Source organism: Juglans microcarpa x Juglans regia, chromosome 8D (genome assembly GCF_004785595.1).
Source record: "Juglans microcarpa x Juglans regia isolate MS1-56 chromosome 8D, Jm3101_v1.0, whole genome shotgun sequence".
In the NCBI taxonomy this organism is placed as follows: Eukaryota; Viridiplantae; Streptophyta; class Magnoliopsida; order Fagales; family Juglandaceae; genus Juglans; species Juglans microcarpa x Juglans regia.
The window spans coordinates 8,167,065-8,239,153 of record NC_054608.1 but is presented as its reverse complement, the minus strand read 5'-3'; the positions used below and the strand labels follow the sequence as shown (position 1 = coordinate 8,239,153).

Sequence of the window (72,089 nt, the reverse complement as noted above, 5' to 3'; positions counted from 1 at the left end):
CCTTAACTTTGAGAGCAGTTGACTTCCACTCATGAATAAAAGGATCTGTGGCAGAACTTACCCAAGGAGACAGAGGGCATCGCGGAAGAAAGAAGGGACAATGTAGGTGGTCGAACGAAGGTCAACGGCGGCAGCTTCAATGCATGGTGGCGAAGCTCCTAGCGTAAAAGATGATTCCGGTGCAGTTAGAGGGAGAGAGAAACGGAAAAGATAAAGCGGATGAGAGATTGGCTTGGGCTTATTGGAAAGAGAGGGATGCCATGTATGGTGTATCTAGGTGGCTAAATTACTGTGGGGTTAATGAGAGGTAACGATCAGAGATTTTTGTGGCAACCTAATAACTCCAACGTCCTCTGGTGGTCTACGATGGTGTTCGAGCCTCTCGGTTTGAGCAAGTTCCAACGTACCACGTGCAGGTAGGGATGGAGAGGCCTATGGAGGAGATGGGCAGCACCTTCTAGCGATTCTTGGTTGTGGAGTCTCAGCAATTGGTGTTTGGTGGCAGTACATGTGGTGTAACACGGCATTGCATGGTGTACGTAATGTTTGTCGGAAGGGCTTCACGGTGCAGAGCTATTGGCTAATTCTTTCGTGCAGTGGTAGTGGTAGTGAACTGCAGTGGTTGCATGGTGCTTGGCGTCTCACTGAGTGGTGTCAGTGCAACTTTTCGTGACAGGGGTGTGCTCTGTTCTGTGAGTGTAAAACAGAGTCATGTAACGAGGTCGACGATGCTACTGGTAGGTGCGATGTTGATCGACTTCAACGTGGGGGCTTGGTTTGATTCGAGGTGGTTTGTTGTGAAGAAATATAAAGAGAGCTTCAATGCACGTTCAATGCCGTCAGTTACAAACTGATAACATGCATATCCATGAAGATGAAGAACGTGACGCAGATTTATTCCACTATGTTCATTCTATTAATGGATAAAAAATAATAATAGCACTAATAATAATAATAATAATAATAATAACAACAACCTCAATTAAAATTACACATGTTACTAATAGAATTTGATAAAAATCATAATAGTAATATATATTAAAATAAAATATTTTTGATAATATTTTAAAATTTAAATAAATAAATAATATATCGTCTAATTTAGGCTCAACATGACACAAACCTAAATAAATAATAGCCCATCAATATTCGACAACATTGGCCCCATTAAACCTAATTTAGGCCCAATAAAATTATCTATATTCCAACCTTAGAAATATTGGGCCGGCTCATTGCATATATTTGGGATATGATCTCTGAAGTCATTGACTCATTGGGAATACATTTTCACATAATAAAGTAGGATTATAAAACCTAGATGGGGGAAGGGGAGGAAAGCACATATCCAAGACCAACCAACACTACTGCAATGCTTGCCAACATTGCTACATGCACTCAGGTATTCTTCATCCTATCCAACAACCATGTTATTGGTTTCTTTTATAATTTTGTTATAAATAACTTGTCAATTTTATTTCAGGAAATATCAAGACCATTATATCCAGATTGGTCAGCATATAGCTATATGCATGGTTACCATGGGACTATGCCACCTACGTATTTTCCACCATTGGGTTTATGTCCAAATGCCAACCCTTATTTATGTTGAAACGAGGTGATAAATTTATTTACATAATTTTTTATGCTCGAAGGAATGTGTCTAGGTTACATTTATCATTTAATATTGTAAATTGCAACAACCAATGGGAGTCCCATTTGAACCACAAATTCCATATTCTTTTGGGCCGCCAATTCCCTATTCGAGATGTTCAAGTAATCAAATGAACGAGGTGGCTGAAGCCACCTTATCTACTAGGCGATCATTGTTTTCTTTTGATAGCAGTACTTATCTAGATACCCCAAATGTGAGAGAGAAACATGCAGAGTACCAGTATGCCAGGAATACTGATGAGGAAGTATCAGTATTAGAGTCAATGTCGGGGAATGATGATGAGAAGGTATTAGAGCCAACACCGGAAAATGCTGATGAGGAGGTTTTAAAGCCAACGTTGGGCTCTAATGCTTATGAGGAGGTGTTAGAGCCAATGCTGGGGAATGATGGGGAGGAGGTTTAAGAGCCAACGACTGAGATATTTTTTAAAACTGAGTAGAAACTCATTGACTACTATGAGAAATATGGGAAACAAGGTGGGTTTGGCGTAATGACCCAATGAAGTAAAATGGAACATAATGGGAGTGTTAGATATGTAATACTTGGTTGTGCTCATTGTGGTAAGGTAAGGAATTGTACTACCAACCTCGCTAAACCACGTCCGACAATGAAGACTAATTGTAAGGTAAAGATTAATGCAATATTGGTTGGTGGGTTCTTGCACATAAATTATGTTAAGAATGCACACAACTATAGCCTAAGTCCAAAAAAGGCAAGATTCTTTATATGTAATCGAGCTATTAATGATTTCGTAAAGAGGTAGCTAGACATTAACGACAAGGCAGGCATATGTATGGCTAAAAGTTTCAACTTATTGGTTGTCAAGGCTAGTGAATTCGAGAATCTTCCATCTATTGAGAAAGATGCATGAATTTATATTGACAAGGTCCGACACCTTAGACTTGGAAAATGAGGTGTTGATGCACTTCGTGAGTATTTTGAGAGAATGCAGTATAAGAATGATGGATTTTTTTACTCATTGATGGATCTGGATGACGATGAAATATTACAAAAATTCTTTGGGCCGTTCCACATAGCAAAACAATATATGGGTTTTTTTTTTTGGAGATGTTCTAACATTTGATACAACATACCTAAAAAATCGATATGGTATGTCATTCACCCATTTTGTCGGTGTTAACCATCATGGACAGTCAACAATGTTGGGAACATGTTTGGTATCAAGTAAAAATACTGAAACCTTTATCTGATTATTTGATACTTAGTTGGAATGCATGGATGAAAGAGGTCTAAAAGCTATCATCACTGATCAAGACAGGGCCATAGAAAATGCTATCGAAATAGTTTTTCCAAACACCCAGCACAAATACTATTTGTAGCACATAATGTGAAAACTACCAGAGAAATTGAGTTCACATTCTGAATATAACTATGGTTTAAAGATTACATTGCATAAATGTGTTTATGATGGACAAGTTTGAGAAGTCTTGAGAGGTTTTTCTTGATACTTTCAATTTACATGAGCATGTATGGCTTCAACGTCTGTATAGTGAGCGAATGTATTATATTCTTGTATATCTAAAAGATATATTTTGGACTGGGATGAACACAACTTAGAGAAGTGAGAGCATGAATGCTTTTTTCTTTTTTATGGTTTTGTGCATTCAGGGACCACGTTAAAAGAATTCATTGATCAGTTTGACAATGCACTGAGGAAGAAATTAGAGAATGAGATGGCAACAGACTTTCACTCATTCAACTGCACAATTCCATGTATAACCCATTTACCCATGGGGAAATAATTTCAAAATTGTATACTAACTCTAAGTTTAAGGAAGTATAGTCCTTAGTCCCAGAGATTATCTATTCTCATCAATACAAAAGGGGTGGTTTCAATATTAAGTTAATGACCAGTTGCAAGTCGAGGAGTGCATCAAGTGGGTTACATATCAGGTATACTTCAATGAAGATGAGTGTGAGATTAAGTGTATGCGTGGGCTATTTTAAATGAGAGGCATTTTATGTAGGCACATTCTTTCTATTTTCTCAATGCAGGATGTCCGATCATTACCTTCAAAGTACATTATGGACAGGTGGAGGAAGGTCATTAAATGTACATATGCTCTCGTTCGAAGCTATTATGATAATTTAAGTGGCAAACCAGCTGCTGGAAGGTACTCTATGTTAATTAAGTTATGCTATGAAGTCGCTACAAATGTAGCAGAAAGTGATGATAATGCAACAACTATGGCACAAAAGTTACGGACAATGAATTTGATTTACACAAAAACGAAGCCCTAACCCACACTTGTGAATACTAGTATAGAGGGTAATAATGTTGAAATTGGAAGTTCAAAAAATGTTTTAAGTCATCGCATTGTTAAAGGAAAAGGTTATAAGGAAATGACAAACTAAAAATAACCAGTCCAAGACCAGTGGCAATAGAAAGAGGAGAAATGTATTCCATTTATGCGAAGTTGTTTTCTGAATTTGATTTTTAATTTATGTATGTATTCAAATGTTGGGTACGGAAACAAACGGAAGATGACAACTATACAAGTGGCACTGTAATAACAACAGATGAGGTGTTATCGCTTGGCACATAATAAAGTGTTACTACATAGGTATGCAGTAGTTGGGTTAACAAAGTGTTTGTTGTGATTTTTAGATATTTGTAGTTGTGATTTTTAGTTGGGTTAACAAAGTGTGTGTTGTGACTTTTACATATTTGTAGTTGTAATTTTTAGTTGGGTTAACAAAACTCTAGTTGTGATTTTTACATATTTTTTTACTCCGATACAGATGGATACTCAACATTATGCCTCACTCAACAATTGATGAATCAGTTTTGTTGCCGCTATACCCAAAAAAAAAAGTTGTTGCATAATGTCTAGTACATATTGTCTTACTGCTACTATTGGTTAAAAAAGCTTTAAAATGTTGTTGCACAAACAGTTGGGGATGGTTTTGTTGCTACTGCTGTTGGAGAAAAAAAAGAAAAAAAAAAGAAAAGAGCTTAAAAATGTTGTTGCACAAACAGTTGGGAATGGTCTTGTTGTTGGTGTTATACAAGAGCTAAGCTTGCTCAGTCTTTGAGGTGTTGGGGTCGTTGATGGTTTGGAGTCTGGTTGTTTATGGTTGCTGAGTTTTGGAGTTTGGTTACTAATGGTCATTGATGTATTTGCTACGATGATTTATTTTATGATATATTTTCAAATCAATGGATGAATTGTATGACTATAATGTACAATTATGCTTTTTAATAAAGAATGTGAAGTTATTTTTGCGTAATGGCTGTTTTACGCATTGCATAATCTTACTATTGGTAGTTTTTTATTTTAATGGAGATGGTTCACTACAATTTTTTATTTTATAGATGTAATGCTATGTAAATAAGAAAAGTAGAGAATTTGTTGTAAAGTACGTTATATTGAATGATCATAAGTCTGGTACAGTTGGGCACATAAACTGCATATTACATGTTGACAATACTACATTTTTTTTTTTTTTTTTGTTGAGAAACCTTGAATAGTTAATAAAATTGTAAGAAATGATTGTTAAAAGACATGACCTACTGTAATATCCTTTTAACCCTCTACATCTAGATAAATTTAGACATGCTAAATGTCAAAGCACCAAACTTGAAAAGAAAACATCAACCATTTCTATCCTAATGAAACACTCAAAAGCAGCAGTAGGAACGAACAATTGTCTTAACTAAGTCGTTGCCACATTTCTCCAACAAACAAAAAGTGCTCCCACCAGACCTCAAGCGTCAATTAATCAAGGGGCAACCACAATCAGCCCCGCAACTTGGTCGGGATCCTGCTGACCAGTTGAGGTGATTCTCCTCCCACCTTTTGGGTCAACATCAATAATGTTCATTTTCTACAACTGTTGTAGAATATGGCGAGCAACAACACCACTACTCTTGCAGAAATAGGGAGGGTGACTTCCATTCCTCTGACTCCCACCATAAATCCTTTGGAAAGAACCAACACCAAGACCTCCCCGCAAGTATATCTTCCTTGCCATGGAGGCAGCTCTCACAAAATGCCAGTCGGGGTCATAGGGAGCCAGCTCCTTGAACCTAACAGTCTTGACCATATTCGACCACTCAGGCAGCTCCATCTTGCCGGATCGCTTAAGATGAGCCGAGTAGGCCTTCACAAACTCGTGAGGTGAGACGTCCTTGACAGTCATTGCGGTCGCCATAGTCGAAGCAAGGTGAGAGGCTTGGTTCACACAGGTGAGGGAGACTTGATCGCTGGGGGGTGCTAAAGCAGATGACTCCTCTCTCTCTCTCTCTCTCTCGCTCACGACAACACTACATATTATAACATAAACTTTACAAGTGACCAATCTGACTACACTAAAACGCTAACAAACTTAACCAAGTTGTGGCCCTTATTAACAACATACAAAGAAGTCCCTAACAAAAAATTAATCTTCATTTGATCTTGATCCTAACAACCAACATTAGATTAAAATTAAAAGCCTCCAACACACGCAAAGTAGCATGCGTGCATGACTAATTTCTTTAACTTGACTTTCAAGTTTTTCCTAATCATTGAGAAGAACCAACACTCTCTTTTGGATGTCCTCCTCTATTTTTCTAGATCTCTTCTTTTGCATGCTAGAGTTCTTCTTCTCTCTTTTGGAGTTCTCCCTCTCTCCGCTAGAGTTTTCTTTCCTTAGCAACTGGACTTTCATTGTATTCTTCAAAATTTTCACTATAAAAATTAGATACAGTATGGCTTTCTCTACAGCAAACAATTTTAAAAATAAATTGAGAGATTACTTCAACAATATAGGAAATTAAAAGTACACCCAGAAGAGTTGTTAATAATAACCTCCTTATTGTAATTTGGATGAGCAAAGAAAAGGTCATCCTGGATTTCATGAGGTTTTTGCAAATGTGAGACATGCTATCAACTTGCATAAATATTTTGGAGTATTTCGAATAATGATTAAGCAAAGAAGATGATGAATATGATTGGGATGAAGACATTTCAAGTCAGCAACACAAACAACCTTCAAACAAGTAATGGTAAGCATTAAGCCCTTCCCTCATAAGTGTCTTATCTACTACATAGTAACTCTCCAACAAAAAGAAACCCAAAAAGATCCAAGTTCCATTATGAACACTATCCTAGTTGGTCTAAAGAGACCATCTGACAACCAACAGATTGGGTGAGTAAACATATAGTACAAGTAATCTACTCAAGAATATATGTATTAATTTATAGGCTAGAGGGTAATATAATGGTGGTAATATAATGATGAAAGAATAAAAAGTGAAAAATCATATGCTTCTCCAAACTCTTTCAAAAAATAAAGGTAGACACTTTGACAAGTTCAAAATAAAGGCTGACAAAAAAGTTTCATCTCATAAAGCACCCAACACCCAAGATGCTGCCAGATAAAGCCAAACAAACAAGCTTCATCTCATCAAGCACCCAACATCCAAGTCGTTGTTAGGAAATTAACGTCCTACACACTGTAGTTTCAAATGAGGGCTAGGAAATGGATACAATATCTTCTTTAAGGATGTCTCACTAGTATGCACGAGAGTAACCTCCAAATGCGTTGAGACTATCAATAACAAATACATTTGAGAATGCAAGGGGGCAAAATAACAACTTTGTAAATTAACAATCTTATTGCTATGTACCTATGTATGATCTAATCATGTGTATTGTCAAACATCTAACTTGGAAAAATGCTTCACGAGAAGCTATAAATTAGCAATCCCTGAATTAAATTACCAACATACAGCTCTTACATAAATTAGTAACATATAACTCTGAAATAAATTAACAACATCTAGTTCTAAAATATTTACAGGAAGCTATAAATTATCAACATATAGTCTTAGCTATGACTATCAACATCCAAAAACATAAACTAAAGATTATTATGAAGAAATTGTATCAAAATCAACAAAAAAAAGTTTAAAATCCAAGAGAAAAGCTCTCAGCTATGGCTATCAATCAAGAACATAGAAATATTTAGTAATTACTAGAAGTAAAACCAACCTCACACACGGCAGTATAAAAACAAAATAAAGTATAAAAACAATCTAAAAACCTTCAGCACAAGAGGGCAGGTTTGGGGCTTCAGATGAGATACAAAATTATCATCTGATCTCATTTCATCTCATCCCATCTTATTCCCACATATAATTCAAATAGAAATTTTTAAACTAATCATTGTAACTTTTTCAAACTAATCATTACAACTTTTTCAAACTTTCAAATAAAAAATAAAAAACAATTCCAACATTTTCAAATCCTCAAATAAAAATAATATTACAAAGCTATATTCTTACAATATTTTAACTTTATAATATTTTTGATTCAACTTTTTCTCTCTCCTTTCCCAAAATTCAAAAAATACTCTATTCAAACTATCCCACTACTATTCACAAACTATCTTACTATTATTCACAAAATTTTCATCTCATCTCACTCCCCAAACCAGCCTAGGACTCGCTTAGGGCTCAGACGAAAGGGGGCTATTGCATCAAGGGGATGAAGTTAGGTCTCAGAAGAAAGGGGACGAACAAACTCGGGAGGAAGGGGTTTCAAATTTGGGAGATTTTAGAATCAGTGTCTCAGTCGCTCGCAGGAAGGGGATGAAGTTAGGGCTCGGGAAGAAGGGACGAACGAAGCTCAGTAGCATATGATGGCCGAAGCTCAATCAGTAGGGAGGGGCAAAGGGCTTCGGTGGAAGGGGTCGGAGTTTCGATTGATAAGGGAGAAAGGGGAATGGGTTTCAAAATTATTATTCAAATTCCCTATAAGCAATTAAACGAATTGTTTCATTTAGGATGAAATGATTCATTTTTTGGCATGCGCATGCAGTCCCTAAATTGGGACGACATATAGAATTCTTCACCAAACAATGTTTCGATTATAGGTGTAAATTTAAACCGGCAAATCGGAAAACCGGTCCGAACCTTATCGAACCAGACCGGCGGTTCAATCCAGAACCAATTCCTATATTATGAAAACCGGCCGGATCCGGTCCGATTTCGATTCCGTAGTTTTTGGGACCGGACCGGTTGAAAATATATATATATATAAATTAATTTTATATATTATAAAAAATATTTATATATATAAGTTTTATATATTAAATTTTTATATATAATATATATAATTATATATCATATATGAAATAATTTCATATTATAATTTATAAAATAAAAATTTAATCTTAAAAATGAAAATTTAATTGATCATATGCTTTAAACATAATATATATATATTAAATTATTAATAAAATTTTATCATAAGAAGTAACACTTTATGATATATTTTTTACATTTTAAAAAAACCAGAAAACCGGACCGGAAATCGGTTAAACTGGAGGTACCGATTTAGGAGGGTAACCGGGGCGTAATCGGTTTTGAAAAATACAAAACCGGTACATACCGGTTCGGTCCTAGATATTGTCCAAAACCGGACCGAACCGGACCGGTTACACCCCTAGTTTCGATAGATGGCAAACCACTTTGCCGTCTTCCAAATGAGTTGACCGAATGGTTGAGATCAAATACTCAATGTAACACTCCGTATTTTAGTGTATTTTTACTGAAAGATTATTTTTATTTATTCGAAAATTTATTCTCTTATTTTATAATTATTAAATTTTATTTGGGTTATTCTTATGATTTTTAATTTTGTGAAAATTATTTTGAAGTACTTTCTTATTACTAATTCTTGTTATGCGTTTAAAATCTCTTTATTCTAAATTAATTACTGTTGGATTTAATTTTTTAGTTTCCCTTTACCATTGCGTTTGAATTATTTTATTTAACTTAAGGTTTTGAAATTATTTCCGTTGGATCATTTTTGTGACCCAAGTTATGAGAATTGGACCTCATTTCTTTTCCCTCTATTTTTCTTTCCTCCTTTTCTTTTCTTTTTCTTTTCTTTTCTTCCTTATTTCTCCTTCGGCCCTCTCTCCAGCGCGAACTGCTCCCCCTCCCTCTCTCCCGTGCATTTTTTCGTCCGCCCAGCCCACCGCCGTCGCGCCACCGTGACCGTCACCGCCCACCCCATTTGGTTCCCCAGCCGCCGGCGACCTTGCCCCAACAACCTCACCTCCATTCGCGCCGTCGTTAGCCACCACGAGCCCATTGAAGCCGCGGCACTCTTTCCGCCGCTGCACCGCCGTCGCACTACCATTGGCCACCATCTTCTCACTCATCATCGACCTCTTGGCAACCCATTGGACCCAACCCCAGCTCCAATCCGCCACCGGTGAAGCTCCACCATCTACATTTCCGATTTGGGTATTTTGGTCTTCTACCGCCCATTGCGCCGCCACCCACGGCCAACCTTCACTACCACTAGTTTCACCGACCTCCTTAGGCCCTACCCTATCATTTTTGGGTCTTTGTTTGTCCCCGTTTGAAAGTGGGTATTTGTGACCCACGGCCATAGTGTATTTTGCACTGTTACGTTGCTCAGACGTCATTTCTTGCAGCTTCGTGATCCATCGGAAATTGCTATATAGCGCTGTAAGTATTTCTTCAAAGAATTCTTCTGAATTTAATGTATTTTTGCACTAACACATTTCACTGTATTTGAACTGTTGATTGGTTTTGCCGGACTGAGTCCGAGGAGTACGGGGGTCGGATGGATTGGTGATTAGAGTTGTTTGGTTGGATTTGATTGGATTGGTAATTGTTGGTTTGGATATTGTGTTGGTTCATGTACATTGCATTTGGCACGCATGATCATGTTTGTAAAGGAAAACTGAATTTTCGTGTATTGCATTCATGTCCATGTGTTCATGAAAACTGAGTTTTCATGTGAGTATGGAATTTGGGTGCGTGTGTATCACGACCCCAAGTCGAGATGAGGCATTATCTCGGTGGAGCTCCTCTGGTTACTTGGGAGCGGAATATACTGAGTAACGTCCCCTGGATTGTCGCCGGGCGACAATGGGATCGGACGAGAGATTCGTGCCGACTCCGTGGTCCTTCTGCTGGAGGGAACTAGAGGATGTCTGGCCAAGTACGCGTTGGGCGCTGAACTGGGCATCGCTCGTGGCGTAGTGTGGGTGCTTGGCCATGTACGCACCGAGCGCGGAACTGAGCACCGCTACGAAGCCAGGACGTGCGGATGGTCCATAGGGGAGGCCATGGTGCATAGGGTAATAACGGATTAATTGGCTATTTTCTGAGAAAATAGTGTGCGTTAGATTTTATGTAAATCATTTTCTAAAAAAATGTTTTACGGATTATTTTTCGGCCAAATGGGATTTTGGCATGTGTTGGAAAATTATCATTTTCGGAAAAAATGATGTTTTGAGGAAAAATGCATATTTCATCATATGCATGCATGTTGGTTGCATTAAATGCATTTTATTCTTGAGGATTGTTTGGGTTATACTTACCTGCGATACCATTTTATGATAACGCAGATTTTGATGCAGATGAGGAAGAGGAGGGCGAGCCTGAGGAGACGGCTCCACCTGAGGAGTGATCTGGGATCACTCGTTTGTTTATTTGAAAACTATTGTATTATATTTTTATGGATGACTATATAACTGCTATTTAAATTTTTACTGATGTTTGATTGTAAATAAATTCTGGTACTTAGTTGATTATCCGCTGCATTTTTATTGTACACTATTGCATATACACACACTTGGCACTTTCGTTGGGATGCGTGACTGTATTGTTATTATCCCGGCGTCTCGATCCCCGTGTATTTTATATAAGGGGGATTGGGGGCGCCACAGGTGGTATCAGAGCAGTTCGGCTCTGGGTAAAACCACATGTCCCTTGGGATAGTACTAGAAAATTATTTTTATTATTAATTTAAAATAATAAAATTTTTGTTTAAGTGGTGTAAGTTAAGTTATTTATTTTATATTATGAGTTTATTGCTATTTTATTTTATGTTAATTGATGTTATTTGATTTATTTGATTTTATTGTTTTAATTAGTGTTTACCTTTGGTTGGGTATGGTTTTACTGGCTTTATTTATTTTATTGTATAATAATTTTGTTGTTTATTTATTTTATTGTATAATAATTTTGTTGTTTATTTATTTTATTGTATAATAATTTTGTTGTTTATTTATTTTATTGTATGTCATTTTAATTTAATTGTTTTATTTTATGGCGGATTATTTTATTGTTTTATTTATTTTATTGTGAACCACTTCATTGGTTTTATGCATTTTGTCGAATGTTATTTTATTTATGGAATTTTATTTTATTTTTTGTTTTGTTCGAAATTGAAAGGCGGATTAAGGGTTATGTTATGACAGGAAGATGGTACGACTAAGAAGGCCATTGTTAGGCTTAAATATTGGTGTAGTAGGTCTGAACTCTTGGTGATTGGTTGTTTTAATATCAAGGCTTGAACATCAGGATCTGGGTGAACTCTTTGGATTAGGTACTGAAGTTGTTGCTAAGGAGGGGAATAGTTTTTAATTGTTTAGAATAATTGAAGTTTTAGGTTCCGTAGAATTTATGTGATGAGTCTATGGGTAGGTAGTTGTAAGATCAACGAATTTCAAGGTTAGATTTATGAGGAGTTCATCTAAGGTTTGAGGCCCCATAGTTTTTAGAACATAAGTTATGAGATTTAAGGTAGGTTCAACAAGCAATTGAGGAATTACTTAGATTAGAAGTTTTCGATCTCGCCAAACTTGATAAACCATTTGATAACATTTGGAGTTTTAGAATTTACAAGTTTTATAAGGCGAATGTTTTAGATTTAATATCATCGATCTTGAAGATTTCAGGAAATGATTTATATCTAGGTTAAGGTTTTAGAATTGCAGAGTTGAATGGCTGAATTAAAATAGGATTGATGAGAGTTGAGTTACTGATATGAGAATATTTTTTTTCAGGCGAGAATTTTCTTAGAGATGGAAAGTAATGATCTAGTTTGTTTATTTTCTGAGGATTGAAGATGTTGATCTAATTTGGTTAAATAATTATTATTAGCTTGGTGTTACAGTGACAAGTTAATGATTTAATCCATATTAAATTTTAAGGAAAATAGATGGTGCAAATTTAGGAAATAATTTTTGCTAATTTCGAGGATATAGGTCTAGTAATGGAAATGGTAAGGATGATCACTTGCACGTTTGGAGGATTATTGGTTTTGGCTGAGGTGCATGAGATTGATGCGTAGAAATGGTGTGTGTACGCATTTCGGAGGGTATAGGTTCTAGTCTTATTTTGGTTTGGAGAAAGTAACTTTGGTAAGTGTTGAAGATGAGTCGACACAATAGTATTAAATTCAAGAGATTTTAGTTTGGAGTTTTTGGTGAGTCAATCGGAGTGTGTAGTCGAAACGGATTACTCAATAGAATGACGGTTGACAATAATTATTGTGATTATCTATAGGAATTAATTGTGACATGAGGTTACCTAGGAATTTAAATTTTTGAGGCTATACTTTCTTTTGGAGTTTGAGCATCTAGTTGGTTGAATGAAGGACATTGTTATTTAACTTGAAGAGAGATTGATGGGATGTTATGTATGGTGTATGATAAGATCTTCGAAGTTGAAGCTTAGGCATCAACAGTGGATAATATGATCAAGTATGTAGGTTAATAAAGCATTAAGATCCTTGGGTGTTGTGCAATGGCTTTTGGTGGATTGAATATTTGAGCAGTATGGCTTGCTTTGAGGTTTAATAGTGATGTGCTATTGAAGGAACTAGTTGTGTTAATACTAGCTTATTGGAGTATAAATAGGTGGGCGAGTTACCAAGTTGGTTTCGATAATGTTTTGGTGTACTCAATGGTGGTTCGTAGTGAGTTTAGTCACCGCTAGATCAGATGTTCAAAATATAGATGATGAGCTTTCGGGTTTAGGTTGCTAGGTAGAAGTCTCTAGGCACTCTTTTTGGTTCGCTAGGTTGGAATTGAGTCTTTTAAAGTATGCTTCTTATTGTAGATGAGATGAATGTATTTTGGATTGAAGTTGCTTATTTTCAATTTGAGATGTTGAGGTTGTTTGATATTGATTTTTTGTCAATGATCATGGGTGTATGTTATGGAATTTGATTTTGATCAAGGCAGTTGGAGTTAATTGAGGAATTTGAGTTATAACTCGTGGTTTTGGGAGAAAGTATTTATCTACCAAATTGTGATAAGAGTTTTGGTTAATAGGAATGGAGGCACCTTGTACTCGATGGTGTTAGTTTCATGAGGACGTAAGTTTTATGCATGTGGCGAATATCAGAGTGCATAGCAGAAGCGTGGTATTTTTGTTGTAGTCAGGAGTTCAAATTGTACTGATTTGAAAAATTAATGGTGACTTGAATTTTGAGAAGATACTTGTAATTGGAGATTAATCATCTGGTTGTGCAAAATCTATTACTGATGGTTAACATTGGAAGTGGCTATTAGGTTTCCAATAGCAGAATTCAATGAAGGTTTAGAAGTTGGAGCATAGGAGTTGATTGCAGTTGGCACATATTATTGTAAGGGCTTTTGATCATTGGAATTTATTGGATGTTGTATTAAGGTTCTCGAGGAAATGAGATTTTTGGATAGCAGTCACTTTAGGATTTCTGGTCGTGATGTGTCATTGGGGGACTAAAATGAGTATGTTGGATAATGCCATGTTCATTGAGGAATGTGCCACGTGCCGTCAAGTTAAGGCTGAGCATCAAGGTAGACCTCGACCTCTCCCTATTCCTGAGTGGAAGTGGGATAATATTTCTATGGATTTTGTTGTAGGTTTGCTGAGGACTCCTAGTGGGAAGAACTCAATTTGGGTGATTGTTGATCGGTTGACCAAGAGTGCTCATTTCTTGCCTGTTAATAATACTGACTCTTTGGGTAAGTTGACTCGGTTATATGTCAAGGAGATAGTGCGTTTGCATGCAGTACCCAAGAGTATCGTGTCGGATCGGGATCCGCGGTTCACATCCCGTTTTTGGAAGAGCTTGCAGGCAGTTTTAGGCACTAAGTTGAAGTTTAGTACTACGTATCACTCACAAACAGACGATTAATCATAGCATACTATTCAAGCTCTTGAGGTTATGTTGCGGTCTTGTGTCATAGGAATTCTAAGGAAGTTGGGAGAATCACTTACCGCTTATTGAGTTCTCTTATAATAACAGTTTTCATTCCTCTATTCAGATGGTCCCGTATGAAGCTTTATATGGACGGAAGTGCAGATTGCCTTTATGTTGGGATTAAGTTGGCGAGAACAAATTGTTTGGGCTTGAGATAATTCAAGAAATGAAGGATCAAGTTCAGTTTATCAGGAAGAAGATGGCTGAAGCGCAAAGTTGCCAGAAAAGTTACGCAGATACAAGAAGAAGAGACTTATCCTTTGAAGAAGGTGACAGGGTTTATTTCAAAGTCTCTCCTATGAAAGGCGTTAAGCGCTTTGATAAGAAAGGAAAACTTAGCCCAAGATATGTTGGCCTTTTTTTCAGATCGTAGGGAAGGTTGGCTGGTTGCTTATAGAGTGGTCTTACCGGACTATTTTGGCGATATGTTCTTAAGTCTGCTCTTAGTTGAATTTTATTCCTGCCTTAGTCTTAATGTGACCTTGTCAATTTCGAGGACGAAATTTTATTTAAGGGGAGGAGAATGTAACACCCCGTATTTTAGTGTATTTTTACTGAAGGATTATTTTTATTTATTCGAAAATTTATTGTCTTATTTTATAATTATTAAATTTTATTTGGGTTATTCTTATGATTTTTAATTTTGTGAAAATTATTTTGAAGTGATTTCTTATTATTAATTATTATTATGCGTTTAAAATCTCTTTATTCTAAATTAATTACTGTTGGATTTAATTTTTTAGTTTCCCTTTACCATTGCGTTTGAATTATTTTATTTAACTTAAGGTTTTGAAATCATTTCCGTTGGATCATTTTTGTGACCCAAGTTATGAGGATTGGACCTCATTTCTTTTCCATCTATTTTTCTTTCCTCCTTTTCTTTTCTCTTTCTTTTCTTTTCTTCCTTATTTCTCCTTCGACCCTCTCTCCCGCGGGAACTGCTCCCCCTCCCTCTCCCCCGTGCATTTTTTCGTCCGCCCAGCCCACCTTCGTCGCACCGCCGTGACCGTCACCGCCCACCCCATTCGGTTCCCCAGCCATCGGCGACCTTACCCCACCAACCTCACCTCCATTCGCGCCGCCGTTAGCCACAACGAACCCGTTGAAGCCGCAGCACTCTTTCCGCCGCTGCACCGTCGACGCATCACCATTGGCCACCATCTTCTCACCACATCATCCTCGACCTCTTGGCAACCCATTGGACCCAACCCCAGCTTCGATCTGCCACCGGTGAAGCTCCACCATCTACATTTCCGATTTGGGTATTTTGGTCTTCTACCGCCCATTGCGCCGCCACCCACGGCCAACCTTCACTATCACTAGCTTCACCGAACTCCTTAGGCCCTACCCTATCATTTTTTAGTCTTCGTTTGTCCCCGTTTGAAAGTGGGTATTTGTGACCTACGGCCACAGTGTATTTTGCACTGTTACGTTGCTCAGACGTCATTTCTTGCAACTTCGTGATCTATCGGAAATTGCTATATAGCACTGTAAGTATTTCTTCAAAGAATTCTTGTGAATTTAATGTATTTTTGCACTAACACATTTCACTGTATTTGAACTGTTGATTGGTTTTGCCGGACTGAGTCCGAGGAGTACGGGGGTCGGATGGATTGGTGATTAGAGTTGTTTGGTTGGATTTGATTGGATTGGTAATTGTTGGTTTGGATATTGTGTTGGTTCATGTACATTGCATTTGGCACGCATGATCATGTTTGTAAAGGAGAACTGAATTTTCGTATATTGCATTCATGTCCATGTGTTCATGAAAACTGGGTTTTCATGTGAGTATGGAATTTGGGTGCGTGTGTATCACGACCCCAAGCCGAGATGGGGCATTATCTCGGTGGAGCTCCTCTGGTTACTCGGGAGCGGAATATACTGAGTAACGTCCCCTAGATTGTCGCCGGGCGACAATGGGATCGGACGAGAGATTCGTGCCGACTCCGTGGTCCTTCTGCTGGAGGGAACTAGAGGATGTCTGGCCACGTACGCGCTGGGCGCGGAACTGGGCATTGCTCGTTGCGTAGTGTGGGTGCTTGGCCATGTACGTACCGGGAGCGGAATTGAGCACCGCTACGAAGCCAGGATGTGCGGATGGTCCATAAGGGAGGCCATAGTGCATAGGGTAATAACGGATTAATTGGCTATTTTCTGGAAAAATAGTGTGCGTTGGATTTTGTGTAAATCATTTTCTGGAAAAATGTTTTACGGATTATTTTTGGGCCAAATGGGATTTTGGCATGTGTTGGAAAATTATCATTTTCGGGAAAAATGATGTTTTGAGGAAAAATGTATATTTCATCATATGCATGCATGTTGGTTGCATTAAATGCATTTTATTCTTGAGGATTGTTTGGGTTATACTTACCTGCGATACCATTTTGTGGTAACGCAGATTTTGATGCAGATGAGGAGGAGGAGGGCGAGCCTGAGGAGACGGCTCCGCCTGAGGAGTGATTTGGGATCACTCGTTTGTTTATTTGAAAACTATTGTATTATATTTTTATGGATGACTGTATAACTGCTATTTAAATTTTTACTAATGTTTGATTGTAAATAAATTCTGGTACTTAGTTGATTATCCGCTGCGTTTTTATTGTACACTATTGTATGTACACACACTTGGCACTTTCGTTGGGATGCGTGACTGTGTTGTCATCATCCTGGCGTCTCGATCCCCGTATATTTTATATAAGGGGGATTGTGGACACCACACTCAAATCAGAGCACCACAAGCAATTGTTTTGATGTTTTGTAGACTATTTCCACGTCTACTTAGGCTCCATTTGGTTTTATTTTAAAGATGGTCTCAACTCATCTCATTTTATCTCAATATCCAAACACCATTTAATTACAAATACTTTTCAATTTTTAACTTTTTCATCTAATCACTGCCTAATCATTATAACTTTTTCAAACTTTTAAACAAAATACAAAAATAATTCAATTTTTCTATATCCCAAAACAAAAATTATATTTAAACAATATTTTAACTGTATAATATTTTTATTCAATTTTTTCTCTCCTTTCCCAAAACCCCATAAAACATATTAACTCAAACAATTTTACTACTAATCACAAACTATCTCATTACTATTCACAAATCTCTCATCTCATCTTATCTCATCCGTGTAACCAAACGAGGCTTTAATCTATGTTATTGTTTAAGAAAAGCATGAACACAATAAGATAGCTAGGATCGAAATGCCCTAAATATGTGGCAAGCACCAAATGGTCGCAAGCCCACACACAAGAGGGATGGAGGTGGTAAGTGATCTATCTAGAAGATCAAAGACCTAGGAACCCATCGGTAGTATATGTGTACTTATTGGAGGTGAGTGTTTCATGCGTTGGTCCGATGGCCATGATCCTAATGACTTCTTGAGTTCGGTGGATGGGGAGGTGTGTGTGTGTTGTCGTTTGATGGTCAAAGGGCGGTAGATCTAAACATTTCCGACCTAGAGGAAAGAAAAAAACTAAAGAAAAAACAAAGATCTAAGCTCCTCCCCTCCCGGTGATGGAAGATGGTGGTTTTGTTTAGGAAAAAGGAAAAAACCTTTTAGAGAGAGTGAGAAAAGAGCACTTTTTATTTGAATTTTGAAACGGCACAAAATAAACACAATATGTGTTGTATAGTATTAATCATATATTTACTACTTTCTAAAAAATGTTATAAGTTCACATTTAGAAACTCTAAATTATCTAAATTATTTAAATGCTGCATGGATGAAATATTTATAGAGAGTAATCTCAAGTCTTATTGTTTAAAAAGACTTTGAATATAATTAAGACTATTCAAATTTAATTATGTTGTCTTTATACATTATAATTCAAGAATCGGTAGTAATCATTTTATATGCATGTAATCAGTCACCGAATAATATTGTATTTTAAGGTGATTAATTCTCAATTGTTAATGCGTAAATTCGCACCACAAGCCGGAACGGGAGAAACAGTCATCTCCAGCCCACGTAGGTGATTCGGCCACAATGATTCAGTCAAAAGCCCATGATGGTGGTTTGTGCGTCGATACGATACTTGGACATTAGTCCACGAGAATAAACAATAAATATATATATATATATATATAAATTGAGGAAGAGATGCATAGATTTACGTGATTCGACATAAAAGCCTATATCCATGGGCCATTTTAGGATGGAATCCATTATGATGGGTAATTTTATAGTATCTCATGACCTTGCATATTTCTCAGTACAATGGAGACAATTAGAAGATCTGGAGATCGAAGGAGATGCCATCATTTTGAGGACAGGAGATTTGAGGTGTCTTGTGTGTAATGGAGTCATCCAATCCCATTAGTTTGGGTACTGAGAATACTTCAGATATTCTCATAATACCTCACTACTATTCATTATTTTATTATTATTTTTTACCTACTTTTCATTACTATTCACTATTATTCAATATTCTATCATTACTTTTTCACTACTATTCACATAACACCTGAGAATACCTCACTACCCAAATGCAATTGAGTTTGCTTGCCTTATGGAGCCCTTTCCTTTTACGAGTCTGAGTCAGCTTGCCTTATCTCTTCTTGTCTTATCTCTTTACTTTATCTCTTCCCTTATTATTAGTGATAGATTTTCAATGGGCTAGACCTAGTCAACTTTATCCCTAACAAATGCTCGAATTCTTAAAGTCGATTTGCTCAATAAGGAGACTTTGAGAATCTTTAAGTCAATAATCTGCAGAAAAAATAAATCCCAAGAAGCTTATCTACGTGAACGTCTTCTTGATAATTAAGTATTCAGATGGTTGCACGTGACTATTTATCACGAGCAATGAGTGTATATTCCTGTTGATAGTAATGTTTTTGTTTTTTATGGTATTAGAAAATGTTTTGATCCGTGAGGTGATTTTCTGTTGGTATTGATGTTAGAGTTCATTTGTAGTAACCAATGCTAAATGGTCAAGGAGCTCGTTGACCCACTAGGTCCTTTTTCGGTAATTTTTGAGCTCGTCGACTCATTCTCTTAGGTAACCTGTGCAAGGCAGTTATGGAGCTTGGGGGCACATTCTCAAAGATAACTCGTTGGTGGTGGTTATGGCACGAGTGCAAGGGCACTCTACTTTGTAGGGGTCGAAGCAATCAAGAGACTGTTATCGCCCATGTTCGTCATGCGAGTCCAAGGACTCGATTTGGTGGGAGAGGGTCAAAGTAGTCAAGGGATTGTCATTGCCCGTTGTTCATCGTGCGAGTCAAGGGACTTGGCTTCGTGGGCAAGGGTCGAAGCAAACAAGTCATCGCCCATTGTTTGTTGCGAGTCAAGGGACTCAGCTTTACTGAAGAAGATGCTCGACCATGCTGCAGTGGCAGGAGGCTGAGTTCGACCGCGTTGCTGTGGCATGAGGCTGAGTTAGATCGTGTTGTTGTTGCGAGAGACAAGGCTCAATCATGTTGTTGTTGCTGGATGCAGGGCTCGACCGTGCTGCTGTCCTGGGAGGCTAGGTTCTACTACACTACTGTGGCTGGAGGTAGGGCTCGACCGCGCTGCTGTGGCGGGAGGTAGGGCTTGACTGCACTGCTATTGCAGGAGACAGGTTTCGACTGTGCTACTGTTGCAGGAGACAGGTTCGCTCGTGGTGTTGTTTTCGGGAGACAAGTTTCAACCGCTCTGTTGTTGCCATAGATAGTGCTCAGCTGTGATGTTGTCAAGAGAGGTAGGTCTTGACCACGCTACTGTGGCAAAAAGTCGAGCTCAGTCACACTACTATGGCGGGAGGCAAGGCTCGAACGCATTGTTGTCACGGGAGGTCGGGCTCGACTGTGCTGCTCTTGCTGGAGATGGAGCTTGACTGCGCTGTTGTCATCTCGATCACTCTGAGAGGTTTCTACCAAAAACCAAACAAGTGTAGATAATCCAAATCACAAGTTTGAGATTTGCAAATCTAAGCAATTTCGGTAAAGTGTGGTGAAGGCTTGAGGCGCACATGCGAGACCTGCGGGTAGCCATGATTTGGCAATGATAAAGATCAGGGTGCCTGCGGTACCGAACGGTTTATTCTAATAGAAATAGACTAAGATGTTTGAACAGTGCCGAAGAGGGACTTTATAGCCGGTGTTTTGCCCCACGCGCGTGATTTCTAGCAAAATATGTTTTTGGGGCGTGTAGCTACTGGGATTCTCGTAGAACCTTGAGGAGTTTTGTGGAGAGAGCCTTTAATAACCAAATTGGTTAGTAAAAATGAAATTCAAATTGAAAGTTTGAGAGAGACAAACCAAAGCAATTTAGTTGCTCTTTTAATTTTTTTCAGCTGAAATTGTTCGTTACTAAATGATTTTCATATAGTGGAAGTTGTTAGCCCTTGGGTATTTTTTTATTTTTTTCTGATGGAGATTGTCCGTCTCCCTTTTTTTTATGTTTTTTGTTCACTCTCTTGGAAGCTCCTAAGTCCAAGTAGGGCAATATTTTTTTTACATCCGACTGTCGAACTGTGTCGTCGTGCAAAATCCACTTTTTATATGCCCTTTCGGATTAATTTCCTTAGCAATTTGCGTGATGCAATTGACGAGCCTTATGGTTGCCTTTGAGGTGGGAACAGTGAGCCCTTAGGCCATGACTGCCGGTCAAGTGCGGTGGCACTTGCAATGGGCGTTGTGCTCGTCCGTGTGTCGGTGCAATATTAATGCCCGTCAACTTGGTAATCCGGTTGTACGTTGCATGGGTTACTGTGGCAATCAACGTAATGTGGGTGAGCATTTACTCTGGGCGAGCAACTAAGTGTGGTGAGCAACATATATGGATGAGCACTCTCTGTCGGTGACCTCCTCTGTGGCAAGCACAGCTTATGTTGGTGAGCAAAGTTGATGGCAGCGACCTCCGTGGTGAGCAAAGTTTTTGTGGGCGAGCACATCTAGTGGGACTGGCGTTCTATGGTATGGCAGGCAAAACCTTTGTGGCATTTGAGTAAGCTCAGCGTGCTTGTTGCCCGCCACAAGGGTGGCGAGATGCTGCATGTTGGCCTCCATTCCTTGGCGAGGCACCGCACGGGGTGAGGTTGGTGAGTTGTTTGCCCACCTGACCTCAAAGGTGGCGAGATACTGCATGTTGGTCGCCCAATGTTCAACCCACGTGCGTATGGTGGCACTTGTGGCTAGCACATGCAAGGTCTCGGGGGAGGAGAAACGGTGGTGGCAGCTGTGGTGTCGTAGTGGAGGTGCATGGCGATTGAGAGTGCTCTGTTTTGGTGTCATGAAACAGGGGTTACCGTGGCTCACTTTGGCACTGTGTCGAGGGTTGTGGCCTTGTGGTGGCAGCTTCTCGGCGGCGGAATCAGGGCTGTTTGTCCCTGACCGTGGTTGAGGGTGGTGGTGTCTTGGAGACGCCTAGATTGAACCTCGTTAATTGTTGCAACTTGCATGGCTCAGGAGCAACGATGGTGGCAAGGACCGGTGGTAAGCAAAGCCTCTGTGGTCGGGGACCACCTTGCTGGTGACAGAAAGTGCCGGCCATTCATGTGGCGACTGGTGGTGGTTCAATCAGCTCACGGTTGGTCGGCATGTCCTTCCAGCTCTTTCCCAGGCTTTAGTCGGCGAGAAACCGACAGGAAAACTCTCGTCGGCTCCGTCTAGGTCTAGGCCACGCCATGCAAGGCGGTGGAGGGCCGCAAGCCCATCGCTTGAAACACTTGGCCGATGCACCCTTTATGCCCGCTGTGCATGGCATGCACAGTGCGTCCGTTTTGTGCACATTGCACACCATGCAACCCAGTCCCCCTTTTTTCCAACAATTTTTACCAAAGAATAATCCAAAAGTAAACACTTTATAAAGCAATTTAGTTAGAGATAATCAGAGATACCAATCGAATTAGTAAACTATAGGTCCTTGCATAATTTCATAGACCAATAATCGCAGTTCTTTTTTGGTATATAATAGAAAAGAAACAAACTATATTTGTTATCGAAAATAATAATGAGAAAAGATAATAAGATAAAAGGTGGAGGAGATCTTATCTGCTTTTGTTTTTGGAGATGTTATTATGAGGAGTGGAATCATCATTCTTCTATTTTAGATATAGAGAATAAATCGATCTCACAGACGTCGCCAACAGTTAATGCGTAAATTCCCACAAGAGGCCGACGAGAGAAAGAGTCATCCTTGACCCTTGAATGTAATTTGGGCCACAATGATTCGGTAAAAAATCCATGATGATGTTTTGGGTGTCAATACAGTGCTCGAACGTTCGTCCAAGAGAATAAACGATAAATAAATAAATATAAATGAAAGAAGAGACACACAGATTTACGTGATTCGACGTAAAAACCTACATTCATGGATCATTTGGGAGCCGATGTTATGATCCTGAGGGTTAAAATTTAACTAAATTAGTATCCAACAGTCCTAAGGATTTTGGATCAATAGTTGGGTCTTTAACAACTAGTATCAGCGTAGGGACCACGTCACGAGTTCAAGTCACAGAGAGAGCAACCTATAGGCTGAATTAAAATACCTTGGTGCTATGTATGGGTATAGTGTTAAGTCATTAAATACTGATAAATGAGTGAAGTCACAAAAAAGGAAAAGGCTACCACTGGATAAGTGTTGATAGTATAATTTTACAGTCTCTCATGACTTCGCATGTCTCTCAGTACGATGGAGAAAATTAGAAGATATTGAGGTTGAAGGAGATGCAATCATTTTGAGGAGAGGAGATTTGAGGTGTCTTGTGCGTAATGGAGTCGTCCTGAGTCCCCTTAGAGAGATCTTCTCCTTTTATAGATGTCTCTTTTCTTTTTTGGAGTGATTGAGTTTATGAGTCCGACTCAACTTGTATTATCTTTTCTTGTCTATCTCTTTCCCTATTATTAGTGATAGGTTTCTAATGGATTGGAACCCGCCAACTTTATCCCTAGCACTGACCATCCAACAGCCTACATAATATATAGTCGAAGAATCCATTGCATGTATGATTACTTGACATGCATGCAATCACCTTAAAGAAATGTAAGACATAAAAGGAAGACAAATAAATACATTATGTACTCTCAAATTAGGAGTTTTATACCTTGTGTTTCGAACTATTAAAACTGATGCATTGCACCCTCCAATTATTAAAAATGTTTTCTTTACACCTTCTATTAAATTTGACTACAAAAGTTTCGTCCCATTACTTAGTTTTCATACATCTTAATGGTCAAAATTTGAATGAGAACGCAAAATATTAATCTTTGCACCTGAAAGATGCAATATGAGAGTTTTTGATAGTTTAATGCAAGGGTACAAAATGAATTTTTCTTAAAAAACATTACATTTTGTACTCCCAACTACCACTTTTAAAATATGCACTCGAGACTATCAAAAGACACAATAAACTACTAAATTATGATAATTTTCCCCCATATTAAAATCTGAACATTAGAACAGTCCTACTTAATCTTATAAGATTTTGTAATTCAAAGTAAATTACCATTTTGATATTTTTTAATGCAAATTAAAAAAAAAAAAAAAAAAAAAAAAAGAGGTAATAGCTATCATAAGAGGGGTGTAAAATATAATTTCTAAACTTTCAAATAACTCCACCGGTAGAAACTAACCCTACCTAATGAACACAACTTTTGCCTCTGTACACTTGCCGACGAAAAGGTCCAATATGATGTGATCTTCTTTTTAAACATGAATAAAGCTATTGAAAAGACAAATTGAACACTAAACACTGAAATATCTAGGCAGAATAAAGCTACATGAATGTCAAGATGGCCACTTAATTAGTGAACTGCTACAAAAGATCAGGAATGTTTATAAAGATATCAGTCATAAAGTCACACCATTGTACATGAATATTCAACCAGATAGACTTCTTTAATCCCAAACCAATCTCCAAAGCATTCATTGAAAGAATTATATAACTTGCAAACATATAGCCACTTGCATAGGCAAAATTGAATGAGCTGATCCTATGTTACATTAAATATAGTGAAAAAAATTTAAACTACCCTTTAGTTTCTTGTTTGTTGAGGGAGACATTTCGAACTGAAATTGGCTTTACAGTATTACTTATTCATTAAGACATCTGCTGGGAGATACAAAGAATTGTGCTCAAGATCATGACCTTATTCATGTTTTTATGCGGCTATTCTAAACCAAAATCTGTCTTGTGTGGTAGCTCGATCTTCTTTGTTTGTTTGTAAAGAAAATAATAATACCTAACTCTTGTGAAGCAGGACAAAACAACGTTTAATAAACTCAGGTTTCCTGCTTCTGCTCCTCCTCTGGTATTACAGTTCCTTGCAAGTCAATCCGACCTACAAGGAGTAGAGAGAGAAAAATAAGAACTGATAATTAAACCAACTAACAATCCATATGCTTGCTAGAAATCAACAAAACCAAGAATTATGAAGATTTATGTAGATAAATTATGCTGTTAAACAAGAGACTTGTAACACTAGAATAGTACATGAAACCCCACCCAAAAAAGGAGCACAAGGAAAGAAAAAGGGGAAAAACATTATCTATGTAATCAGCAGTACTCCCCAGTAAATGACGTTCTAGGATGTCTAGTATATGATATGAATTTTTGTTCTGTCCATCATGAGAAAAGGCAGAAGGGCAATCAGAATCTGATGCCATGTTGATAGGTTGCAGTTACTAATTGTGGAATATAATCTGATATAAACAAATAAGGTATAGGTATTTTCTACGTTACCTTAATATCAAACAGAGCAAAAATGAAAAGTAATCATACCTAACAAGGAAATGAGTGATGGGGCCTTTGACGGTCCATTTGATCCCATATCTGTACCTGCAATCCACATCTAAATTGATGAGCTTGGCTCCACTATTTATAAGTATCACTGAACAGTACAAAAATGCAATGCCCAGTACATTAACTGGAACATAATAACATTAAAAAGGACTTGAGTTAAACAGAGATCAGCTTAATTTCTTAAGTATTTAATATTTTTGAGCTTCCGAACAAAATGAAACTATCCAGATTTATTATTCATCTCATCAATCAGAAAAAAGGGGCAGAAAAAAAAATATTGTATACATAATGCCAAAAGGTGGGCTTTTAAGCTAATCATGTTCATGTCCAATGCGCTTAATATTCATAAATCCTGCAAGGTCTTTTTGTGTAAGAAATAAAAACTGCAAGGTTCTTAATGGAAAATCCATGAACCGAAAGAGGACATACTATTCATGAAGTACTAAAGGATGATAGATCTATTTTTCCTGATAGGTAATAAATACTTAAGGAGGGTAGATACTCCAAAAAATCAATTGGTACCAGCTAATGAACTACTACATTCATTACTTGCCAAAAAAAAAAATATTGAACTATTACAGTCATGATGGTGTATCCGATGTAATATGATTCTAAATCGTCAAAGTTCACCTATTCAACAGGTTGTCAATAGCTCCTTTTAAGTATTTTCACATTTAAGTTGGACCAGCATGCTTCATTCAAAGTCAAAATTTTGGATAATATAACCAAATGAACAGAAATTGGAAGTAATAAAGAATTACATAAAGTACGATCTTCTAGGAGGGGAAGCTAACAAATGACAACGGCAACGTACCTGAACTTTCAAGTGATTTAAGGACATCCGACTTCTTGAAAGTAAATCCTATGAAGTTTGTATCTTTTGATGTCAACATCTGCAATACCAAATGAGAAAAACCTAGTTGAGGATTTATAGTGTCAAATGTCATGTGAAAGCTGATATTTTGCAAGGACATTGATCGCTATAAATAACTGAGAAGAAATAAGACAAATCTATCAGAACTATATAGGAAGACAAGAGAAGTAAATTAATGGGGCTTTGAGATATTCGTATATCACCCAACACAAAGAAAAAAGGAACAACTATCCAATTACAATTTCACAACTACTGTTCTTATGATTGTTGAAATTTTATGATTAAATATCAGTTTTAAGAAAAAATACCCCAAATCCTAACATCTCCAAACGAAAATATATATCTAAGTTATTTTTTTTAAGTTTCTTTCAAAATGACCAATCTCCAAGTTCCATATAATTATAAAAGAAAACATAATTAGAAACTCTGCTTAGTAAACAGTCCAGTTGTGTATGATAGTCATTAGATAGTTCACGGAAATAAGAACTTGAATGACAACTGGCTTCTTTTTTTTCCTTATTGGGCAGGTAAATAACAACTATCTGTTACAAAAGAAAAATGCCAAAAATATGCAAATTGTATGATATGTTCAACTCCAGTGTTTAGCAGCTCATCTAAAGATAACACTAACAGATTTTTCATACAAAAAAATTCTAGAAAGACTAATTGCTTAGATTTATGAGAAACTTTTAAGTACACATTTCCAATAATGGAGAAAGCATAGAGTCAGTACCTTCCGCCAGGGTCCCACTGTTGGTATTGTGGATGGCGGACCTTCTACCTATTAGAAAACAGAATGAGAAGTATAATCAGAACCTGTTTGCTTTCTTTTTTCAGAGAAATTGTAAAATCTGAAGAGAAAATGAGAAAGGAACTTCCACCTCTATAGAATTTTAACCACTGTAAATGAAGGGGTTGAGATGGTCAGGCCACATTCAATGAAAACAAATGGCACACCATTTAAAATGGAAGTGAAACAAGAACAAGGGGAAGACACTTAGGAAACATTTAGGACTGATAAATAACGTCGCTGGTTCAACAAACATTTCACCTTGAATACTGCAAATATGCACAGGATCCATGTTCTGGAACCAAAAAGGTGGAACCAAGGATTTTCTTTAGTTTCAGACAAGAAGGATATCACACATTTCTATTTGGTTAAGATGCCCCAATACCAGTTATGGTTTGATGGTCTTCCATCTAGTCGTTCTGGTAGGCTTTCAATTTTTAAAATTGCATCTCTTGTGGTTCCTATTTTTCTAATCAAATCCTTCCACCAAAATATTGACAATAGGTGTAAATATCACAAGTTCTGCACCAACAAATTCATCTCACATCCTCTTTCTCTACCACTTGTTAACTACTAAAATATTGAAAAAAGAGAGATTTTATTTATTGAGCTTCCATATTTAGTGAGATTTTTTTATAAGCATATCCACTGGAAAATTTTCAATCAAAGAGATCGTGGTTAAGCTGGTTGATAATCCAGTGCTCATTGATAGAAGAGAGTGGTGGTAGCAGCCTTCATGAAGAAGCCAAGCTTGGTCTCTGTGGAGTACTTATGCTCCTTGTCTCTGCAGGCCAGCAGCAGTCACTGGTTTTCTCTTTTTCCCTTCATTCTCTCTAACTCTCTGCTTTTCTTTCTTATGTTCTTCTTTTATAATCATTTTTCAATAATATATAATATTACAAGGGTGCCAAAAAAAAAGGTAAATATTCTAACGTGGCATAATTTCAACTGTTTATAATAAATGATGATAACAGTTGCTACCAATATATGGATGCAAGGGCCTCACTCAAACATTCAGGAAACATAAGGGGTGCAGTTAGGAAAAAAGGAAAACCCAAAGGGTTCTCTATAGAACAACATCATGACACAAGGGTGTTGGTGCATTTTACTCTTATTAAAGTTTCAACTCAACAATGTCCTAAATAAGACTACAAAAACCAAAGAAGCTATTTCAGTGTACTCACATCAGGGAACTTCTCGAAATTCTGTGTATCTAATTCTCCAATAACGGTAGGTTTATATGGAGCTTCCATTTCATACAGCATGTCCCACTCAATGCATTTGAACCATGGATGTGCCTGGAAAACACTAACTTATATGAGAAAAACGACCCATTCAAATATAGAAGTACAATTTGCTGGTCGAATTTTGGAATAGTCTAGTAATATGCGATGCAAACTTTAAGAAGTTAAGAATGACATGACTGCATGGTCTGCGTGTTTTATAAATGTGCATTTTACCTTCTGATTTATGTCCAGTATCAAACTATTTTTCAACCCATAATTTTTCTAAACTACCTGTTACATGTTAAGAACATTGGCTTTTTCTTGGATAGCAGTTACCTTTACTTCTTCCACTCCTCGGGTACCCAATCTCGTCTCCACATCACATAATAAATGACATATCAGATCCTTAGCATCATCTGATATTTTTGGTTCCGCAGGGAATTTCAAGCATGATTTCCAATTAATTATCTGGTACAATACAAAACTGTTGTCTATTAGAAAATATAAAGGAGACTTGTGAAAAGTGATATGAACCACAAATTACTATTACCTTGCGACATGTGACCCTTGCATCCTCAGAACAGAAGGGGGGATACCCAATAAGCATCTCATACATGATTGCTCCCAGTGACCACCAATCACACTCCATTCCATACCCCTTCTTGAGCAAAACCTCAGGTGCCATATAATCGAGAGTTCCAACAGTTGAATAAGCCTAAAGAACATAGCTGTGATTGATGACATGAAATGTGTGGAAATATTGCTCAAGCAGGACGAAAAGAAAAATGGAATCTGCACATGGTATGCTTTAAATAAAGACCGCATGTGATGCTTGATATTTCCCATGAAATAGAAGACTCAAATTCAACATAGAAGAGAGAGAGAGAGAGAGAGAGAGAGAGAGAGAGAGAGTTCTGATAAATACCAATGCACGACGATTACGTTTCCACCATTGTAATTGTTCCTTCGGCATCATCCAAGGTGTTCTATCACATCCAGAATGTTCTTCAGTTTCTGGTGTGGGTTCCTGGGTGGTAAAACCCTTGTCTTCCAGTAATATTGTTGAATACTTATCATCCAGAGGCTTACACAAGCCAAAATCTGAAAGCTTCAAATGACCACTTTTATCCAGAATCAGGTTATCTGGTTTTATGTCCCTACAAATAGTATACTGTTAGAGTAAGCCTATGCGTAAATGTTTCACCTGAAAATAAGATTCGTGTATTTATGTGTAACAAAGTACACAGCTAAAATTACATCTAAACTGATGGCAGGTATAAAAACATAAGAGGATGTTGTCACCTATTACTGGGTGATTTGACAATAACAAAATGGAAAGATCACCTTAGGAAAATCCTAATGGGCATCAAAAGGCCCCCTGATGAATTTTTATTATTATCTCAACTTGGTCTGTCAGTCATGATCGAGAAGGAAAGAAGACAACAGCAAGTATTGCATAAGCAATGAAGTGAGGTCTTTCTCTCTCCTAAAATTTTCTCTCCGTACACTTTTTCTTTTCTTGGTTTTCTTGGTTTTTTTCCTGTTCTTGTTTCTGGAGTTTGGACTGTCAATGGTGGTAGTTCCTTGTGGTGATTAGCATGTAGTCCAGTTGGGTGTTTAAGTTCAGTTTGGTGATTATCGTGTTAGTGTATTGGTTGGTAATGATGGGTATGTGCACATAGGTCTTCATTGAACAGAAGTTATTTGTGTTTAGAAGGGAGAATGTTAGGTGGTGGAGAATCACTGAGAGTAGTTGGCGTGTGGTAAAATACATTTTGAGCATGAAGCTTTGGGGTGGTTGGGATTGATGGTGAGAGAGTGTGCTGCGTCTTTGGGCTCCTCAGAGTTTCTTAGAACTCGTAGAACTGGAAATGCAGTTTTAATGATACAGAGGGGCTGCAACCGCAATGGAAGGTACTTCTCCATTTCGGATTTTGGGCATGAAAAGAGGAGAGATATGCTAGTGGTTCCAAAAGGTAGGAAGGGTGAGGGGTGGCGGAAATTTGGAGATATTTTGAAGGGGTTCAAGGCTCATCCCTCTGTTTCGGGGGTGAGAAATAGAGTGATGGCACTCCCATGGTCATCACAGGCAGCCAAGCCGAAGGTGTCCAGGGGAGAAGACAGTGCTTCTTTGTTGAGGGTTGATGCCTTGAGGTCGTACAGCGAGGTCCTTCAAGCGCAGAATGTACGGCAGCAAGAGGTGAGTGGAGCGGTGCCTATAGTGCCTAAGGTCGTGCAGTGGCAGGGAGACAGATGAAGAATATTTGTTAAGGGTTCTGAGTAATATGGAGATAAAAGTAGGGCTGTTATTAGAAGAATTAGTTGGTCTTAAACGATGCGTTAAGGGGAAGGAAGTGAAGGAGTTGGGCCAGGTTTTGGGATCCAATTATGTGGGTCAGGCTTCGGACCAAGGGGAGCTGGGTTTAAGGGAAGGGAATATGGGCTGGGTTGTGAGGCAAGCTAGGCTGGCGAAGGGAGTAGGGGCCGGGATGCAGGCTGGGCTAGTGAAGGGCCTGGGCTAGGTTGCAGGCCCACAAAAGGCCTGGACGGTGTTTCGGGCACCACCCGATATTTCGGGTCAGTGCCTAGCTCATCCTTCCGCGACGTTGGTAAGTGCCGTATCGGCTTCCTTACCGGCACATAAACCTCCGACCGTCGTCGACGAGCATCAGGGCATGCCGGTTCAGGCACCTCGACTAGAGCTTATCGAGGAGGGTGAGTTGCCAATTCAGCAAGGGCCTTTAAACCCTATTTCTACGTTATCTTTTTGTGGGTTGCCGGTGGAGGTGGTACAGAATCTGCTGTGTGTGGTGGACGGAGGCATAGTACCGTTACCTGTGCAGTCCTACTCGTCGGAGCATGGGTTTTCCTTACTGAGGGCTCCGATAGTTAACGAGGAGCCTCTGAGTTTTGATTGTCCGTTGCCGGCTCGTGGGTTGGTGTTGCAGGATGCTCAGAAACAATCGTGTGTGGTGGATGGAGGTACAACAGTGTCTCCTAGGCAGTCTATTTCGTTGGAACAAGGGTTATTTCTGGAGTCGGGTGTCTCTGAGGGGAATGTAGTGGAACCCAGTGTTGATATGGAAGATTTCAGAGTTATTCAAAATGTAGTGGAACCCAGGGTTGAATCAGAAGTTATATGTGGCTCGGAATTGGAATTATTTGCTTCTGCCAGTAATGCTGAGGAGGGGGCCATTCTAACACCCTTGTGCACACTCTCGCCCAGATCTAATTATGGGAGTTCTTCGTCAAATTGGGTTTTCAAAAAAGTAGAGGAAATTCAGGAGGTCATTGGGATTTCGTTTGGAGGATATGAAGAACAATTTAAGGCTCTCCTTGTAGCACTTGAGGCTAGTCATTCAAAATCAGCCTCTAAGCGGGATAGGGAGCTTAAAAAGCTAACTTGCTCTATTAATTATGATGTGAAAGAAGGAAGTGGCGGAATGTATAGATCGAGAGGTAGGGGTAACATAGTTTTTTATGAAGCCTAAGATTTTATCATGGAATATACGGGCTTAATGATCGCAATAAACGCCTTCATATCAAAGCATTATTGCGGTTGTGGAAGGGTGATGTGGTGTGTTTTCAAAAAACAAAGAAACGTTTCATTGACAGAAAATTTGTGCTAAGGTTATGGGGGTATTCATATATAGGTTGGACCTATTTGGCCTCTTTGGGAGCCTCAGGTGGAGTATTGCTTATGTGGGATAAAAGAGTAGTTGAGTCAATTAAGGAATGTGTCGGAGAGTTCTCGGTTGCGACTTTATTTAAAAATGTGGTTGATGGATGGGAATGGGCATTTGCAGGTTCCTGTGGTCTTAATGTGGATCGGGACAGGAGAAGGTTGTGGGAGGAGTTGGCGGGTGTATATTCCTTATGGGATGTGCCGTGGTGCATGGGGGGTGATTTTAACACTATCCGGTTTCCCAGTGAGTGTTCAGAGCACTATCGTCATTCTATGGCCATGGAGGAATTCAGCGAGTTCATATTTGATATGGATTTCATGGATCTCCCTCTGGTAGGGGGTGAATTCACTTGGTCAAATGGGCGGGTTTGATCGAGATTGGATAGATTCTTAGTTTCTCCTTCGTGGGAAGCTAAATATCTGGAAGTAAGTCAGAGAAGACTAGCTCGAGTCAGTTCAGATCACTATCCTATCCTTTTGGATTGTGGGAGTATTCATAGGGGGTGACGGTATTTCAAGTTTGAAAATATGTGGCTAACAGCAGATGGGTTTGTAGAGAGGGTTAGTGGTTAGTGATCTTCATATCAGTTTTTTGGTACCCCAAGTTACATTCTTACAAGCAAGTTGAAGGGTTTGAAACAAGACTTGAAGAAGTGGAATTTGGAGGTGTTTGGTCATATTGACAACCAGAAGATTACACTGTTGGAGGAACTGCAGGAACTTGAGAATAAAGAGTTTTTGGGAGATAATTCGGAGGAGGTGTTATTGAGGAAGGGTTTGGTTATGGCAAACTTGGAGAGGGTTTTGTTATCGGAGGAGATTTCATGGCGTCAAAAAATCCAGGGCACTTTGGTTGAAAGAAGTCGATAGATGTACGAAGTTCTTTTACAAAGTGGCTAATTCACACCGGCGTAACAATGGCATAGAGTCACTTCAATCAGGCTCTCAGGTGATATCTTCTCCTTCCGAACTAGAAAATCACATAGTACAGTACTATAAGTCCCTTCTCTCAGAATCGGTTACTTGGAGGCCGAAGCTTGATGCTTTGCATTTTGAGGCATTCATTCACAGAGCGGGAGTATTTTGGAGAGACCTTTTGTAGAAGAAGATATTTACAAGGTCATATCCGGCATGGCCAAGGATAAAGCGCCGGGGCCTGGTGGCTTTTCAATAGGGTTCTTTCAAACTTGTTGGGATATTGTAAAAGATGATGTTATGAATGTTTTTAGCGAATTTCACTCTTTTCAGAAGTTTCAAAAGTCCATGAATACGACCTTTATTGCTCTTATTCCTAAGAAACATGGAGTTTCAACTAGTGAAGATTTTCGGCCTATAAGCCTGGTTAGTAGCATTTATAAGATCATCTCGAAAGTTCTTGCTAAATGGCTTAGTCCGGTGTTAGAACATATTATTTCCAAGTCTCAGAACGCATTTATTCGTGAGAGACAAATTCTTGACTCAATACTTATTGCAAATGAGTGCTTGGATTACAGATTACGGGAGGGAGGTTCAGGTGTTCTGTGCAAGCTCGACATGGAAAAGGCCTATGATCATATGAATTGAGAATTCCTTTTATACGTGCTTGAGAGATGCGGTTTTGGAGATAGGTGGATTGCATGGATGCGTCATTGTATTTCAACCGCTCGGTTCTCAGTTCTAGTTAATGATACACTGGCTGGTTTTTTTGCTAGTTCAAGGGGACTGCGGCAGGGAGATCCTTTATCTCCTCTTTTATTTGTTATAGTTACGGAGGCTTTGAGTAGGATGGTGCAAGCTGCTGTTGGGGGAGATTTCTTATCCGGTTTTCAGGTGGGTAATGGTGATGGTGGCACTATTGTCATATCACATATTTTTGCAGATGATACATTAGTTTTTTGTAAAGCAAAGAGTAGCCAGATCCAAACCTTAAGAGCATTGCTACTTTGCTTTGAGGCAGTGTCGGGGCTAAAGGTGAATTTGGGCAAGTCTGAGATGTTTCCTATGGGTGTGGTTTCTATTGTTTTCAGGTTAGCTAGCCTCCTGGATTGTAAGGTGTCCTCTTTTCCAATGAAATATTTGGGTCTCCCACTGGGAGCAACTTTCAAGAATAGAGCCATATGGGATGGAATAGTGGAGAAGATAGAGAAAAGGCTGGCTGGATGGAAACGGGTGTATTTATCGAAGGGAGGCTGTCTCACTCTTATCAAGAGTACTCTCACTAATCTCCCCACTTATTTTTTATCTTTGTTTCCTATGCCTATAGGGGTGGTGAACAGACTGGAGAAACTCTTTAAGGCGTTCTTATGGGGAGGAATGGGGGAGGAGAAGAAATTTCATTTGGTTAGATGGGAGACCGTATGTGCCTCAGTTGTGAATGGGGGGTTGGGTATTTGTAATTTGAGAATTTTCAATAAAGCTTTATTGGAAAAATGGCTATGGAGATATCATTTGGAGGGGGGGTCTTTGTGGAGGGATACTATTGACGCTAGACATGGGGTCACTTGGAGTGGTTGGTGCTCTAAGGAAGTAAGTGGGGGCTATGGGGTGGGTTTATGGAAGTATATAAGGAAGGGGTGGCCATGTTTTGTAAATCAAGTTCACTTTGCAGTTGGTGAGGGCAGTCGTATCAGATTTTGGAGGGATGTGTGGTGTGGAGTCCAGGCTTTAGAAAGGGTTTTTTCCCTGCCTTATACCGTATTGCAACTAATAGGGAAGTTTCAGTGGCTGACGTGCGTATATTTTCTCAACGTGCGCATCTGTGGAATATTCTTTTTAATAGGGATTTCCATGATTGGGAATTACCTATTGTGTCAGAATTTTTCAGTTTATTATATTCCACGGAGATCCCATTGACACAGCGAGACAGTTCGAAGTGGAGGTCTAATAACCATAAGCTATATACAGTTAAGGCGTATTATAGCATCTTGACAACGCAACTTGAGATTACTCCGTTCCCTTGGAAGAATATTTGGAGGTCTCGTGTGCCATCTAGAGTTGCTTTTTTCGTTTGGATTGAAGCTCTTGGAAAGATATTGATCACGGACAACTTGAGGAAGAGGGGATGTGTAGTATTGGATTGGTGCTACTTGTGTAAGAAGAATGGAGAATCTGTGGACCATCTATTACTACACTGTGAGGTAACAAGAGTGTTGTGGGATGAGATCTTTCTAAGGGTTGATATTGCTTGGGTTATGTCTATGAGGGTGGTGGATTTGTTGGGATGTTGGTCAAAGTAGCAAGGTTGTAAGCAAGTAGCAAGAGTGTAGAAGATGATTCCGTTGTGTATTATGTGGTGTATTTGGACGGAATGGAACGCGCGTTGCTTTGAAGATAAGGAACGTACAAGGACTGAGTTGAAGAATTTTTTTTCTCCACACTCTAATGTGTTGGTTTTCCACTATTGTATTACATGGGGACAATGTTCAGGATTTCTTGTCTTTAATTTATCGCTTTTAGAATGTATTTAGGAGTTATTTTGTATACGTCCTGTGTACAAGGACTATGTCTATTTCATTCATATATATAATATCTCTTTTTTACTGATAAAAAAAAAGTATTGCATAATCAAAACTTTAAATTACCAAGAGGCTGATCTTGGACGATAGATACCTGATTCCAAATGAGCTTGAAACCATATTAAGAACAATAAATATCAATCAATATATCATAAAAGTTAAATTAACATCTAGATTTCTTTTGTTTCATATTTATGGTAGCTAAAAGGATAAATTGCAATGTATAATTGCAAGGAATATGGCGGCAAATTGCTGAGCGAGTCTCAAGCCAGATATGGTCTTAGCTGAGCATGACTTGTAACAAAATGACAGTCTACTGAGCTATCCCTGACCAATATTCAGGCTCTGAAGTGAAGCTTGTGCGGGGCAAACTAGGCCTAGCCAGGGTTTGTTAACATGTACCATATCTTTTTGTATGTCCTTATAAGCCTGTATATTCCCTATAACATTGAAGCTCGACCGATGATTTCCACTTGCATCCTAAGGCATACATGTACAAATCTAATAAAGTGGTGTATGACAAATAGTTTTTTTTTTTATTGGCACCGGGTGTCTGAGAATAACGTCCTGACTAATCCCGGATGTTTACAGGCCATGGGAAAGAAGTTTCCTGCAAGTGCACCTCAGGTAATTCAAGGGAAAAACCCCTCATTCTGATGGCCATTACGAATTGTTTGCACCCAAGAGGATTCGAACCTTAGACCTAGAGGGACCATACCACTAAGACCAAGGCCTTTACCACTTGTGCCAACCCTAGAGTTAGTGATATATGACAAATATTGACCTTAGAAAGAGCATAAAACGGTAAATATCATACCTATGAATATATTTGTGCTGATGAATTGAGTGGATAGCGAGAATGCTCTCTGCTATGTAAAAGCGTGAAATATCTTCGGAAAGAATATCTTCTCTCATCAATAATGTCATGATATCTCCACCAGGTAAATACTCCATGATAAGGTATAAGAAATCAGAATCTTGAAAAGAATAAAACAGTTTTACAATGCACCGACTATCAACCTCTGCAAGCAAGTTCCTCTCAGATCGAACATGCTCTACCTAAAATTATGGAAGGAAGTACAGCAATTAATACATAACCTGTTGCACAAAGAGCATACAAGAGGTATTTATTTCTAGACATATATCATACAAAAGGATCAGATAGTGGATTTGTAACTAATCTCATCAAATTGCTCAATGTAAACTCCTTTTCAAGTATATTTGAGGTTTTATTGGAACTGTAGTTTTTGAGACATCAGAGGTCTTGACCAACTGATCAGGTAGAACAAGTTAACATTCACTTGTTAATTTTCTTATATGACATTTTGAATTTGTTGCAATGAATTTAACCACTCCCCCTTAACCCAGTCCCATACACACCTCATTGAAGGTTAATTCTGACAGACTGTTTAGGCATGCTGACAAAGATACATAAAGATCAATGAAATGATACTCTCCTCTAACCCAGCCCCACACACACCTCATTGAAGGTTAATTCTGACAGACTGTTTAGGCATGCTGACAAAGATACATAAAGATCAATGAAATGATATCAGATGTAACGTTAAGAAAAGAAAATGCACATTTTTCCAGAGAAAGGCTTCCAAAAATTATGAGAAAATCAGCAAAGTAGTACTTATCAATCATAAAACTAAAACTAAAAAATAAAAATAAAAATAAAATAAAACAGACACTAATATTCAAAACTTTAGCTTAGCTAAATATCACTTTACCTGTCCACGGCTAAGCATCTCTGATTTCTTCAATTTCTTCATAGCAAATATCTCTCCTGTATCTTTAGCACGGCATAGCCTGACCTGCATTTGTTGGATTCACAATGTGTTAGTGTGGCAATGACAAGAAGTTACATCTGTAATTTATTCCTATCTAGGCACTCCAAGGGAACTTACAGAGTCAAAAGCATCTTAATAATATCTGCAATTACTTAAAAAAAATTAATATCTGCAAATTACTCATGCTAAGATATGACAGTGGCCTTCACAAAGTGACAAGTGATATGCCCCAATTAGGTAAGAATCGATCTTACCTAGTAAGTTTTATATGATATACAGACATGCAGGTTTAAGGCGAACATATTCCATGAAAATGTAATACTTGAAAAGTATACTACACAATATAGTATACTAGTTTGTTAAAAAAAAAAAAAGAAAACGGAAACTGCCAGAAATTTCCATCTTATAATGTTTTGACATACCTCACCAAATGCACCTTTACCAATAACAGTTAATTGCTCAAAGTCATCAATTCCAACTTTACGTCGTTGCAGCCTCATGTATTCAGTTTCTTTTCGCTCCAAACTCTTCAGCATCTCTTCTTGTTCCTCAACTGATGCCTGAGCTTCTTGTGCTTTCCTTTGAAGTGCTCGACGTCTACAACAGAGTAATACAAAATAAAATTATTAAAAACAAGCAATAGCCCGATGCCAGTTTTTTTTTTTTTTTTTTTTTTTTTGGGGGGGGGGGGGGGGGGGGGGGAGAGAGAGAGAGAGAGAGAGAGAGAGAGGGTCTACAATGGCCACCCTTAATCAACACAAAGCAAACACGGATCAGTTCGCTTACTTTCTTTTTTAATAACAAGAAAAGCACTATGCCATTAACTGTTTTTTGAGAAATGAAAAGGATCTAAATCCCGACCAGTATAATTGAGCTTTTTGTATACAAATCGTGTTCCTTTTTATTAATTCGTTGATTTCCATCGGCGAGAAACGAAAGTATAAACCGAGAACTAATGTAATGACTTTTTCATTCTCTTTCAACAAGTCCCCGTTTCTCAAATTGCCAATCAGAGCTTCAATAAAAACTAAAAGACATATAACGACCCATATCCAAATATTCTGTAGTAGAAGTATATACCCAACATAAACATGCCAAAGCTATGCGGCCAAGCCATACGCGGCAAAGGAAGAAGCACTTAAAAATGCCAATCTTTTCACCGCATTCTCAAAAATTGTTAGCTAAACCTATTTAATCAAACATCAAGAATACGAACGTAAACAACAAAATTCTGAACCTGAAGAAAAAATCAGATATTAAATGGAAAAAATAAAAAATAAAAATTAAAGAATCTGGACCTTTCTTTACGATCCTGCAGTCCTTGAAGATGGTTCTTGTAATGATTCTCTATGAACTGCTTGGCAGCTGCGGCCTTCTGCCTGGTAACGGGGGACGAAACCGAGACATCCGGACCCGTGTCTAAGCCGGCCCGATCTCGATTCAAGTTCAGGGCCCCCAACCTCGCCGTCCTATCGCCACCGTCCATTTTCCCTCCCCCTCAACTAAACCAATCTCTGACCTTCAAATTACCCAGTCAGAGGAGCACTTCAAAGACCAACGAGCTTTTGCAGTGAGAAATAGAGAGAAAACCTTTTTCCCCAGCATACAGCTCCTCTGAGAGAGATCTAGGGAACGAATCAGTGTCCTTAAAACAAAGAAAGGGGCACAAGGTACTGTTTAAAATGCTTCCTCCGTGCTAGGAAAACGATGGCTTGGATCACACTCTATACCCCAGACAGCTAACAACAACAGCAGCAGCACCACAACGTAAAGGAACAGACCATTGCCAGTTCATTGCCCGCTTTATTACACTTCGATAGTCATTCCTCACTCTCTCTCTCTCTCTCTCTGTCAGTCATTTTCACAAACACTTTCTGCGTGGGTTTTTGCGTGCGTTCGCTATTGTCGGCGGAGATCCGTAAGCAGCTTAGTTGGCTGAGCGTGCCACACGATGCGAAGCGTGTAATTCTTCCGCGCTGTTCCATGTCAGAAGGACACTGTGGGCTTCGTGATTGGGCGGTGTGTAGTACGTGCGAAGGAGGAGAGTGGAGGTTTCGTATTTGTTAAATTGGCAGCTGTGTTTTCAGAAAACCTCGCTTAGTCCGTGGACTTTCTGAGCCCTAGGTTGACAGGGTCAATCACCGGACACTGAATAATTATTTGGGATTCGAGAGAATTCTGATTTGTGTAATAATTGTTTGAGATCTCGGATTATTATCTTCTTCTTTTTTCTTTTTTTTTTCTTTTTCGCAAACTGACTACTTTGCATATATAATTTAAAACTAATACATCATGAACCGTTTCAAGAAAGGAATTTTTTTTTTTTTTAATGGAACTTAATTATACATATAAAAGAGGTGAATCTTTTTCATTATGAAAATTTAACAGAAAAGATGAAATTTGAATTAATGAGATATTGTCATAAGCTTGCGTCGCCGCTATCTATTGCACTAAATTGTGCGTGCATTGATTTATAAAACAATGAATTTTCATAACTTTTCATTCCTTGAAAGATAGGAGATAATATTTTGTATCACTGATGCTTAGAGCCAGATCCAATCTTGAACAAAAGTGAAATTGGATATTGTCTTTATGACGGAACTTGAGTCCCCTTCATGTAATATTTTTTACAGACCCAATCTCTTTGATTCAGTAATTACCATCAAGACTGATTTGGCTTCTCCTAAGTTTGGACTTACACAGCAAATGAAGTCAGTAATGGCATAGATAACTTTTCCTGAGTCGTTCCAACATAGAGCTGCTATTATTTATCCTTAGTCCCTTACGACCACATCAAATATGATCAGGAAATAGTCAACTGGATGTCTGGGTGTTATCTTTAATACATGATCATTAACATTAACCCAAGCAGTTGTGTGATGTTGGAAAATGGCTAGAACAAACTCTACAAAAGACAATGGTGGTGGGGGTGAAGGGATCTGATTGTGAACTTTTTTGTTTCTAAGAAACCAAAGGCTATCCACAGCTATAATGGCAAAAAGTTAGAAGGAATGCTGATCTTCTCCATGAACTTTAAGGACAGCTGAAGGATTAAGGATGTTGTTTATCCAGACAAAGAAGGGTTGTCTTGAAAAAGAGGAGATGTCGATCGGCCATGTAGAATGCCTCCATAAAACTTTAGACTAAATGCAGTTAAGAAAAAGGTGAGGAATGTCTTCTGGTTCAGTATTGCACAGCAGACAACGTATTTAATCTTCCTCTAGATGAATCAAATTGTTGATCTTTGCTTTGGTGGGAAGAATATTGTGACTTATTTTCCAGAGAAATAATTTCAATTTGTCATGCATTTTCAATTTCCATAAACTCTTCTAGTTAGGAGACTGATTGTTGAGATTGGAGAGATTGTTTACATTGACAAGAGTAGCATATACTAATTTTACTGAATACTTTCCAAAGGAGTGATGAATCCAATTGATCTTGTCTTGAACATCTTGGAAATTATGATTGGCCAAAGGTATTTTTTAGATTTCTCTTGATGAGTGTTCTAAGAAGAGGGTATTGAGGAGAAGAACATTCCACCATCTTGGTTCTTCAAGAATGAGTTCAGAGACGGACATATTAAAATCAAGCTCTAGATTGTAATTGGGATTTGCATTAAGGATGAGATTGGACATGGTCGAAACCCAAGGATCAGTCCAAACCTTAGTAGAATGCCATTATTAATCTGATAGCAAACGCTAGATCACAGGAAGTCTCTTTGTTTAAGCAAAATTTTCCAGACCCGAGAGTCAGAAGCTTTAAAAGGAACTTCCAGGAAAGATTGAGTTCCAAGGTATTTTTTTGGTAATGACTTCCTTCCAAAGGCTTGTTGATCCATTAAGGAGAGACCAGACATATTTTGTGACCAAAGCAGAATTGAAAGAATACATATTTTTTATGCCAAGGCCTCCTATGGGTTTATGAAGACAAATGGACTTCCAAGATTTTAGGGTGAATTTCTTTTTTTCTTTATCCTCAAACCCCTACCAGAATCTTTGTAAAAGAGAATCCAGATTCTTTGTTATTGCCTTTGAGATAAGAGTGGAGAACATAACATAAGAAGGGATAGAGCATGCAACTACTCTTACAAGAATTGTTCTAACAGCTCGAGAGAGAATTTTTTATTTCCATCCAGGGAGCTTATTTTGGACTTTCTCCATTAATTCCATAAGGAATTTTCTCCTATCAGCTCCATTGGAAAGAGATAGCCTATGTATTTAGGATCTGGGGGGGAGGGGTGGGGGAGATTCTGAAATTGAAAAAGCTTTTGACTGCATTGATGGAGGCCTGAATGGTATTTTTCTAAAATGAAGAGAAGATTTACTTACATTGATGCTTTGGCCAGACCATTGACTGTAAACCTTGAGGCAATTACAGAATTTTTGTGCATTAAGAGTTGTTGCTGACCCAAACAGAAATAGGTCGTCAGTAAAGAGAAGATGGGTAATGAAATGACCCCCTCGAGAGAGCTTGATACCCTTAAGACAATTGGAATGTTCCTCTTTTGTGATGAGTCTAGACAGGATCTCAGTGCCTACGATGAAAAGGAAGGGAGATAACGGGTCCCCTTGACATAAGCCCCTGTAAGGTTGGAAGTATCCTTATGGGGAGCCATTGATGATAATAGAGTATGTCATCGTGGTGATGCACACTTAGATCCAATTGATCCATTGTTGTCTAAAACCCACATGTTTAAGGATATCAAGAAGAAATGACCATTTCATGGAATCGATGGCATTTGCCATGTCAATTTTAATGGCCATTTGACCCATTCTGCCGTTTCTTTTTTTCATGGAATGAAAGATTTCCTAGGTATGATGGTATTATCTTGAATTAATCACCCTGGTAGGAATGTAGATTGGCACGGTGATATGATGTTGGGGAGGATAGTTTTAAGCCTATTAGCAAGGATTTTTGCTATGATTTTGTAACAAACATTTGAGAGGCTTATGGGGTTTGAATTGATTAATGTCATTTGGGTTGCCAACCTTTGGGGTTAAGGCAATGTTAATGTGATTGAGCTCTTTTAACAATTTCACATGGATGAAGAAATTATTTACTGCAGCAATCAAATCAAGCTTGATTACTTCCCAAGAGGTTTTATAGAAAATACTCGTGAAACCATCCGGACCAAAAGCTTTGGAGGAAGGAAATTTTTTTATGATGGAAGCAATTTCCTCTTCATTTGGGATTTTATAAAGGAAATCATTTTCCTAATTAGATATTTTCCTTGGAAACAATGAATGAAAATCCACGGGAGAAATAGGATGAAGGGAAGAAAAAATTGCTTGGAAATGGTCTTAAATCTTAGAAGAGATTATGCTTTGGTCAGTCGTCCAATTGTTTCTTCCTAGTTTGAGGCAATCAATATTATTACTTCTTCATCTGATAGAAGTGGAGGCATGGAAAAATTTTGTGTTCAAATCAGTGGAAGTAAGCCATGTTATTTTGGATTTTTTTCTCCAAAATGATTCCTCTCTAAGAAGCAACTCATTAATGTTTTCTTTTAGGTCTGTTTCTAAAGTGCTTGTTGAGGAATGAGTGTCTTGTTCTTGAAGGGAAGTGAGTTTAGCCATCAAAGCTTTGAGATTGGTTTGGATATGGCCAAAAAAAATTTTTTTCCACTCCCTAAGGGCTTTCTTAGTGGATTTCAATTTTCTAGAGAGGATGAAGGAAGGTGTTCCCCGTGAAATGAGAATTCCAAGCTTCTTTGATAATCTTGAAAATAGAAGGATCTCGGAGCCAGAATTCTTCAAATTTAAAAGACTTGGGGAAAGTATTCTTATTTGTTGTGTCTAACAGAATGGGAGCATGATCTGAACCTACCCTTGCAAGGGTTGTAAGGATGGCTTGTGGGAATAGATCAATCCAAGGAATATTAGCAATACCTCTGTCTAATCTCTCCTTGATCTGATGAGTACCTGATCTATTATTGGTCCAAGAATATTTTGGGCCCGAGAAACCTAAGTCCACAAAGCCAAAATTCTCCATGAAAAGGTTGAGATCTTTTGATTTTGAGGATTGAGCAAAAGGGTTCCCATCTGATTTTTTAGATTGAGGCGTGATGGAATTAAAATCTCCTAGAACTAATGATGGACCAGGAAAAGAAGAAATGATGCCTGAAAGAAGGTCCCAAAATAATTGCTTTTTCCTATAAGGTGCAGGGTAGTAAATCAGGTTAGGGAGCCATGGGTAATGACTAGGATCAGAGTACACCAAAACAGATATTATATTAAAAGAGTTATGTACAATTTCTATATCAACACCAAGTCAATACAGAAGCAAAAGGCCTCCAATTTTCCAATGGGAGGAGAGTATACAAAAGAGGCATAGCCCAACATATTAACAATACGTACACATTCATTAGTAGCTCATAAACATTTTGAAAGGAAAATAATATCAGGGTTGTGGACCCTAATATTTGCCCTGAGTGATCTGATTGCACGAGACCGGGCAATACCTCTGCAATTTCAGGCAAGAATTCTCATGGTGCTTCTGGTGGCAGTGAAGATCCTGCCACATCAGTCATTGGATTCAAAGGGAATAAGTTCATGGTTTGAGATTGAACCTTGTTGCCCATAGCATTTAAGTTCTGACTTTGGTATGGAGCATGTTTGACTATCGTTGAGTTCCTCTTCTGTTGCTTTCTTGGATTCCGATTTTCTTTGGCTGCTGGGTTGCTCTTTTCCGGGCAGGGATAATCTTCAGATTGATTGGCTCATCATCTTCCTCTTGATCTCCAATTTTTCTTTTGATGAACACTGGAATTGTAGTTCCTAGCATACATTTTTTTTAGGGGATTGGGGCATGCGCTCTTTTCTGCTGATGGAATTTTCCTCTTCTTCGTAGTATCACCTTGGGTTAGGGTTTGGTATTGAATCTCTACGGTGGAGGAAGACATTTTCTCTTTAATTAGGGATTGAGTTGAGGGGGAGGCAAACTGGATTAATTTGACTTGAGGATTAGGAAAGGTTGGATGGGTAGGAGAAAAGATATTGGTTGGGCTCAGTTGAATGGTGTTGATTGCAAAACAGGCCTTACCTAATGGGCCAACTAGAAGGGAGATGTTATGGCTTGGGTTCTGGAAATCATGGGCTTTTTTTGTCTTTGACTTGCAAGATGAATTGCTTTATGAGAGCGGAATTGGACTTGGGTTTAATTGAAAGAGGCCTAATGGGATCTTCAGAATAATTTTGTAAGGCAAGTCTCACAGGATTAAGAGGTAAATTCACGGGGACATTGTGTGGGTTTTCTATGTTTTGAGACAAGGGGTTGTTTAATGATGGGTGGGACATGTGGAGTGAGGGGGGATCATTAGCTTACTAGATTGCCGGTGTAGCAGGGATCAAATTATTGACGGTGAAGTTTTGGCTGCTCCCCTTAATTGAATTTGAAGCATTTGTCTGGTAAGTTGAAACATTGCCACGTGTTGTCTTGCATGAATCCTTGCACAGTGTATTTGGGAGAACAGTGTCACCTTTAGGGTTTCTCCTTCTTCGCTTGGAATTGCAGAGAAAAACTTTTTGATGCAAAATTCCTTCTTTTGGCCTTCATCCGTGTTGACAATGATCGTTTTTCCTTTTCCAAGGTATCTAACTTTGTTGCTCTTTTTTGTTGGGTCACAAGATCTCAAACTTTCCTGGTACATTGGGATGTCCGGTTCTCTAATACGAACTAGCGGGAGAGAGGGTGAAATGAATTTCATTTGGTCTGATAGATGTAGCACTTGAGTATTCTGCTGGTCTCTTTGGAGTTCTTCAAAACGTGACTGTCTTCTTAATTCTTGGGATTCCACTCTCATCCAAGGACCAAATGTGGGATCATCGACAGGACTGAGGTAGATGTGGCATGATTGTAGAAGATGAACAATTCTTCCGCAACCATAACAAAATTTCGAGAGTCGTTCATATTTAAAGCAGACTTTTGCAGGTTGCACGTTAGGCCGGTGGAGAATGAACCCTTCGTAAAGGGGTTTTTTCTTGTTGATTTCTACACGAATTCTAAGATATTGTTTTACCCCATTGGTAGGAAGAAAGGCTTGATCAATTTCAAGTAGATGACCAAGAACTCTACCTATTTTTGTTGCATTAGCTTCAGTCATCATTTCAAAAGGTAACTCGTATATGTGGATCCAAAAGGCAGAGTAGATGAGATCTATTTCTTGAAGGTTTAAACCTGGAGGCCATTCTTTGAGCACCATGTGGAAGCCCTTAAAGTTCCAGGGCCTTTGTGAAAAAACTCTGTCTTTTACAGTCGGTGATGGAAAGGTGAACAGAAAAATGTTGGGATCTAAATCCTCAATAGTAAGTCCTTGGATAAAGCTCCTGACTGCACAGATTGTGGAGTGGAAGATGTGCTTGTTTCAGATTTTTGGAAGAGACCAACTTACCAATCAGAGCTTGGTTTGACATATTTGCAACTATATCCGCTTCAGGAACTAGGATGATGTCACCCAAGTTAAGGCCTTAGTGCGTTCAATGAGTGATTCTAGATTTTCTTTTTCTTTTAACATTGTTAGAAGGGGATTGGTTGGTTGGGATTTCAAGGGGAATGGTTGGTGGGGTATTGATGGCGATGAGAGTCAATTATGAAGGTGAGTTAGGTGAAGGTTCGCAAAGATAGGTATCATAAGGGGAAAAACTACTATGAGGAGGAAAAACTACTAAGAGGAGAAAAAAAAACTCATCTTCAAAGAGAGAGCGGCGAAGCATTAGTGATTTTTGATTATTATCTTTTTCCAAGTAAATAAGTTTAATATGATATTATAAAGGGCTGAAAGTATTTTTTTTTTATTTTTAATTGGGTGTGTAAAATACATTTTTTATAAAAAAATATTTTAGCCACAAAGTGATTACACAAAAGTAAACTAACAAACTGATGTGACTTGATGTGATACGTCAGATTATAAAGTTGATTTTATTATTAAGTAGATATAACGGTGGAATGGATATTTAGATCCTATGGCAATAAGTCCACAACTAGTGGACAGATTCAACCTATGGGCCTAAGACTGGGAGATTAATTGTCCAAGAGCCCATGGTGCGAACCCTGTGATATGATAATGCCGATAGATCAAGGTGGTTATCTCGTCTACTTATTAAGGGATTGTTCAAAATGAACCCTTAGATTTAATGGTTATCTACGTCATCAGCACCTCTATAAATAACACCTGAAGGTAACAAATAATTCATTATTACTTACACACCTATTACTTACACCCAGTGCTACCCTCTCATCTGTTGCAAGTTATCTGAGTAGTTAGTGGTGTGAAACATGTCATTTATAGCTGCACTGTCTGTTGGGTTTTTACAGACTTTAGCGTGATTTTCACATGTCCACCACTATGCAATCTCAAGCAACCCACGATCAAGAGATGAATGCGACGGAGGTGTAAGCAAGGCTAATAAAAGCCGATGAGAAGTTGAAAAAGGCCATGACAGTGGTTAAGCAGTTATAGAAGGAGAATGAAGAGTTGAAGCGACAGAATGCCGCTACACCACCTGTCTAGAATGGGCAAATGGAAGGAGATGCATACAGTGCAAGAGGCATGAATGGTGAAGAACTGAAAAAAAAAAAGAGGTTACACGACGAACTGTGTAGCCTCATTAACAAATATTAGGAGATGGCAAGAAGGATGGGAGGGTCCTCTTCCATTGAACAACTACTTAACCGAATCGACCTTCCTTATAGCGATGAAGTAATGATAGTGCCATTCCCACCCAAGTTTAAAGTTCCTCAGATCGGCATGTATGACAGGTCGCATGACCCTGTAGATGATCATCTAAAGAACTTCAAAGTGCACATGACTCTCCATGGCTTTCCCGGAGAGGTGGCTTGCCGTGCTTTCCGATTAACATTTAAGGGGATAGCACGGGGCTGGTTCAGGACTTTACGTCCAAGATCCATCGGTAGTTTTGAAGAATTAGCCAAACAGTTTCTAACACAGATCATGGCAAGTACGAGGCGCTGAAGACTGGTCCCCTATCTGCTTACCATTAAACAAAGAGAATGAGAGAACCTAAAAGCATATCTGACTCGCTCCAGCAAGGAGAGGTTGACCGTGAATGATCAAGATGAAAAGATCATGCTAGCCGCCCTCTTAGGGGGCATATGGCCTCGAAGCCCGTTCATGGTTGAGCTGATCATGAAAATCCCCTCCACCTTGAGAGAGTTCATGGATAGGGCAGACGAGTTCGTTAATGCTGAGGACATGTTGCAAGCTTTTCTGGAGCCCAAGAGGCAGGAAGTAAAGTCGGAGACTAGGAACTCAAATGGCGCTAAAGATGAGAAGACCGAGCAAGGTCATCAAGATGGGAGGTGTGAAAGGTACTCCAATCAATGAGAGTAAGGGCACTGCCTCATCCACAATAATCTAAATCTGCAAGAAAATGACCAGGCAATGAGGAAGGAAGCGTGCCTGACGGCGAGAGGGCAGAGCTATTGCAAGTACCACCAGTCGGACACTCACTGGACAGAAGACTGTTCAACGTTGAAAAAACGGGTTGCTATCTTGGTAGGAAGAGGGGAGCTTGAGCAAATGTTGGCCGAGTATCTCAAGCCACGGAGAGAAAAAGGTCGTGAGCATGAACCCAAACGATGAAAACATGAGAGGGAATGGAGACACAACACCCCCTGGCAGCCACATGATCAAGACCAAGCTCCTCTGGAAGAGATTCGCACCATTGTGGGAGGGTTTGTCGGCGGGGGTGTAACAACATCCAGCAGAAAGGCTCACACCCGCAAAGCAAGGTGTCACGAGGTGTTTATGGCGGATAAACTTCTTAAACGCCCCAAACTAAATACCACCCCTACCATCTCATTCGAAGATGAAGACTTCCAATGGGTTTTGAACCCCCATGACGACACCTTGGCTGTCACCCTCTTGATAGCCAACTTCACGACCAGACAAATTCTAGTCGACAATGGGAGCTCAGCCAACATCTTATTTTGGAATGTTTTCACCAAGATGGGTATCAGCCCCGATAGGCTACGCCCATCACCTTCCCTTCAGAAGGGGTTCTCGGGAAAAACTGTCCAACCTATGGGTGCTATCGCACTACCAGTCATAGTTGGCCAAGGCACCCACATGGTTACCACAATAACAGATTTCTTGGTGGTCAAGGCTCTGTCGTCCTACAATGCCATATTGGAAGACCAACTTTGAACGACTTAAACATAGTCACCTCTACCTACCACTTGAAAATAAAGTTCCCAACGGAAGCAGGCTTCGGCCAGGTTCGAGGAGAACAAATCCTGGCGCAGGAGTGTTATGTTCAAAAGCTAAAGACAGGGGCGCCTAGAGTGTGTGTCACAGACAGACTGGACAGAAGATCGCCACCCCTGCCCTTGGTCAAAACCAACCAAGATATGGAGTCAAGAGATAAAAACAACCTGATGCAGGTTGAGGCCAATGAGCCTCTAGAGATAATAGCCTTACACTTGGATCGCCTTAACACAACGAAGAGGGTCGGGATGAGGCTCCCGCCAAAACACAGAGAGGCATTGAAGCAGTTACAAATCGAACACTGAGATGTTTTCGCATGGAGCCATGAAGACATGCCAGGGATTGATAATGTCATCATAAAACACAAGTTGTGTGTCAACCCAGAGGCAAAAAAGATATGCTAAAAGAGAAGATTGTTCAGTACGAAGAAGTGCACGACCATAGCCAAGGAGATAAACCGTCTCCTGGCGATAGGATTTATAAGAGAAACGTACTACGTAGAGTGGCTCTCCAACATGGTACTGGTCAAAAAAGTTAACGGAAAGTGGAGGATGTGTGTAGAGTTCACTGACCTCAACAAAGCCTGCCCGAAAGACAATTTCCCACTGCCACGAATTGATTTCATCGTAGATGCCACAGCAGGGCACAAAGTCTTAAGCTTCATGGATGCATATTTGGGATACAATCAAATCCAAATGAATAAAGCGGATGAGGATAAGACAAAATTCATCACCGATAGAGGTCTTTACTGTTACCGAGTGTCGCCTTTTGGGTTGAAGAACGCTGATACAACCTACCAAAAGCTAGTCAATCGGATGTTCAAACATCAAATTAGAAAAACTATGGAAGTATACATTGACGACTTGCTAATGAAGAGCAAGGAACCTCCTAGTACCTAGTAGACCTCAGAGAATCTTTCGTGGTGCTACGCAAATAGAGGATGAAGTTGAACCCAGCGAAATGTGTCTTCAAGGTCAACTTGGGAAAGTTTTTGGGCTTTATCATCTCGGAGAGAGGCATTGAAGCAAATACCGAGAAGATCGTCGACATTCTGAACATGGCGCCACCCAAGAACATTAACGACACCCAATGGCTAGCGGGTAGAGTAACATGTTTGTGTCAAGGTCTACAGAAAAATGTCTTCCCTTTTTTAGGGTCTTACGAAAGGTACACCCATGAAACGAAGAGTGCAATCAAGCTTTCCAGGATTTGAAGCAATATCTGGCTAACTCGCCTCTACTAAACCAGCCCAACCAAAGGGACACCCTATATGTATATCTAGTGGTATCGCTCACACCGTCTCAGCAATCTTAGTCAAAGAAGAGGAAGCAACACAAGCGCTTGTATATTACACGAGTCATGCACTAAAAGGCGCCGAAACTAGATATCCGCGAATAGAGTTGTTGGCATTCGTGCTAGTAACAATTGGCAGGAGATTGCGACCGTATTTCCAGGCCCACCCAATGAAAATACTAATGGAGCACCCCCTCAGGAGAATACTATAAAAACCAGACAGTTCAGGAAGATTGGTTGCATGATCAATAGAGCTTAGCAAGTTTGATATCAACTATGTGCCTAGGATTACAGTAAAGGAGCAAGTCCTAGTGGATTTTGTCATAGAATTCACTGGTTTCCTAGTGGATACCGAAGTGGTATCTCCTAACCGACCTAGGATAGTATTCATTGACGAATCTTTCTACCAAACTGGAGGAGGTATATGGATCTACATTATCAGAGAGGCGAGACAAGAGCACTACTATACGACCATGCTTACTTTCAAAACTACCAATAATGAAGCCAAGTATGAGGCCCTAATAGCAGGACTCTCAATTGCAAAAGCTCTAGGTGCCAGGGAGATTGAAGCCAAGGCAAACTCCCAAATAGTGGTAAACCAAGTAACCAGGGTGTACAACACAAAAGGGAAAAAACTAAAAAAGTACCTAAATCGGGTACTAGAGATCTGCGACCAACTCGCTTATTTTAGTAATGGCAGATAACGCAATAGCGGATAAGCTAGCCAAAGTTGCCTCTGTAAGAAATGACGTGGACCTACCTTGGGAAGTACAAAGGAAAGTAATAGAGATCCCAGTCATCGAAGTACAGGTGAACCACATTGGGCCCTCAAGGCTAGTGTGGGCAAGGAAATACCCGAGTACCTAGATACCGGCAAGCTCTTAGAAGGTTGCAAGGAAAGTCAGAAGGAATGCGGCGTGGTTCATTAAAGTTGATGGAATCCTTTATAAGAAGGGTTTTACCGCCCCTCTACTAAGGTGCATCTCGCCAGAGGAAGCGCAGTACATCTTGGCAGAAATACATGAGGGCGTCTACGGCAACCATTCAAGTGGAAGGGCTTTAGCAAGGAAAGCCCTTAGGGCAGGCTATTATTGGCCCAACGCCTTAAGGGATGCCATGCAATTTGCAAAAAAGTGGACTCAGTTCCAAGTTTACGCAACCATTCCACATTGTTCGCCTAAAAAACTGCTCTCCATCACCACCCCATGGCCGTTTGCCCAATGGGGGATTGACCTGGTTGGCCCTTTCAGTTAGGAAAGGGTAGGGTAAAGCACATGGTCGTCGCAGTAGACTACTTCACAAAATGGGTGGAGGCAGAGCCCCTCGCAACCATAACAGTAAAGGCCATTACCAAATTTCTATGGAAAATCATCATGTGTAGGTTTGGCATTCCCAACAATACAATCTCCGATAACGGGAAGCAGTTCAACTCAGAACACTACAAAGAGTGGTGCCAGGAGTTGGGCATCAAAGTAAAATACTCGTCACCGAGACACCTACAAGCCAACGGACAGGCATAATTAACGAACAAATCCCTACTTGGGATCTTAAAGAAGAAGCTCGGCAACAAAAATGGAGAATGAGCGGAAGCGCTCTCAGGAGTACTATGGGCCTATACGACAATCGTGAAAACCCCAACAGGCGAGACACCCTTCACCTTAGCCTTCGGGAGCGAGGTAGCCTCTTAAGTGGAAGTTAGCTTGCATGCATACCGGACCAGCCATTCAACCAATTCAAAAACAACGAGACACTTGAGGAACACCTCGACCTACAAGAAGAAAGAAGGGGAGAAGCGAAGATCCAAAACATCCTCAACAGAAGGAAAGCCGAACGCTACTTCAACAAACGAGTCAAACCCAGGTCCTTCAGAGTGGGCGACTTAGTACTTAAGGAAACGGGAGTGAAAACCCAAGACGAGGGGTAACTCGGCCTACGATGGGAACGACCTTACGTGGTCTTCACCACCAACAGATCGGGTTCCTACCACCTTAAGGATAGTCAGGGAAAAGAGTTGCAACACCCTTGAAACGCTGAACATCTGAAGAGGTTTTACCCTTAGATATTTTTGCAAAATTTATGTTTTTTGATAAGAGACAAGTCAATAAAGGCGGATGACTGTTCGGTTCACATATTTGCTTACAGTTAGCCACCAGTGTTGAGTCCAATAACTTGCGGTGCAACCTATGGGTGTGGAGGTTAGAAAACCTCATGACTCCTATACTTAGCCATTAGTGTCAAGTCCAATGACTCGCGGTGCAACGCATAGGCATGAAGGTCAGAAGACCCCACGACTCACACACTTAGCCACCAGTGTCGAGTCTAAAAGACTCGTAGTGCAACGCATGGGCGTAGAGGTCAGATGACCCCATGACCCCTATACTTAGCCACTAGTGTCAAGTCCAATGACTCTCGGTGCAACGCATGGGCGTGGAGGTCAGAAGACCCCACAACACACACACTTAGCCACCATTGTCAAGTCCAAGGACTTGCGATGCAACACATGAGCGTGGAGGTCAGAAGACCCTACGACCCCTATACTTAGCCACCAGTGTCGAGTCCAAAGACTCGTGGTGCAACACATGGGTGTGGAGGTCAAAAGACCCCATGACCCCTATACTTAGCCACCAGTGTCGAGTCCAAAGACTTGCGGTGCAACGCTTGAGCGTGGAGGTCAGAAGACCCCATGACTCACACACTTAGCCACCAGTGTCGAGTCTAAAGACTTGCGGTGCAATGCATGGGCATGGAGGTCAGAAGACCTCACGATTCCCATACTTAGCTATCCTAGTCGACTCAAAAGACTCACGTGGGTGACCCATGTTCGATCCCAGCAATAGCGCCAAAATTTGATTACGCCCAAAGGATAACGCAGTAATTGTAGCACAGTTTTGGGGTGTCGATTCCACAGAAAGACAAATTAAAAGAATAGTAGAATGAAAAAAAAATTAAAGAAAAAAATTAAATGATTAATGGACAACAAAAATTAATTTTAAATGCAAATTAAAGTGAAACAAAGTGACTAACAGAAAAAAGTACTCAAATTTGACAAACAGTAAAGTGTCGAGAATCCCTTGCATAAATCTGGTATTTTAATTATTCTTAATTTATTGAATAACTCAATTGAGAACTCAATTTCTAAAATTCTCAATCGAAAGTTATAGATTTATAAACCAAGATTAAACTAAATATAACCCTTTGAAAAATCATTCACTACTTTTTAAATGTGTAAATTATTATCACTATTGAGAAAATCCAACGATGACAATATATTCAGGAAACAATATTGCGGCAAAGAATTAAATCAATATAGATAAATAATTGATCTAAAGAAAATCAAAGAGTTAATCCATTCAATAGAAAAAGTATGACTGAATCCATAAACAGAATAAATTCTATGATTTTTCAGAGAATAAAACATCAACAACAAATTGAGAATGATAAAATAAAAGAGTTTTATTAATTGAAAATCAAATACAGAAATAAAAAATAAATTAAAAATATCATCTAATGTACAAGTTCATCCATAGTCTTACTTGAGAATTTAGTTATACATAAATATAGTGGACAACAAAAATCTCAAGAGAAAAATAAAGCAAACGGTGGCCATGTTAATTAATTTCGTCTTTTCATCTTATAGAACTGAGCTATCTCTCCTCCTTTAAAAACTCCTAATTTCGTGCTAATGAAATGCTTATATAGGTAGGAAGGAAACTCTAATGTCTTCATATTCCCGTATACAAAATCGCCTAAATTTTAGATCTCATTTTGGCAGCCATGTACATGCTTCAGAGTTCGAATTTAGAAATCCTTATTAGAGACAAATTTGTAGCCCTTTAAGATAGCTTCCCAACGCATTAAGGATCACATTAATCCAATATTTGAGTGGAAAGTTACAATCAAAATATTAAAGTATATACATGTAATCTTCTAGCAAATTTCGGACTGATTTTTTTTCTTGATCCGAATTACTCTCAAATCCCATCATTATCCTTATTTGAAGAGTCCTACATTCGTTGAAAGTTCTTAGCTTGTTCCAACATCTTGCCCACTTGAAAGTCCTTTGAATTTGATTTGGTTTTGACTTGCTCTTTTATAGACTCTAAAATTAAACATAAAAATCTACTTAGGTGTATCCCAAAGTAAATAGAAACTCAATTCAAGAATACACATTAATTACTATGATTTCTATTCACATTTTAGCATTTTAGTCCTATAATAAGGTATTTAGAGTGCACTTTCATATACTCATCAATGGGCGTGGAGGGCAGAAGACCCCACAACCTCTATACTTAGTGGCATGGATGTCAGAAGACCCCACAACCCCTACACTTAGCCACCAGTCTCGAGTCCAAAGACTCGCGGTGCAGCGCATGGCCGTGGAGGTCCTGAGACTCCACGATCCCCCTTACTTAGTATTGAGCCTAAAAGACTCGCATAAAAAAGATGTGTATCAGCATTAAGGCTATTATCGGGCCAAATCGAGGGCCGAAGTCATATCAGTATCGCAAAAGGGCCAAATCGAGGGCCAAAGTCATATCAGTATTACCAAAGGGCCAAACCGAGGGCCAACATTGTCATTATAAACAAAACATAAGTAAAGCAAGGAAATGTTATTGCTGCGATGACGATGGCTTGAAGGAAGATGACGAGGCAGGAAAGGCGTCGGTCATGGTGTTACACCCCAAGACGTCCACAAATTGGCATGATGCCACATCAGGTTTGAAGGTGCCCAAGTCCAACCTTCTAAGGTCGGTCCGAGGATTTGCCAGCAAATGGGCTCGTAAGCAAGCCGTGCTAGCCCCATAGCTATACCTAAAAGCCCGGTCTCTAACAGCCCTGGCAGCGGCCAACTGAGAATGAAAATGAATCAACTCACCATTGGTAAAAACCAATTGGGACTCCAACTCTTGTAGCTTCGTCTTCTATTCTTTGACTGTGGAGTCCAAGCACAGCATGGTTCTATTTGTTTTATCCTACATGGCATCAACATCCTCCCTGCTTTTCTTGTAGGCTGCGAACCTCGATTTCAACTCTTCATAATTCCCCTTTATCTTAGACACTTGAAGGTTGAACTGCCTACGCTCCTCCGCATGCAAACCCTTCACCTCTGACAGCTCAAGGGAAAGTTTCTTGCTCTCCTCCTCGGAGGATGACAATGCGTGAGTAGACTTCCGACAACTCTGCTCAGCATCTGCCTGCAACTGCTAAGAGGAAGCCAGGGCCCCACTTAGGCAGCATACTTTGGTTGTAGTAGATGCTCGTTCTGATTCCGCCAGTTTTAGAGCAAAACTGTCACGAGCTTGGAAAGACAGGGGGCCAAGCAATTCGCCACAAAGCTCACACGACTCATCATGGAAAGACTCAAGGTCGGCTTCTAAGGCACGAATGTGCCCATCAGCCTGTTCCAAGTAGCACTCCACCTCAATCTTCTCGGCTAGAAGTCGAGTTATCTTTTGCTTGGTGAAGAACCTGAAAATTTGCCTCCTTCACACCTCATCTTCCAAGTGGGCGCGATCACTTAAAATCCAAGCCGCCAAGTCATCAATGCCTGCACAACATAAAGGGCCAAATAAGATGGTTGTTACAAGCAAGAAAAACCCACAATCAAATAAGAAGATTAGGTAGAAAGCAAGTCAATAATGGGGACAAAAGATTCTTCAGGCATTATGACATCTCCGCCACTGGCCCAGAAGGAGGAGGGGGACACTTGGGCGTAGCCCCCTCAACCCCACTTACTCTGGCCGCTGTATGCGTTTCCCTTAATGAGGAATGCACCAAAGGCAAGAAAGGCATGGCTGGAACCCCCAACTCAGATACAAACATAGTTTGGCCTTCACCTTGGCCCTCTTCCCCATGGTCACCAGGACTCCCATTGCCAACTTCATCCTGATCAGCTTCATCTTCATCTTCATCTTCCCTCATCTTCCAAGGATGAACCTCCCCCTCCCGGGAAGTCCTGGAGTCCCATGACCACTAAAGGAAGAGGGGGAAAGGGAGGGAATAGAGACCCTGTCTTGATTTGTCGATGGGGTTTCACCCCCAAAGGGTCGCAGGAAGGGAACTTGGCGTGGAATCTTGCCCACCACAAGTTTGAATGCCACTGCCTTCTACGTTGGTCTGGGCGCCACCAACTAGGGGAGCAGCAGCTTCAGGTGCGACCATCCCAGAAATGCCCATAGAAAAGGTGTCATAAATGTCTTCAGATATTTCACTGCCACTAGGAGTCAAAGTCAGGGAGAGAAAGGAAGGAAACTTAAAGGGTAGGGTACAGAGGGCAAGGTAAAGTCGAAGGCCATCCCTAGGTCAACTAGGGCTTGCCCCATGAGCCCATTGAGGTCTTCAAGACCTGATGAGGTTGGCAGCAACACCCTCACAGGAGAGGCTTTGGGCGTCTCACTCCCAACATCAAGGTTGGAACCAAAAGCCACGACCCCTTCTAATTCCACCTTCACCCCCATGGCAGACTCTGTAGTCTTACCCTTGCCGTCTTCACTATAATGAGGACTTTTTTGGGGAGGCTCAGCAGAGTGAGAAGCATGCCTCTTTGCCGGAGGCGTCACAACCTTAAGTTTACGCCCCCTGACATGGGCACGATTAGGCACCACGAGGAACCTATCGATGTTGGCGGCGGTCAGGAGTTGCTCGATCCCAAGGTCATCGTCATTCTCTTTAGCCCAATTGAGGACTATATCAATGCGGGAGCGTTCTTTGTCAGTTAGCTCTAGCAAGAGACTTTTGTCATTTGGGACTTTGCCCCAATTCACACGAATGGGGAAATCTTGAAGGTGCATTTCGAAGGCGGGAAATTCCCAACCTCCACTAGAAATAAAGAAAAATTTTTTTTGTCATTGTTTGGCATTAGAGTGGCAGGGCTCAAACGCCGCCAAGCATTGTGAATGAATGCAGAAGCTACAGATGTTACCTGGTAATCCCTTTACGGAATAAAAAGATAGAAATTCTTTGGTGGTCGAATCTGGGCACATCTCCCCCAAGAGCTCCAAGGTCATGTGGAAGACCACACATGAGCATAGTAGAACACGCCACGTGTGTGAGTGAGTCTAGGCCGAAGGTTGGTTAGGAGTACGCGAGGAGCCGCGGTTAGCCATAGGAGAGAATGTGAGAAAGTAATAAGAAGAATCTGGAAGGGAAATGAGAAAGAATGTGAGAAAGTAATAGGAAGAAACTCGAAGGGAAATGAGAGAGAATGTGAGAAAGTAAAAAGAAAAAGTATGGCACAAATGGAAGAAAGGAAATGAATCAAGAAGATGAAAGAGGGGGGAAATTAATGATGATGAGGTTCTTGGGAAACCAAACGGGTGACAACGCTGTCGATTACCATTCTTTTGAATAAGAGAGAATAAAAGCATGCGAACAGTTACGTGGGCTACGTTTTTGGGGTACGACGAGAAGTTTAGACCCACACCTTAGTTAACATGGACCCTCAGCGGGGTAGAAGAAAAGGAAATCTGAGTGGGTGCCTGCTTGCCCCAAGCTAGCGAGGTAAAGTACTCTCACTCGAATTAAAAGGATATAAAACAAATTAATTTCCTATGTGCTGACACAAAGAAAATTAGCGGGGTAACTAGAATAGATATTTAGGTCTCGTGGCAATAAGCCCACGATTAGAGGACATATTCAGACTACGAGCCCAAGACTGTGAGACTCACGGCCCAAGTGTCCATGGTGTGAACCGTGTGATATGATAACGCTGATAGAGCTGGGTGATTATCTCGTCCACTTATTAAGGAATTATTCAAGATGAACCATTGGATTCAATGGTTATATGCGTCCTCAGCACCTCTATAAATAACACCTGAAGATAACAAATAATTCATTATTACTCACACACTTATATTGAGACTACATCTCTCTAACTTAGGTATCAGAGCTCCTCTGGGCACTCAGTGTTGCCCTCTCATCTGTTGCAGGTTATCCGAGTAGTTGGTGGTGTGAAACACGTCATTTACGAACAGATTCCATGAAACCACATCAGTTTGTGGGTTTATTTTGTGTAATTTATTTGTATCTATAGAATTTCTCATTTTTTATATAGTTATGTCAAAAATTTTTAGAAATTAGACGTTAAAAGTCAAATAGATATAAAAATTGAGAAATATGGTTGAAATTAACAATGCGGACTTCATCAAAGGCTCTCTCGATATAATCGAGATAAATTATATTTGTAGTCATAATACTTATTTTTCAAAAAATAAACAAATATGAGACTTACATAAAAAAAAATTAAAAAAAAAAAAAAACTAATTTTTAACGATAGACCTCAGTCTTTTCAAAAATAGTGTGCGGTGCTTGCACAACTCATAATTGTATCTAGCATTACTTGTAAGGGTGGTTTTGGTTTAGGAAAATGGTGTCGTCTAAATTTGTCCACTCAATTTGACCGCTCATGTATTTTATTTTATTTTTATTTTTTCTTTTACTTAACAGTTAAGGAAGTGACTATTAGTGTATTGGTATTTTTTTAAATGTTTATAAATGTTTAAAAAATATTTTTTTCTTAAAACAGTACAATTTGCACTAGGGACACACCAAGTTAGCAAACTTGGATGGTATAGTAGCACTACCCTTTGATAGTCTTGTGAGATGACTAGATTTTCTACTATTATTGTGAGTGACAACTACATTAGATAAAATTTCATAGGAGAACCAGTCCAAGCGATACAATTTATCGCATAATGAGTGTCATCAAACTTCCACACTTCTCTAAAAAGACTCTTGGGGCTTGTACCAAAGGCTAAATTGTAAAACATATGGGGCTAGTGACTTATGGTAGGTAGAGAAGTGCCTCAAATCCTAGCCATAGGAAATTAGGCAAGAATGAGTATCAAATCGATCATTAATCTTGCTAGCGCCCAAGAAGCAATAGAGAATAATATCGACACATAGGTACGCACTAGTAATAGAAGGAAGATAGATGCTGGCAACGTCTTGAGGAATTTGTTGAAGTTGCATGTGTAGCAGTTGAAGCTTTTCTGATCCGCCACTGACGATATAATAAGTATGACAACTAATACAGCTTGTTGCGTCTTCATTAATAATGGGGATTCTTTGTCACTTTAACATTTCATGCTCCATTCTTTATGTCTTGTTCATTCAATGATACACACGCAGTGTCTCAAATAGGTTCAACTTCCTCAAATATGGGATTATGTAAGTCCTAGCTCGTAGTTGATATCCAGCCCTAAGTTTGCACACCTTTACTTCAACATTGTCAGCTTTCGCCATCTACGGTATATGATATTTGCTAGCCACCTCAATCACTTCTTGCTAAATTGGCATGAACCGTGTGTTTTCTTGCCATTGAGGTGAGTTGGTTTTCTTTGTCCACCAATTAGATCCCTTTTGGACTAGGTCCTATGTTCTCGTTGGACTTAACAACCCACATTTACAAATATTCAAACTGTAAGGGCATTTTTCCCATCACATAAAGTCCATTGGGCCTCCGCCCAAAACCCGGCTCAAGGGCCACCAAGACCACGTAAGGGGCAAAGCATCTACCAGGGAAAGAAGTTGAGTAATTGATAAGATAGATCAACCTAACAGCCCATGGTTGCGTTCAGAGCCTAGAGACTTGCACAAAAGTAGCGAGAAATGCAAAGGCCCTCAATCTATCGATGTCAGAGCATCTATAGCTCACAAGGGATAAATGCAAAGTTAAAAAATCATACTGCATTAATGGCGCCACTATCGAGCTACACGCCACATTTATGGTATCGTCACAGAGACACGCTGCATTAAAAGACTTTGACAGCAGAAACAACGGAAGTGGCATAAACTCTGTGGAGATAAGGATGATCTGCATCTCCCCCCAACCCATGATATAAATAGCAAGCTCCAGGTACAAGAAAGTTCTCTGATCCCTAGACTCTTTCACTTATTTACAAACTTCCAAGAATATTTACTAACTTTGGCATTGGAGACTCCACGGCCCCAAGGCCGCACTCTCCTAGTCACCTTCTCTCCTATCTTTTGCAAGCTCATTTCGGAAGACTTGAGTTGTCGGAGCCTGACCTAAAGGTATGAGAAATACGACGTTAACACAAACAACTCATCATAGCATAAAAATCTACATTAAACTACCACATCTCACATAAGCACATTAGAGGTGTAGAACTGAGCTAGATTTTTTCTTAGTCCAACCTGAAACCTGGAATACAGGTATATTTGGAAGGTTGAGAGAAACATGGATTCAATATACACTAAAATATTTAACTTTGAGGTACAGTACATTTAAGTTCATCTTCAAATTTGAAGACTAATTGTTCACACTCTATAACCATTATTTTATTTACTTAAATTATTATTTTCCAATTTGGAGCCACAATATATTTAAGTTGGGAAACAATAATGTAAGTATTAAATTAAATTATTAATTAACATATGGTTAGTGTAATTGTAAAATATGAACAAAAAATAAATTAAAAATATTATTATTAAAAAAATAATATTATATTATTATTTTGACTAATCTAATAGTTAATCCAATATAGGGTTATGGCTAAGGAAGTTTTGGATTTATGAAAATAATGTATTTTTTTTATCAAATTTTAAAGATAAATTTGATGAAACTTATGTCAATGCTATGAGCATTGCTAAATTAATATAACGAGATAAGAGTAGGATATGGTTATAATAAACAACATAACTCAATCGTCAGAAAATATATTTAGTAATGATACATATACCATCTCTTGTTTTTTAAAATAAATTATGATTATACAAAATCCAAAATTAAAAGATAATTAATACCACTAATTAAGTGATAAATCATAAAATAGCCACATAGTTGTCATTCCCATATTCTCAATCAAAGTTGTACAAAGTAAAGAAGCGCTGATGATAACATGTGACCGTTAACCCGTTCCAACCGAGAAGCCAAAGCCGAAATACGGTAGACCTCTTCTTCTACTTTGTAGCAAAATACTGAAGTGAAAGCTAAAAGCAGTCTCAAAGCAGAGCTGAGCTTAGGGTCACGGCCATGGCTTCCATATCTAAACCACCGCCACGTGTCCACCTACCCACAAACCCTAGTCCGCTCCACTTCTTACCCGTTATTCTATCATTTCCTTCCTTCCCAAAGGCGTTGCTTCCCCGGCGTCTCCGTGCCCTTAGGACCGGACCGGACGGTTACGGCTCTGAGTTGCTGAGGAAGCCCGTTGTCTCGCAGGAAAAGGACTCGGGCGGGATTTCGGATGAGAGCCAGGAGAGTGAGGAAGGGAAGATGAGGGATTATGAGGAGAAATGGGTTGACTGGGAGGACCGGATTCTGGAGGATACGGTTCCTCTTGTTGGCTTTGTTCGGATGATTATTCATTCTGGGATGTAAGCAAAAGCCAAAGGGCCTTCTTTTTTATACTTTCTTTTGCTTTTCTATTGTTTTTCCAATTCGATTTCTTGAACTGTAGGAACGGAATGACTTCATTGCGTTTTACGTTTTATTAGGGGGACAAGTAGAAGACTTCTATTATCTAATGTGGACGATGTAAGAGTTTCATTTCTTGATTGCCTTAAACGAAAAATTCCACATGGCATTAGTTTACTCCCTGTTTACTTGGGCAACGCCTTTTTATTGATTCAATAAAGTTTTATTGTACTTTATAAAAAAAAAAATACAAATGACGGAACTTTGTTTATGTTTCTACTTTTATGGAGCTCTAGTTGAGTCGTGAATCCAATTTCTTGGATTTTAGACATTGTGCAAACAGAATCGTCAGGGAGTAGCTTTGTGGTCAAAGGGCGGGCTTGGGATGATTGGAAGAAACATGGGGTTTTAATTGATTTAACCGTCTTTTTGGCTAGAGAAGTAATTGATTGATTAAAACTGGGAAAAACTAGTTACATAAAATGACACAAAGGTGGAATGCTCTGTATATTTGTCTGATTGCCTTTTTTCAATGTTGAGGAATCCCGCAGACCAAGCAAATGCAACATGTCTTTAACCTAGTTAAACTTTTGACCAATGTAACGTCTCCCCATCACACAATTCAGGTAAATCATATGCTTTTTACCGATGGGGCGCGACTCCTAGAAATTGTTTGTACCCAATGGTTTGAAGCTTAGACTTTGAGGGAGCATACCATTAAGAGTAAGACTCATAACACTAAGCCAACCCCTAGGGTTTGTTCGATTGCATTTAGGCATGCCGTATGGTATATGGTGTGTATGTGACTGCATAAGTACTAACTTATCTGCTAATATTATTATTATTATTAGAATATGAATATTATTAATGTATTATGTAGTTCAAAGGACAATTGCATTCTGGGTTTTCAAAAATTATGTTCATCAATTTGTTTATTTTATATTTAACTTGATAGGATTCTTGGTTTTTCATGTTTGATTATTTGTATATACCTGTAATTTGACTCTTCAAAGTTACAAGATCCTTGCTCTTCCTCACAAAAGTATGCATTAAGAAGTTACGTAAAAGAAAAGGTTAAAGTGAGTTTTAGTTCGTATAATGGGGATGCATGGTTAAGAGAGATTCTGCAAATCTATAAGGGGTACCTCGATTTTGATATATTGGACAGGATTTTGTAATGAAATGGTCGTGGTCCCATTGAAGGCCTTCATTAATGCATATTTGTACTTTAACTCAACATTCATATAGCCGGTTTTTCTTAACATGGAAGTTATTTGGCCAAAAGGCACTATGGCTGCATGTTTTCCCTCTTTTTTTGGTTCTTGTTTCCTATAACATTAAAAATAAGAAGTCATTAGGCTTTTCCTATGGCAAGATAATGTGCTTCTTCATGGTCCAATTTGAGAATAAAAACACAAATTATAGTCAATGTAATGGTATCAAACTCCTTAATAAGGAAACAAAAAATTTAACTAACTTACAAGGTGAGTATAAATAGTGTTAGTTTTCATTCATATTACGAATTTTCATTATATGGAAATGTCAAATCCTGATACAGATATCAAAGTGGAGATAGATTAAGTGCAGAGCACGAGACAACCATTCTTGAGAGGTTGCTTCCATTTCATCCTGAGTTTGAAAAGAAGATTGGATGCGGGATTGATTATATCACAGTATCTCTCTCTCTCTCTCTCTCTCTCTCTCTCTCTCTCTCTCTCTCTCTGTGGCTGGTCACCAATCTCAGTAACACAATTCATATACCTAAATGTTGCTTTCTGATTTACTTAGCTTTAACCAAATACTCTATTGGCTTAAAAAAAAGGGCTCTGATTTTATAATGAGCCCTGGCCAAATAGGAATACTCCAGGTAAATTCACATATAGCTATTTGGGAATTCCAGGTAAGAGGCTGGTCACCAATCTCGGTAACACAATGCATATACCTAAATGTTGCTTTCTGATTTACTTAGCTTTAACCAAATACTCGATTGGCTTAAAAACAAACAGCTCTGATTTTATATCACCTCATGAGTATCATCTGTTTGATATATGTTCGTACATCCACTTCCTTTGGAATTTCTTTTTTTTTTTTTTACATATCATGTCGGGAAATTAGATTATGTGTTGTGAAGGCATTGTGATCTTCTAGTTCCATGTTCAATGCTCTGTTGGCTATAAAAGTCACCCAGATTGATGTTTGACGTAGTGTGCAATTGTCTCTTTTACGAGGACATAACTTATTCCTTATTTTCTGGTGTTTGTAGGCATGCAAAATAAAATTTAATCAGTCAAGAACATGCTAAAGTGCAGTTCAAAGTCCCGAAAAATCCCAAAGAAGCTATTGTTGTTTTTCTTTAAAACCCATGGTGATTTCTTTGCATAACCAAGGCAAAGTCCCAAAAATCCCAAATTGTTGGTTTTCATTTAAACCATGGTGATTTCTCTTCTTGATCAAGGCAACAGCATACATGCTCCTAGACCTTGTTGCCAAATTGTTGGCAGCTTATCTTCAGGTGCAAATAACTGGGTCGGCAGGTCTCAAGGGCAGTGAACTTTTTCTTATGAGTTGTGGGGCTAGATGCCAAAGGGCAGTCCCTTGTTTGCATTTGAATTTCATGTTATTGTTCATAAAAGTATAATAACGTTCTACATTGAATGTGCAATACCTCATATTTAATGAGTATAGGTGGTGAATGGGATCCTAGATTGTTTGGGAGGGAGAAGTTTTTGTTCTTTATAATGATTCCGATGGGCTCTAATTGTATTATTGACTTTTTATTTTGGAGTATAAACCCGATGAGGAGACTTGGGCCTCCCATGGGGCGTTACAAATATATTTTCCAATATTTTTTTTATGTAACATCTTTGCATTTGAATTGGAAATGATTCATATTTTCCTTTTTGGGTTGACAGATTGGGTATCATCCTGAATTTGAAAGATCACGCTGTTTGTTCATAGTTCGAAAGGATGGAGAGCTGGTTGACTTTTCATATTGGAAATGCATAAAAGGCCTTATCAAGAAGAACTATCCCTTATATGCTGACAGTTTCATTCTCAGACATTTTCAGAAGCATAGGCGTAGTATCTAATAAGGTAACACTTTCAATTTAACTGCCACTTGTATCGTTGTGTTGCAAGTAGTTTTCGTATTATTTTTAATTTTCTTCCTGTTTGCTTATAGTATGTTTGTGCGCTGAAGAAACATATTAGAACTTAGGGGGAGATATTTTGATATTCTTGACTTCTTGAAGTTGGAAGAAGTTAAATGGAAAAGATGGGACCAAACGCTGTTGGATGATTTGACCGAATTTTGTAAATCCACTCCAGTAAGTTCTGTTTGTCAAATATTTTATGTATTATCAGTTCCAAATGATCGTTCTTTTTCTGGATTCAAAAGGACTTGAGAATAAACTCGTCAGTTTTTTTTTTTTTTTTTTGGTTGACCATAGAATCTTTATGTTCTACAGAGAATTACTTTCTTTCTGAATCAAATTATTTCAATTATATTGGATTGTTGGATTGCTTCATGTTTCTGGTATGAGAAGCTTGTAATCATGCAAAACTAAAGTGTTCTCTTGCAAGACTACTTTCTTTCACAGAGACAACCAAACATGCCAACACCTCATAAAATATTTCAGATTTATTTCTCCATTATGGCCGGAGAGGTCGTGTAATAATCTTGTTTGTCACGACTAATAAGAAGAATACCACATGAGATGTGTTGAAGTACAAATATTGTTGAAGTTCAAGTTCATTTCTTTTTCAGTTTGTGGGTTTTTGGCTTGAATAAATCTATTCATAGTCCGGTCTACTGATCACACGTCACACGAAACTTACGTGACAAACCGGTCCACCTTTCTCCTCCGGTCCAATTCCTCTCTCTCCCTCCTCGAAACAGATTTCCCTCTCTCATCTCCTGAATCTCGACGTTCCCTCCCCAACACTCCCTCTCTCGCCTCTCCCTCCTTAAATCAACTCACACAGAAATCAACTTCTTTCTCTCTCAAGCCTCTCCCTCCCTGAATCTCGAGACTACCACAACCTCTCTTCAGAAATAAGATGAAATTCACAAGAAGATAAAAATCTCCATTACAAACCCATAAGACTGCAATCATGTCATCTTCTTCAAGTTTCTCACCTCCTTCCAAAGAGAGTAGAACATGAACAAAATCTGAGTTATCAGATTGCTTGCTGGAGTCAATCCTTTGATGAAAAGAGGTGGGCTGAAGAAATCCTCCTCAGGAGCCACCAGTATTCTCCGTTTGGTGCAAATCCTATGGCCCGGTTGAACATCAAGGCTTTTGCAGATTGCTTAATAGGACGGTTGGCAAAATGGGAAAAAGTCAAGATTTCAAGAGCAATTTTGTGGTCGCAGGTGATAACTGGAGGCGCATATTCATGGATGCGAGCTGTACTGGGTGTGAGGTGAAGAAAAAAAAAAAATTAAGGACCTTCGTGTGGTGCACGAGGGAAAGAGGTAGATGAATAGAAGTACTCTTTCGGCTTCTGATTTAGGGAAGTGAAAAACTTACTCTTTACCCAAAACTGCAAATCTTGTGGAGATTTTTGAAAGCCACATCTGCTTATCTCTAAGAGGAATGAATGCATGTGGATTTCTTTTATGACTGGCAATAAAGATATCACATTAGGGGGTGCATTGTTTTTCCTCTACAAAGGGTAACTGGTCCATAAGACTGAAAATGAAGGGACACGATGGTTGTGGTCACAACTGAGACGAGTTAGACACTTATGTTCTATCGAGGCACCAGTATTTGAGCATGTTTAACCAAAAGTGCATGCTGGCAATTTGAAAATCAAAGAAAAATAGAGTAAAAAAATAAGAGAATGGATGAGCTGATATCTTCTCCCAAGTATCATTGGTAACTAATGGCCTACCCGTGATATATATGGTTGATTGTGGAGTGATCTGAATGTGATCGTAGGAGGGGGTCACTCTTGGACATGTGACCGGGTCTCTTGTTTTTTCTTTTTTATAAAAAGAAAATCTGAATGTGATCTTTTTCGATTTCTAATTGTAATTAATTACTGAAAAAAGAAGACAAAAGTTATCGGGAGTAGAAATATGAATAATGCTTAATATAGTTTTAAGAAGTGCAAGTCTTTTATATTCTTATTACGTAGTAGTGGGGTCCACCATAAATGCCGGTTTTTTTTTATTCAGATTCCTAATTTGCCCCTAAATGGAAGTGTGTCACATCTCTTAAATTTTAAATTGTATAAATAATCAAATTATGTTAAATTTAAATGATCAAATTTATAGACATATAAGGTAAAAAGGAATGGTGGTGTTCAAAAGTATCAAAGCTCATACTTCAAAAAAATTATGTACATCATTGATAGATGTATAAAACACAATAGGCATGCCACTCTATAAAAATAGTGGGATATTTTATAACTTGTCATATTTTATATAAGAATGGTGAACATTTCAGTAATAACATGTCATTTATAGTGTCTTATACAGAGAAATATATTATCAACCTAACAAAAAGAGGTTACATTATATGTCAATAACAAATATCATCACATCTCATCTCATCTCATCATTATAATTTTTTTAAAATCTCACACAAAATATAATAAACAATTCATTTTTTTTTTTAAATCTCAAAACAATAATAATATTAAAAAATAACATTATAACAATATTTTATTCAATTTATTTAAAATCATCTCATCTCATTTCATTATTCAAACGAGTGCTAAGTTTTTAAAATAAAAGGTCAATTCTTTTGAATATTATGAATAAATACTATTTTTTTTTAACACGGTTATATATCAGCCGCACTCTCCGCACACTCTACAGGCAATTTTTTTTTTTAAATACAGCACAAGGTGTGCTGCGGCTGCAGCACATAGTAAGCTGCAATAAAATATTTTCCTTTTTTTTAAATGGATTTCAATGAGAAAGATTGCCCCATTGATGACGCTATAACTCCAGTATTGATGACACTACCGGAGCTACTCTTATTATATTTCGAAAATGTAGGGACATAACTAGTACACAACTAGTGTGCAATCACATAATAAAATCTTAAATTTTAAAAGTTTTGCTTAATATTATATAGTTGTGAAATGGTTTTCTGTATCAATTTTCATTATATTATGAGAAACGTTTGGTGTATAAAGAAATTCTATAAAAGTAAATTTATAAACTGATGTGACTTGATATAATATGTTAGATTATAAAATTTTATTTATTGTAAATTAGATCTGATGACTCACATCAAACCACATCTGATGGTCTCTAAATTATCACTCCCAAGTGTAGAAATGGATCAATTGTAATATTAGAGAAATCTCAAGGTCATTTCCACGGAGACAAATGTGTTTGTGACTCTTCGCTATCTCAAAAATTAAGTAATCGAAATTTTAGGAAAAAAAATAATGGAAATGGTTTTTATACACTGAATTATTTACTGTCAGTGGAATGTATGGTTGAGCAAGGAGAATTTCAGATTCATAGTTGGTTGAGATTGAAATAACTAGTAAAAGAAAATCAATACTCAGGAGAGTAACAAGGCAAGTAAAAATGAAACATTTGTACTACTTGATTTTACTACTTTCATGTCATGAAAAACTTTCAGGATTTAAAAACAACAATATTATAGAAAAATTTCAGGATTTTAAAAACAACTATTAATACAAAGACAATCTAACAAACACTTGAGTTGCGGGATATTTCCTTCCTCTGATTCAACATTTCAGAACAATTTCTGGGTACTTCTTATCAATTACTAACTCAATCAAGATGTTAATAACTTGAAAATATGGAAATACACGTTCAGAGTTATTTGTATCAAAACTTAGAAAATTTCCTTACTGTAGCTACAACCAGATTCGATTTTGACATTCGACTAAAAGAAACCTTGATTAATTCAAGGTTCTGTTGTGCCTTATGTCAACAATAGAACAAGAGCAAGCAAATCTTTCAAATCCCTAATTTTTAGAATCCGATTCTCAACAACAGAAAGCATAGAATGTCTATATAAAACAAAATCCAGTGAAAATGAGGAATACAAGAAGGCTTTTACCGCAACCCAAGCTTCAACCATAGCCGATCTTCCCCATTGTGAAGGTGAAAAATCGACTCAAGAGAAACCCTAAAAACTTCCGATAGTTTGCTATGGAATGTAAAACAAAACAACAAATTCCTGCTCCTAACCGACCTCCATTCTCTTGTACCTCCTCTCCTTTTTATACCCATTTCCAGGATCTCTCTCTTTGTGCCACGGATTCTTCTTCCTCCATGTTCTGCTCCCATAACCGTTTCTCTCTCACTTTTCCTTTGCTTTTCGTAAACTCCCATCTAGAATCTTCCCATCCTCTTCTTTGAGTTAGCAGATGTTCAACCTATAATACACACATGAGAATTTAAGTCCGTAAAAATCTAAGTTAAGTAAAACTGAACCTAATTCTATTTTTAATGTGTAATCAGTCTTTACTCAATCAAGTGCAATAAGAGGACTTAAAACAGCGTTATTTCCCTTTTATCAACATCCATTCTAACAATTGGAGGGAATCCTTTCTAAGGGTAAGGTACAAGAACGCTAACTATTGTATGTCATTTTCTACTTGAATCTTGGTTCTCAAAATCCACATTAAAAGACAGACAACGAGGATAAACTATAAAGAATAATTAACAAAAGTCTCCATTATCACGTGTGCGGACAAAACGGGGATGTGTGGAACATAATTGCAAGGGAGGCTTCTTGCTTGCGTGTTATATGATTTAGCCACATGAAGTTTTTACTACTTTTTTTTTTTTTTTCTCTTTTTCTTTGTTTCAAACAAAAATGGCAAATAGATTAAAGATTGAGACTTTTGTTTTTATCTACGTGGAGTTTCCATGCAGAATTAAATGCGGTTGAGTTTATTGAGACTTAAAACTTAGAATCTCTCATTCATTAAGAAAAATATGAACACGAGTTTCACTAATATTAATCCTTTCTCGATCTCCCTCGGTTTTAAAGGGATCAAGGTCTTCTAAGTATTTTTCTTTGAACTTTAAGACATTTTATTTATAACGCACCACCTTTTCAAAAAATGCTTAATAATTATTTTAAGTATCTATCTTTGTCTTATTTTAAATCTTAAAAATTAAGTCCGATCATAAATAATTTCTAATTAGTAAAGCTACAAACCTTTGGTTCTGGCCCAAAAATCGACAATGACCGACTGCCCATTTTAAGTAGTCCAAACCGACCCGAAGGGAGGGTAGAGAATCGGCCAGTCTAACATCAGTCGATGGGGACAATTTGCGAGAAAAAAGATATTAAACTTTAATATTCAAACTTATTGTTAAAGAAGCCGAATGGATGAACAAGCGATGTGCAAGCAGTAACTCTTATAGACATTGGTTCTTCATGGGACGGTGTAGGTGATGGGGACTGTGGGAGGCGAGGAATAGCTTGTGGGATCGCTGGTCTGCAGTTCTGGTCCACCGGTGGATTGCTGGTCTGTCAAGGGAGAGTAGAGAGAGAGAGAGATCGGTGAGGTCGAAAAAGGGAGAAGGAAGGGAGTTAGGGCTTCAGCCCAATGTTTTGAATACTGTACCGGAAGTCGTACCGGTCAAGGCACTAAAACGAAATATTTCGGTACCAGTACCGTTTCGTGTACCGTTTCGGAATAATATTTCGGTCACGATACCGTTTTGTGTACAGTTTCGAAATAATTTATACCTGGATAAATTATATATATACAATCATTAACTGTATTCCAAAATAACAACAAAATAAGTCATAAACTCAATACTTCTCAATACAAGTCTTAAGTTTTAAGTTACAACTAACATAAAGTTATAAATACCAATATTATCATGATAAAATTATTAACGTCACCACTTCATAAAAAATACTGATCCTGGTAAAAAAGACAATAAGGATCAGGATTCGACATGTTAATCAAAATATTTTCATCAACGTCATCACCGTCATCAACATCAACACCAACATTATCATTGTCTTCCTCATTTAGTGAGGCTAATGGCTCCTCAATATTTGCCCAATCCAAATCTTCTTCACCAAGAAGTTCAGATTCTTCACCCACCCATTTTTCCATCAAATCAATGTTTTCAAAATTGATTGGATCTAAAGCATCTCTTCCCTTTTTTATGCTCCTGTCAAAATAAAATCAAATATAAGTAAAAATGTTATATATTTTTCAACAGTGAAAACATTAGGTACAGGCCGGAAAATCAAATATAGGCTAGTACCAGCCGATACACCTGGTATTTTGGGCGGTACGGAACGCAGATATAAACTATACTGGCCAAGTGGCCGGTACGGAAAATATCAACCGTACCGACCGGTACGGTACAATATCAAAAACATTGAAATTCAACCTTAACCAAAGCGACGTTGTTTGGTTTAATAAACCAAACTGTGTCGTTTAACTTAAGATAAACAAGGCATTTTATATAAGAACAAAATAAAGATAAATATATATAATCGATCAGTTCATCGATTTGCACAAGCCTCAAATAGGGAACCAAACCGATCGATGTTGGTTTCTGCCTCGCGCTAACTGACTAGTTCTCCATCGATTTTGGCTAATTCCAGCATCCAGCAACTAGCTTTGATTGGTTCTGACCGATTTTATTGGTTTATGTCCACCCATAGGAAATTGTTGATCTTTTATAATAGAAAACAACAAGCTTACAACTATTTTACAACTCTATTTAAAATGAGGTTAATTATGTAAAATTAAAATTAATTTTAATGAGGTAGTACAATCATTACGGCTGCTTTGAAATGAATTGTGAAAGAGTTGTAAGTATATCATTACTTCTTTCATAATGTCTTGTCAGGTGGTTTCTTAGGATACACATCAACCAAACCCTCCCCTTCGTTTTTGGATGTATCTATGTTTCCTTGGATGTAGGGGCCAAAATGAGACGTTCTCTACCAATGATACATGGTCTTTTATGACATCAAAGAAGATGAGTGCACATGTTATTTTTATTCTCCATATTACTATATAATTGTTAAGTAATATTCATTATGTGACCCTAATAGCCTCCAGCTGGCTTCCAATCAATTCAAGATCCCTGAAGATCAGTACACAGATACTATCGTTAGAACTAATTTAGCATGAAAATGTTCTTTGTTACCTTATTTAGATATTAGTCTAGCTGTAAAAAATTTATTCAATGGCTGCAATCTCTCAAATTCTTTGTATTTAAGCAGATCATTATCAATAAAATTATATACAATTTTTCATCCATCTTTTGCTTTCTTACATGGTACCAAAGCCCCTCGGGTAATATCTTTTGATCTAAATGGCAGACAACACATCTTCATCCTTTGTGATCCCCAATATCACACAATTCATCTCCATCAAAATGGACCACCAAACCTATCTACTATGGATTTTGCAATTTCTTCCAGTATTGCAAACTTTTGATCTTCTAGGAATAGTTGATGGTAGTGAGCCATGCTCACCTCAATTTATTCCTACCTCACAGGATGATCCCACCCCAAAACTCAATCTTGGCTTTGTCCTTTGGACAAAGAAGAATCCATTCAAACTCAGTTAGCTAAATGCCACCTTATCAGACGAGGTACTGGCTACAGTTTATGGCCTCCATTCATCCAAGCAAGTTTGGACTTCTCTAGCTAGCAGATTTGCCTCTCACTCAAGGTCTCGAGTGGCACATCTCAAGAGACAGCTGCAAACCCTTCGCCAAGACTCCAAAACTTGCACAACATATCTTCAAATAGCTAAGCAAATTGCTAACCAACTTGCTGTAGTTGGCAAAACAATTGATTTATTACTTACATTGTAAGTGGTCTTCACCCCTCTTACACTCCTTTTATCACAACATTTTCCTTTGCTACCCGTGATCATCCCATGACCTTTGAAGCATTTCAATGT

The 72,089-nt window shown here is 38.7% G+C and overlaps 3 protein-coding genes across 5 annotated transcripts; 1 reads left to right on the top strand and 2 right to left on the bottom strand.

Moving 5' to 3' along the window:
• Nucleotides 1–5,147: 5,147 nt before the first annotated feature.
• Nucleotides 5,148–5,967, bottom strand: LOC121241833 (40S ribosomal protein S19-3-like). The gene has a single exon (XM_041139684.1). It carries the CDS (start codon nt 5,846–5,848, stop codon nt 5,522–5,524), a length of 327 nt encoding a protein of 108 aa, XP_040995618.1. The 5' UTR covers nt 5,849–5,967; the 3' UTR covers nt 5,148–5,521.
• An 18,562-nt stretch (nt 5,968–24,529) lies between these two features.
• LOC121241832 (serine/threonine-protein kinase tricornered-like) lies at nt 24,530–39,280 on the bottom strand. 3 transcript variants are annotated; one of them, XM_041139682.1, is made up of 12 exons: nt 38,595–39,264; nt 37,719–37,893; nt 37,237–37,320; nt 36,321–36,562; nt 29,250–29,481; nt 28,875–29,039; nt 28,661–28,792; nt 28,283–28,396; nt 27,042–27,089; nt 26,249–26,327; nt 25,414–25,470; nt 24,530–24,973 (listed from the first exon to the last, which is right to left on the bottom strand). In XM_041139682.1, exons 1-12 carry the CDS (start codon nt 38,780–38,782, stop codon nt 24,915–24,917), a joined length of 1,575 nt encoding a protein of 524 aa, XP_040995616.1. In that variant the 5' UTR covers nt 38,783–39,264; the 3' UTR covers nt 24,530–24,914. The 3 variants fall into 3 exon arrangements, 2 of the variants coding, with proteins under 2 accessions (XP_040995616.1, XP_040995617.1); XM_041139683.1 differs by lacking the exon at nt 28,283–28,396 and having other exon boundaries at nt 38,595–39,280; XR_005935807.1 differs by lacking the exon at nt 24,530–24,973 and having other exon boundaries at nt 25,411–25,470; nt 27,042–27,085; nt 38,595–39,278.
• A 21,387-nt stretch (nt 39,281–60,667) lies between these two features.
• Nucleotides 60,668–64,677, top strand: LOC121241831 (protein DCL homolog, chloroplastic). The gene is made up of 4 exons (XM_041139681.1): nt 60,668–61,153; nt 62,752–62,866; nt 64,106–64,286; nt 64,375–64,677. Exons 1-3 carry the CDS (start codon nt 60,810–60,812, stop codon nt 64,280–64,282), a joined length of 636 nt encoding a protein of 211 aa, XP_040995615.1. The 5' UTR covers nt 60,668–60,809; the 3' UTR covers nt 64,283–64,286; nt 64,375–64,677.
• Nucleotides 64,678–72,089: the final 7,412 nt, after the last annotated feature.

Coding starts and splice junctions, on each gene's coding strand:
- LOC121241833 (XM_041139684.1), bottom strand. CDS start 5,848: ATGGCGACCGCAATGACTGTCAAGGACGTCTCACCTCACGAGTTTGTG.
- LOC121241832 (XM_041139682.1), bottom strand. CDS start 38,782: ATGGACGGTGGCGATAGGACGGCGAGGTTGGGGGCCCTGAACTTGAAT. Junction 37,321..37,718: donor GTAAAGGTGCATTTGGTGAG/GTATGTCAAAAC, acceptor CAACAAATGCAG/GTCAGGCTATGCCGTGCTAA. Junction 28,397..28,660: donor GAGGAGTGGAAGAAGTAAAG/GTAACTGCTATC, acceptor AGTGTTTTCCAG/GCACATCCATGGTTCAAATG.
- LOC121241831 (XM_041139681.1), top strand. CDS start 60,810: ATGGCTTCCATATCTAAACCACCGCCACGTGTCCACCTACCCACAAAC. Junction 61,154..62,751: donor ATGATTATTCATTCTGGGAT/GTAAGCAAAAGC, acceptor ATCCTGATACAG/ATATCAAAGTGGAGATAGAT. Junction 62,867..64,105: donor GCGGGATTGATTATATCACA/GTATCTCTCTCT, acceptor TTGGGTTGACAG/ATTGGGTATCATCCTGAATT.